This window comes from Benincasa hispida, chromosome 5, assembly GCF_009727055.1.
Source record: "Benincasa hispida cultivar B227 chromosome 5, ASM972705v1, whole genome shotgun sequence".
Lineage (NCBI taxonomy): Eukaryota > Viridiplantae > Streptophyta > Magnoliopsida > Cucurbitales > Cucurbitaceae > Benincasa > Benincasa hispida.
Genome location: NC_052353.1, coordinates 21,804,872 through 21,876,960, shown reverse-complemented (window position 1 = coordinate 21,876,960; position 72,089 = coordinate 21,804,872). Strand labels below are relative to the sequence as shown.

General features: G+C 37.9%; 2 protein-coding genes across 3 annotated transcripts; one reads left to right on the top strand and one right to left on the bottom strand.

Annotated features, from left to right (window-relative positions):
- Positions 1-15,329: 15,329 nt before the first annotated feature.
- On the bottom strand, positions 15,330-20,907 carry LOC120078419 (cinnamoyl-CoA reductase-like SNL6). Of its 2 annotated transcripts, XM_039032689.1 has the most exons (4): positions 20,598-20,907; positions 19,052-19,261; positions 16,922-17,244; positions 15,330-15,853 (listed from the first exon to the last, which is right to left on the bottom strand). In XM_039032689.1, exons 1-4 carry the CDS (start codon positions 20,886-20,888, stop codon positions 15,754-15,756), a joined length of 924 nt encoding a protein of 307 aa, XP_038888617.1. In that variant the 5' UTR covers positions 20,889-20,907; the 3' UTR covers positions 15,330-15,753. The 2 variants fall into 2 exon arrangements, with proteins under 2 accessions (XP_038888617.1, XP_038888618.1); XM_039032690.1 differs by lacking the exon at positions 19,052-19,261 and having other exon boundaries at positions 15,332-15,853.
- A 22,018-nt stretch (positions 20,908-42,925) lies between these two features.
- On the top strand, positions 42,926-43,768 carry LOC120077255. Its single transcript, XM_039031151.1, has 2 exons — positions 42,926-43,187; positions 43,296-43,768. Exons 1-2 carry the CDS (start codon positions 42,926-42,928, stop codon positions 43,766-43,768), a joined length of 735 nt encoding a protein of 244 aa, XP_038887079.1.
- Positions 43,769-72,089: the final 28,321 nt, after the last annotated feature.

Sequence of the window (72,089 nt, the reverse complement as noted above, 5' to 3'; positions counted from 1 at the left end):
TAGTGAAAAATTTGAAATAAAGTTAAGGAAGAATACAACCCCCAAATTTGCATTGTCGCTCGCATTGTGTGTTGATGCATCCTTCTTTGTGGTGATCTATCTTCTTTGGATTGCAGTGATGGAGTAAGATAAGTTGCTTCTTTGTGTAACGCCTCCGCAATCACTCGACTCGATCATTTGCAAGAAAACATCAAGAGGGTCGAATGTTTTTTTTTATTGAAAGAAGTAAAAAAAAAAAACAGATATGCGATAATAGATGATAACAAGATGATAAAAGTTCATGAAGTATTGATGCAGGAAAAAGGATATTCAAAAGGATTGCGTCCCTGATGAGGTTGAGTTATATAGTAACTCAGGGACTGCTTATTCCAGGCTGGTCTTTTCACGTCCATGGTGGCTTTTCCCTCTTTTCTTTGTCCTCTAGGATCTTGACTGCCTTAATTTAGAGCTTTTCCCCATGGATGTTCATTATGATCTCCCTTGCGCATAATCAATTTGAGCGCGACCGGTCGAAAGGAAAGGTCGTCCCAATATGACGGGTGCATCTTCGTCCGCTTTATAATCCAAAATGAGAAGTCTGCCGGCAAGATGAATTTATCAATTGAGATTGCGGCATTTTTTCTACTCTCTTCAGGATGTATTCGGGATCTGTCTGCAAGCTGAAGAGTCACTGTCGTGGGCATGAGTGTGCCAATACCCAATCGTTTGAAGATTGATAATGGCATTAAGTTTATGCTTGCCCCAAGATTACATAGTGCTTGGCCACTGTTAGACCCCTCCAATGGAGTATGGTATCGTGAAGATTCCTGGGTTGCCCCATTTTTTATGGGAACATAACATTTGTGTGTGCGGCCACTGTTGCGATCTTTCTTCATCATTTTGTTTTTTCTTCAATCTTTGCAGAGATGGTGGTAGCTGGACTTCTTCTATCTCATGTTCTGAAGGCTTGAGGGTGGACACAACTTCGGGGTTATTTTCTTGGGCTTTTCCGAACTATAGGGCACGGGTCTTCGGTTGTCACCACATTCAAGTTGGTTGCGATGGGTTCCTCCCTTACTTCCGCAATCATGTTGTCGCTTAACAAGGAAACTGCTAAGCATTGTTCCTTCCTAGTACCCCCACATTGCGAGGAAGCTCAGTTGAGCTCGGCAATGCTCCTTGTGTCTATTTTCAGCTTGCCCGCAATTTGCCTAGTTGAATTTCGAGATTTCTAATGGATGTTGCTTGATTCTGAAGCACTGATTCGTTTTTCTCGATGTACATCTTCAACAAGCTCTCTAAGACTAAGATTATGGTGTTTGTGACCTGCTAGCTTGACTATTCGTTGGACCGTTGTTTTGCGGGAAAAATCCGGGTGGCCCTCCTTTTTGCGCCACTGGTTGGAAGTTTTGTTGTTAATTTTTCCACGCAAAATTTGGGAGGTTTCTCCACCTGGTTAATGTATCGGAATAGGGATTATTCTTTATGAAGTATATTGACTGCAAGTTTGCTGGGAATTCCTCCATCGAATGAGCATCTCCGTAAATGACACAACTTGCGGTCATTTGGGCAACTGCATTGACCCGCCCTTTCTTTGCTCCCGTGTTATTAATTGCGATGCCTTGTATTAACTCATCATCGCAGACATTTGATTCCGTAGGGATGCGACGGCCCCGTTGTTTGCGTCATTATCTTTTATTCTTAATCTTTGATCGCTTTCCTGCCAATCCTCGTGATTTTTGGAAATGCGATCAAGTATACTCTTTGCCTCCTCATATGTTTTGTCTAGCAGACCACCAGCGACTACCACATTGGCAGTGGTCTACAAAAAGGAGTTCAATCCTTGGTAAAAAATATCCATTTGTAGGCAGTCTGGTAAGCCATTATGTGGATAGTCTCTTACCAGCCGCTTGAACCTTGCCCATGCATCGCTGAGCGATTTGTCATCTTCTTGTTCAAAATTTGTTATTAATTTCCTTCTCTTAGCATTCTCGGTTGGTGGGAAATACTTCTTCATAAACTTTTCGACGACTTGTTTCCACAAGGTTATCTCCCTTGGTTCGAGAGAATAAGCTCATTTTCTTACTTGATCAGATAAGGAAAATGGGAACAGAGTGAGTCGAACTTCCTCAATGGAGATATTCGGGAACATAAAAGTGTCGCAGATTTCTATGAAGCTCCGGAGGTGAGCGTGCGGGTCTTCGCCATGCTTCCCTCCAAACTGCCCAGCAGCCTGGATCATCTGCAACAATACCAGCTTCATTTCAAACCTCGATCCATCTAATGCTGGCCTCATGATTCCTGGAGAGAAATCATAGAGGTTTGGTGATGCATAATCCCTAATGGGCATATTACGATTGTTCGCCAGAAGGATGGGATTGGCCATTACACAGTTCACGTTTGCGGCCCTTGCTTTCGGTTGTTCCGCCATTCTTGGGGTTCTATCTTGTTATTGGTGGTTGTTCGTCATCTAAACGTCCTCTCAATCTTTGGGTCATAATTCGCCAGAGATTGAGAGTCTGCAAAGAAATTAGAAAAATTACTGTTAGCACACTGTTTTGCTGAAGTCCCCGGCAACGGCGCCAAAAACTTGATGCGTTATTTTATGATGTGGAATTGTGGAGGAAATGCAGTGATGAAATGCGATGATGAAAATGCGTTGAGCACTCAAGTTTTCTCAGTAGAATCCAAGTGTAAACCCCACTGAGTTTCCTGGTAAGTCCAGAGACGAACTCAGAGACTTGAGAAAACAATATGTGGTGGTAATTTTTCAGGAAAACTTTGCAGTAACCAATAACTCAAATAGTTGTTGGTTTTGTTTGTTGCGGTAATAAAAATAAACAAATACGGCGGAGTTCAAAAAGAGTAAATAAACAGAAGATGCGACGAGTATGCAGTGAACGGGTTGAAAAGGGTTTCAGCTAACACTTCCTAGGATGCGTTCATGCGATGCGATCATGCAACACACATACAATAGTAAACCATCTCTCGATGCGAATGCTACGGTTTCTAATGTTAGAATGCATGCGATATATGTGATAAGTTTATAGGACCTACACATAAGCCTTTATTCTTATTTCTGCGATGACAACTGACACACACAAATAAGGCGACCACATAATATCATACCTATTTCTAGGATGCATGTGATGCGGTTTGGCAAACAGAGTTTATCTCTAAGTCCTTATCTCTTGTTTATGCAGTTCTAATCTTGCTCTCTTTAGTCCAGATTCTAACCTAGCTCTTTCAAGTCTTAGGTTCTTTCTTTAGACTCTCACTCGAGTAGCTCTAAAGGGATGTTTGGCACAGCATACAACAATATAATCGCAAGCAATGAACATCCTAGGTCATGTTATCTCAGTTCTTCTTAACCTATTCGACATGTTTAGCTACTCATGCGTGCTAAGAGAGTGAACAGATGTATAATAAGAACTTCCATTGTATAAATATAAAGATGAAGTACAAAATAACAATGCAAGAATAGAATGCAATCTCTTGCTTCCCAGACTTTTACACTATATTTTCTTCTCTTGTTCAAAAGATAATCTCACTCACGCGAAAGTCGGCCTGCTCTCTACTTCCACCCCTCCGGGTTGTCTCTCGAGTGTCCTGAGCGATCTTCCAGTGTATCGGCTCTTCTCTTGCTCCGCCTTAAAATAAAAGGGAAAACTATGGACAAGGCTAAAATATGGAGAAATTTTTCTAAGTATCCGAACTTCTTTTCGGAAGGATGCCTTCTGTATTTATAGAGCCTCAGGTTGAAGGTGGCTTCTTTCTTATGATTGCACAAATGAGATGACTTTAATTCCCTGACTGATGCACCGAATATTTGTCACTAAAAAGCTGAGTGTACTTGTTATCGTTAGCAGCTGTCAACATAATTCGGATTCGACCGTCATCAACTTTCTGTCCCATCGTGATTAATTATGCCTTTCACCCAGATGCGCCCACCAAGTTGCACCTGCTCTATGCGACAATCCTTCTTGAGAAGATGTATGCAAACACAAATCTCCGCAAAGCCTTGCAGTAATGCTGCGCTCGACCATTGAATTCTTGATATCGCGCTTTTCACCCTGCGTTAACGCATGTTCTGCATAAAAATACCAAAGTTTACTTTCCAATGTGATGAACGCATGGGACCGCAATGTTATAAACTTAATGCTTTTGGACGCAATCTAACATATTTTATCAACGCAAACCCTCATTGTTTAATAACTTAGCAATGTAATAACGTGCATTTCTGCCCATTATCAAGCACCTATACTAAAAAGAATGAAGCTTCAAAGGAGGAAATCGAAAAATCTAGTTCCATTCAATGTTGGAAGTGCAAAGGATTTGTGCATACGAGCAAAGATTGTGTCAATAAAAAAAGTCATGGTCATAAGAAATGCAATTATTGATTCGGAAGATGAATGTGATGAACAAGATGGCCAACTTGAGGAAAAATCCGAAGCCTTTGATGATGAGTACATTGAAGAAGGTAACGTCATATCCTTAGTTGCAAGAAGAGTACTTAATGTGCAAATCAAGGAGGAGAAAGTTGAAAATCAAAGGGAGAACTTATTTCACATAAGGTGCTTGATTGATGGAACCCCATGTAGCTTGGTGATTGATAGTGGAAGTTGCATAAATGTAGTAAGTAGTTTTCTTGTAAAAAGATTCCAACTCACTACTCGTCCACATCCAAAACCATATAAACTTTAATGGTTAACAAACAAAGGAGAATTAAAGGTAAACTCCCAAGTTCTTATTTCTTTTACTTTGGGAAGTTATAAGGATGAGGTTCTTTGCGATGTAGTACCTATGCATGTTGGTTATATGTTATTGGGCCGACCTTGGCAATATGATAGAGAAGTCACATATGTTGGTTTGTTGAACAAGTACACATTTACTTTGAATGGGAAGAGGTTTACTTTGCTTCCATTATCTCCATATGAAGTACAATGCAATCAAGTGAAATTAGAAAAGAAAAGAAAATAATTTGAGGATCAAGAGAGGAGAGAAGAAAGTAAGTTAAAGGAGAAGAGCGAGAAAAAAGAGAAAAGTGAGTGGCAAAAGGTGAGTGAAAACCAAGAGAGAAAAAAGAGTGATTTTGAGGAAAAAAGAAAGAGTGTGAGTTTGGTTATGAGAAAAGGGGAAGAGAGGAATATGTTTTCATTCGAAGCACCAAACTTTGTACTTACGTGCAAATGAATGTATTTAATAACTGAACCTAACTATAATGATTGTTTGCTTAGTTCTTTTAAATCTCTTTTGCAGAAATTTAATGACATGTTTCCACATGAAGATGAACCTATGCGTCTACCTCCTTTAAGAGGAATTGAGCACAAAATTAACTTCATACCTGGGGCAACGCTTCCAAATATGGTGGCCTACAGGACCAATTCAATCAAGACCAAGGAAATTCAAAGGCAAGTGGAAGAACTCATGGACAAAGGTTATGTTCAAGAAAGCATGAATCCTTGTTCGGTTCGAGTCATTTTAGTGCCCAAGAAAGATGGAACACGTGTGTGTTGATTGTCGAACTATCAACAAAATAACGATAAAGTATCGACATCCTATTCCTAGATTAGATGGCATGCTAGATGAATTACATGGTGCAAACTTGTTCTCAAAAATTGATCTCAAAAGTGGTTACCATCAAATTCGAATGCATGTGGGAGATGAGTGGAAAATGACTTTCACAACAAAATTTGGTCTTTATGAGTAGTTTTTATGCCATTTGGTCTTACTAATGCACCAAGTACTTTTATGAGGCTAATGAATCATATTTTAAGAGAATACATTGGAAAATTTGTTGTGATATACTTTGATGATATTCTTGTTTACCCTAAAAATTTGAATGAACATATGTTGCAAGTCAAGACAATTTTGCTTAAACTTAGAGAAGAAAAGCTTTATGCCAATTTCAAAAGGTGTAGTTTTTTTCTAGACCAAGTCAATTTCATAGGATTCATGGTTGGAAAGGATGGGGTGAAAGTTGATGAAGACAAGGTCAAGGCTATTCCAGAGTGGCCAACACCCACCAATGCAACCGAGGTGAGATCTTTTCATGGTTTGGCTAGTTTTTATAGAAGGTTTATTAAGGATTTCAGTAGCTAGCCTCACCATTGAATGAACTTATGAAAAAAAATGTGAAATTTGATGGAAAGAAAAGCAAGAAAATGCATTCAATGAATTAAAAGATAAATTGACTAATGTACCTTGTCTTGCTTTACCTAACTTTGACCAATCTTTTGAAATTGAATGTGATGCAAGTGGGATAGGGATTGAAGCTATTTTGATGCAAGAAAAGAGGTCAATCGTGTTCTTTAGTGAGAAGCTAAATGGAGAACAACTTAGCTACCCCACATATGATAAGGAATTTCACTTGTAAGGGTTTTGCAAGTTTGGCAACATTACTTGTGGCCAAAAGAGTTTGTCATCCGCACGGATCACGAAAGCTTGAAGCACCTCAAAAGCCAAACAAAGTTGAACAAGAGGCATGCTAAATGGGTAAAGTTCATTGAGACATTTCCATATGTCATTCATTACAAGAAGGATAAGGATAATGTGGTGGCTCATGCATTATCAAGAAGCTGTTTCAAGAGCAGAATATCTAAAAAATTTGCATAAAGAAGTCAAAGAAAGGATTGAAAAGAAGAATCAAAAGCTTGTTAATAGCAAGAACCAAGAGAGAAAGAAAATGATTTTTAAACCTGATAATTGGGTTTGGGTTCATCTACGAAAGGAAAGGTTTCCAGATCAAAGGATGTCTAAACTTCAACCAAGAGGAGATGGTCCATTTCAAGTAATAGAGTGGGTCAATGATAATGCCTACAAATTGGATCTTCGAGGTGAGTACAACGTAAATTCTACTTTCAATGTGGCTGATTTGACTCCTTTTGATGTAGGGAATGAAGACCCTGATTTGAGGACAAATCCTTTTTAAAAAATGGAGGATGATGTGAATTCAACCATTGAACTATTACATGTACCTAAAGGACCAATTACAAGGAGTAAGGGAAAGAAGATTCAAGAGGCATTCACACTACATCTTCAAAAACTAGAAAATTCACAAGAACCGACAAATAATTTTGAGACCAAAGTTTTATATAATGTTAGCTCAATGTGTCAAGAAGAGAATGACATGAAGATGGCATGGAAAAAGTCCTATAATTTGGAAGACGATACGGTGGTAAGAAGAAAAAAAAAGTGTACAGATTTTGTGAAGAAAATGTTGTCAAGTGTGCACTGCATGGGAAAATGTGATGTCAAACCTTGTCAAACATGCATAACTACTTTGCCACCTTCTAGAGGAGATATTTAAGGCAATTTGAAGACTTTCTACATTCCTAGTTTTGCATTTTGACTTATAATTTAGTATGCAATTAAGTTTCAAGTTTCTAGGTGTTATTTTCTACAATTTGCAATTAATTGTATTTGAATGACTTGAGTTTCTTGGTCTATTCACGACCATTTGGCCTATAAAATGGCTTGTAATGTTCTTCAAAAGTCAAATTATCAATAATGTGCTTATTCAACCCTTTGGTGTTGTTTTTTTTCTTTCAAATCTTGTTTTAAATTTGATATTTAAATCAATTCATTGGATTAGTCTTGATCAAGCTAATTCTGGAGTGAGTTGTCTTAGGATCTAAGAGTGACCATCATAGATTCTAAGTTCGATCTAAGTGGCTTTCTTTGTGAGTATTTGCAAGGATCCTAGAAGGATCTCTAGCTTTGCATCCAACAAGCATCATAGGCACTTATCAAGCAATCACAAATGGATTTCAGAAGATCATTTGACCCCAAAGTAAGTTCACAATGAAGAATTGAATATTAAGTATATTCCAAATCCAAAAACTAGAAGAACCCATGAAGCACATTAGTAAAGTATCTCAAATTTTTAGCACGTAACAATGAACTGAACAAATTAATGGATTAGGGTTTTGACAACAACTATCTGTTCTTGAAATCTTCAAAATTTGGAAAATCGCTAAAACAAAGATTCGATATACTTACTCTTCTCCTTAAATATACATGCAAGATTTTCTATATTCAAAATACCAATTTTTAAGGGATCACAAACTGAAATTGAATTTATTTTAAAAACACTATTTTGTTTAGATTATTAAAAGGATGGTAAAAGAATAGGCAAAACAGAATACGAGTAGTGTCTGATTGCGTGTTGCAAGGATAATTGGAAGAAAGCCCAAGAAAATCAAATCAGTACACTTTTTAAGCAGTGACGAGGAGGTACATTTGTCTTTTCAATAAGAAGGTTGTTTTATGTATATTATATACAATAGATTATAGAAGCAATTTTATATAACCAAAGTGTAATTATTTAGTTGTAAGTTGTATAAATAGAACTATGAGTTGATTGTTTGCATTGGCAAGACTTTTAGTTGAAAGAAATAGCAAGAAAAGACAAGCTAAGAAAAGAGAAAAGAGTGAAACGATCCTTTATGTAAACGAAACACCTAAAAGGACAAAAACAAATTCAAAGGTAACTGAAGTTTCATATTTCTTCATATAACAATTGTTAAATAGATGCCTTGAATTCATGTCTACATTGTTTTGCAAAATGAAAAAGCGCCAACAAAGGGTAAAAGAAAGACAAGATTAAGTAGTATCGACAAATATGAAGAAGATATTGAAGAAAAAAATGTATGAATATAATAGAATTAAATCATAATTATGTTCAAATTGAATCATTCTAATATGAAAGTAACATGGGACGAGAAAATTGAGGAAACAAAAAATCAAGAACACGCAAAAGAATATGTTCAAATTGATCACAATGAGAAGATTAAAGGGCCATCAAATAGCCACGAAGAAATAACATCACAGCCAGAAGACTCCCCCATTGAAGAAAATAAATAAAAAAAAGTAATGTTTCTCAAGTGAATTTATAAAATAGTTTGATGTATACAAAATTCTAATAGAATGTTAATCCTTAAAGGCAATCATTAATAAGGAGAATAAAAAAGGAAATAAGACAAGATGGAAAGCTTGAAAAGTTATTACAGTTGAAGAAAGTAGTGAGGTTTGTACTACATACAATAATTTTTATATAACTAATAATTTTGTTAATTGTATATTAGAGACCAAGTATAAACTACAAATATGGTGTAATGTGACTGGCTGGATGTAAATAAATTTAAGTTATGGTTTGATATGACTAGTCATGATGAAATATAAATAAGGATAACATAGTATTGTTGTATGTTTTATGATGAGAATAATATAATTACACCTTAATTAATTTGTCAGATTAGCACATTCCTATAACAAAACCAATATACTATTGAATGATATATTTATCAAACCTTTTATAGAATATAATAACATTATAATTTTATAACACAAGTGTTTATTATGAGTTTTTTTTTAGGATGCATTATATTTAATGCCAAAATCAATGCGGGATGAACCCTTATGGATAAATCTACTAGGAAAACCAGAGGTAATTGAGGTACTCAAGGATAGACTTGTAGGACTCCTTCTAGAAAAATTTAAAGAAACTCTATTTGGTCACTTCCTTGACTTCTCCATAACAAATCAGTCTTCCTAACTCTTGATGCACTTGATTCAGAGACAATACAAGCCTAGATCTTACTCACAATTAAACTTCTTAATAAGAGGTAGGGTGTTAAAATTTGGTCTTAGACAATTTGTTCTAATTATAGGCCTAAATTGTAGACCCTTGGCTAACATAGATAGCAAGAACATTAAAGGGTATGGTCATATTAGAGACTTGTATTTTGAGGGAGAAAGCAGTTATTGGAAGGTTTGTCAATCTAAGCTTTATGGTTAGTAAGGGTGGTTCCAAAAGTGACCAACTAAAAATGGCCCAACTATATTTCCTGGATAGTTTCCTTCTGCCAAAAAAGGATACTATATATTTAGACATCAACCATATCTTGATGGTGGATGATGAGGAGCTTTATAGAAATTATCCTTGGGGTAGGTCGACCTTTGACCTTTTGGTTGACGTGATGCATAATATCGTCGTATCTGCTAAGTGTGCTACAAGATTGACATTAGAAGGATCTGTCTTCCCAATCCTAGCATCGGCACATGAAGTCATACCTACCCTTAGTACTAGACAAACTGCTTTGAAAGGAGAGTTAATATGAACCTATCAAGAATAATAAATTGGGCTGTTGGTAGCCAACCAAAATGGAAGGACTTGAAGAAGAAGGTTTTCGATTCACCCGAGGTAACATTAAATTACATACATATTGCATAACAATCTAAGTAATAAAATGTTTACTAACAGTTTTTGTCTCTTTATTATGTTTTGTAGATCGAAATTTGTCCACACTTAGCCACTCCAAAAGAAATAAAAATGTCATGGTTTGAGCCATTCCTAGAAGAAGAGAAAAAAGTAACTCAAGAAGTTGAATTGGAACTTCCAAAGGAAAAATAAAAAATGCATGTAATGGACCTCATAATTAATAGAAGCCTACACAAATCAATAGACACCAAATATATTACAGAGCGATTAGAGAGGATGGAGAAACATCCAGAGGTGATGAATCAAACAATCAATGAAAATCAACAGGTTGTCATGAAGAATCAAGATTCTCTGAGGCAACAAATGGTTGAATTGATGGAAAAATGAACCTGATATTGGAACAAATGAAAGCCAACACTTATATCCTTTGGTATGCTCTTATGACTATCAAACACAATCACAAAATCATTTTGTTCACCAAAAGCAGCTTTTAAATGTTGGAAAAACCAACACCATGAATCATTATTCACTGAGTCAACAATAAAAAATGCAAGGGGAACAATTAATGAATTACTATATAATGTACACGTAGGTAGTATAGTACCAAAAAAATGTTCTTTAAAGTTGCACAGTCAACTGATATGATTGAAAAGCAATACTCCCATGCATGAATTGAAGCAACAAAAGACATAAAATAGTACTTGAATATACCATCATCATTTACATCTCGTGCTGTATAAGTTCCTATTAAAAAAATTAAAGACAAGAGTAAGCATAGGTCATTAACTGTATTTTACATTATATAAGTATAATGTATCATTAAATTTAATTATACTGTAATAGTTATTCAAAACCCACCTGGATCTTTTTCAATCAAAGCATTAGAGAGTATAGGCAGCAAGACATATGATGACTCTTGAGTATCCCGAATTGAATTTAATGCAAGCTCATGACCTCTCCATGCTTTATCAAAACTAACATTTACCCCATGTTGCCTTTCATGAAACTTATGACATCACATGGACGATATGGGGTCATTGGATTCATATTTAAAAAAGACTTCATACATCAGATACTATTTATTAAATCGCATGATTATGAGCATCCTTAACAATGTCAATAGAACATTTATGAAAATCGTAACTTTACGAACAATCCATAAATCACTTTTTTTTAAAAAAAAAAAAAAAATAGACGACTTGAGATACCAACTGGAATAAGGGTCTTTACAACAAAATTCAGGAGACATTTGATTTGAGCGAGTAGTCTTAAGTTCAAGACTATGTTTAATAGCAAGCAAGTATATAACTTTCTATAATGCATCATTGTTGTTAAAAATAGAACCTTCCTCAATGATGATGTCTTCAGGACACTAATCCAAATCTACTAAGTCAATGATATCAGGTGTGTTATTTGAGGTTTTCGACAAGGAAGCTATTTCATTGTTGTTGGACCCAATATATAATGTAATTGTAGAATTTGATTGACGAGATAGAACATGGTCAACTACAATACAAACATCATTATAGGAGGAATCTAAAACAAAAGACAACAATCGGTCTTTCATGATTCTAATCACATTAGGATTTTTGCAACTATCCCGATACATTGTTAACCAAGAAATAATATATTCAGAAGTTGGAAAAGCCTTAGATTGGATTAGATCGACAAAATGTTTAAAATATGTTTTTGAAGCAATAGAAACTTCAATAAATTGGAAGTCATGATAGTAGTTATTTTCATCTCACTTACCATTGAACAAAACTCTTAATCGTTTAACAGCCATAAGAAGAAACGTTCAAAGGATGAAGAAAGCTAGGGCTACGTGTTGTATTCTAATATTTTATGTTTGAAACAAAAGGATAATAAATATAATGTTCAAAATAATTTTAAATCTGTAAATCTTGATTAAGTTTAATAGAAATAATGATGTTAGTTGGCGTTGAAAGTCTGCTATGATATATAGTTGAGCAATTAATTAGTCTCGTTAATACAAATATCAAATTAATTATACTGCAATTAAAAGAGACGATAAGGAAACTTTAGGATTTCCAAAAGTTTGACTCACGTGATATCCATGCATTTTGCTATAATTCAAAAGTACTCCACCTTTTTCCAAATGATAGTGTAATGATTGTTATATACCTGATTATTCCATGAATTTTTATGGAGAATCATTGCAATTGCAACTTGGATTTTAATCCCAATTTGGATTTGGAAAATTTCCCACCGGAAATTTTCAGTTGGATCTACTATACTAACAGAGTCAGGAGAAGAAAGCTTCACTTTATCACCTCAAACTCGAGTACGAGTTCCTTTTTTTAAGTCGGCGTGAATGATGAGGATAATTATATGATAATTAGTATATTTAAGTTTAATATTTGTTTAATTGTTAATTTAGTTTAATTAGTATTTAATTAGTATTTTACAATTAGCTAGTTATTGTTCATATTGCTTTGCAAGGTTGTAAACAACCACTTTAGGGTTTGTAATATAAAGCTTTTGATTATCATTTCTAATGTAGAACTTTGGTCTTTTTAAGAGCGGTTCTCACATTTAGAGATGGATTTCCCTAACTTGGCTATGGATATGGCCTGAATACATTTCCTGCTGCAACAAACTTCTAGCATTTTAAATTTTCATATTTTATAATTCAAGTGTTTAACTACCCTTTTTGTTAACATGCCTCATGTGCTAACTCAACAACAATCTTCAACTTAATCTAAATAACTCTCTTTAACAAAGTTAATTGGGGTTGATGCCTTAAATCTCGTGGGTTCTGTAGTTTATAATTGTAATATACAAAAATTTATTTATTTAATAAAATCTTAGGAATTTTATTTGGTAGCATCAACCCACAAAACCAATAAACTAACATCTGAGGTTATCTTTTGTAGCTTAAACATGTATATAGAGACATACAGGTGCATCATATTTAAGTGATAACCTAAATGGTTTGTAGTAGATGGATAAGGTTGAGTACCTTATCCTTGTAACACAACAAATACGACTCGTTTCGTAGATGTTATAATTGTTGTAAAGTGCTAGAAATGATCTGATTCTTACCATTCATGTAGAGACATGTAAGCGGGGGTGTTCCATACAAAAAGATTTGTATAAGACTTGGCCATAAAATGAATAGTCTCATTATATAAAGTTATTAATAATAGAGACTTACATTTCACCAAGATGACCATAGGTGACATGAACTGAAACCTGAGTAAGTTGTGAACTCCGCCTATGAAGCCAGTACTTTGATTTGCATGGGTAAGAGTGGCCAGATCGTCAACTCAATACACCTACCATTTTGGAGATTCGTCTGATTGGGGAGCCGGGAACACAACTACACAAGATAGAATTCACTCATTCCCTATTGTCGGGGTAAATAGATAAATTACTTCCTTAAAGGCTGATTCTGTTGTTTGAACAATGTCACGCGACACCCTCTCTTGGTCCAAGAGGGGTTTGGTCATAGTTGGACTATGATTTATTGTTCATTAGAGGGATCAATGGTACTTAAGGACTTAAATGTAACTATAGGAATATATCCTATATTTTGAGAGAAATTAAATTAGTGAAGGGTCATTGCTCTGTTGACTGGTTATATTTAATGAACACATGAATATATCTATAATGCAAATAGTGCAATTGTCGATCTTTAATGGAGTGACTAATAGTTAATAGATGTTGGATAATTTAATTAAGAGTTTAATTAATTATCCAAGTATCGTTGGAGCTTCAATCTATATGTGCATAAGGTCCTCTCTATAGCTCAACTGGGATTATTGAGTATTAATTTTTTTAATTGTTCAAATTAATTGAGGGAATTAATTATATATGATATCATTAATTTAAATTAATTATATGTGATACAGTTAATATAATGTATTTGATACATTATAATATAAAGTTTATTTGGAGAGAAATTAAATATTTTAATATGATTCAAATATTAATGGTATAGATTATTCATATAATTAAATTTAGTATAAATGAGATTTATATTAAATACCATAAATGATTAAGACAATTCAAACAATAGGTCATTTTGTATTTGATACAATTTAAAAACTATATGTTATACTATATATAACATGTAGTATAATATATATTATATAATAAAGTGGTGATTATATAATTATATATTTTTAATTAAATTAAAATCGTTTTAATTTAATCTGAATTTAATAAAAGGAAGGAGTTATAACTCCTTCCCCTGGTTTTTCCCTCTAATCACGTACGTGGGAATGGGAGGTTAAATGAGATCTTCTTCTTTCTTTTCCTTCTCACACAGAGAAAGTCTTAGGGTTACTCATTAGTCTTGATCTCCCAATACTCTCTCTCACAAACATGCCAAAATTCCTCTCCCAAAAATTAGCAAAACTCACACCTCTTGCTAATTCTGAACCCCTACGGAGAATACAGAGGATTATCTCTTGATGGTGGCTATTTTGGGTTGTATTTGTTCATAATCAATTGAAGAGTTTGTGACTGGATTGAGAAGGAATTCGTGAAGTTTTTGGCTTCAAGGCTAAATTATTTCTAACCTTAATTCCTTCTTTAAAAGCATGTTGTAATTTTTCTCTATAATTTGCATAATTTTGGAATTTCTGTCTTTTCAGTTCTGTGAGATTTGAGAATTGGGATCGAATCCCACTTCAGTTATGGACCTCGCAGTCCTTCAGTTAAATCTTGATTCCAATCTTAAGCATTTACCTACTTAACTGGCCCGTCTTCTTTATTATCAACTTAAATTTTTCTTAAATTTGAAATTAGAAACTCCAAAGAAAAAGTTGTAGAAGTCCTTACAATTACATCTGAACTTAAGTGGCATAAAATATTACTTTGAAGTCTTGAGGTGGACCATTCTTTTGCCATAAATTTATTTTGTGATAGCCAATCAATATTATATCTCACTCAAAATCCAGTTTTTGCATGAATGCACAAAACACATCAAAGGTAATTGTCATTATGTTTGCGACGCTGTTCAAAATGACACTATGTGTACATATCATATTTCTACTAACGAACAACTTGCAGATATCTTTACAAAAATTTTAGGAAAATAACGATTTCTTTCTCTTCTTCATAAAACGGATATTTGTGATCCTCATGCATCACTGATGGAAGGTATTAGGAGATATATTCATGTTTATCTTGTACATATTTTCCTTATTTAATGTTCGTTGTATTTTAAGTTTACCAAATTATACGTTGTTAATATTTGCATATATGCTTCATGAGAAATCAAGAAAACAGCTTTCCTGACATTGTTTCTCAACATCTCCGAAAAACTAAATTATTGAAATTATATTTAAAAAAAAATAAATGAAATATAAATTTGAAAAATCATATACCCAACAACTACCCAAATAACTAATGGACGGGTATCATACATTTTCTTTTATGTTTTCATAAAAATAAACTAAACATTCAATCTATTTGATCCCCTCCCATTGAATTCATTAATAATTTGTTCAGTTTCTTGTTGCTTATCCTTTGTGGAATCATCGTCGTATACTGCTATTGTTCACTGTAAATAAATTAAACATTCAATCTATTTGATCCCCTCCCGTTGAATTCATTAACAATTTGTTCAGTTTCTTGTTGCTTATCCTTTGTGGAATCATCGTCGTATACTGCTGTTGTTCACTGTAAACCCATAAAAATTATATTTTTTAGGCAATGGTAATACTAAATTGAAATTATATTTAAAATAATAATAAATGAATACTAAATTGAAAAAAGAATAATAAAAAAAAGAATAATCAATTATATAAATTATTATACTGATAGAAATTTCGTTTGTGATTGTACCCTATAAATTTCCTTCAACTACGTTATGAACCTTTATATGCATATTGACCGATAGTTTATGTGAGATTCTAATGTGAAACTGAAGAATTGCTCGGTTTAATTAAAACTGATGGACTGAATCGAGTGAACTGATTCGGTCGGGTTATTTTTAAAAAAATCGGTTCACTCGGTTTAACTAAGGACAAAACTGTTAAGTTTGGATCGATTGCAAAAGAACTTGTGTCTGACTAAAAGGTTATAAAATTATTCAAATAATAATTTGTTTAGTTCAAATAAAATTATATGTATGAGTTGTTTTCACATTAATGCTTTCTTTAGTTCAAGATATATTTTTTTTAAATCGAATTGTTTAGGTCCCGTTTGATGATCATTTTGTTTTTCTATTTTTAGTTTTTTAAAATTAAGTCTATATCATCCATATTTCTTACAATCATTTACATATTTCTTAAGTACAAGGATTGAATTCTTAACCAAATCAAAAAATAAAACAACATTTTGAAAAGCTATTTTTTTTAGTTCTCAAAATTTGGTTTCGTTTTTGGTGAAAAGTAAATAAAAATGAAAGATATTTAAAGGTAGAAATAGTGTTTATATGCTTAATTTTTAAAAAATAAAAAAATAATGACTAAATAGAGTCTTGATGTGTTTAAATTTTGGTATATTTGTATTCGAGCATACGCATGAATGCCCAAAGTATTAATAGTTTATGTTCAAAACCCAACATTAATTTTTATTTTTATTTTTTTTTTTACCGTTGAAGGTTCTTAATGAAATTTTAAAAGTTTTAAGAGTGTTATAAAGTTGATGAGTATTTTCCACTATTTGATTTTCTTATATAATTTTACTGATCTTTTCTAACAGAAGTAAAAGTGAGAAAAAAAAATCCATGACGAGGACAATAACCTTAGGGGCAAAGGCGTCAATTTGCGGGCGAGATCAACTGCATCATCATGCGTATTAATGATGTGATTGAAGCATATATAACGACCGTAGGATGAGAGATCTTTGAAAACGCGAATGTGAGCGTCCACCAAGTAATTCAAATCAACGGTCACAAATAATCCACCCTCGTACATCTCAGCCGCTCCATTCAAATACGGATGATCAATGGTCAAACCAGGGCCCACCAATAGCCCTGCGTTGACCGATACCATATTGACTCCTCTGTCCATAGCTAATGCCCACGCGGTCTTCTCTGCTAGCGTCTTCGACAGCCCATGCCACAGCTGTGCAATGCATTGAGTAAGGGCATAATTGTAAGTCATCTAATATTCATAGCTTTTCCTCTACTTTCCAACAATAAGTTAACTAATAATCAAAGATTTCCCTCAATTTTCCAACCTTTTGTTCTAGTGTTTATTAAAGCATTAAAATTTCAATGAGAAAAAAATATTTGTATTTTATAAATGGTTTAGTTATAATAATAAGATGGAAGGGGATTAGACGTCGGACTACCAAAAAAAAAGGTAAACGTCAATTACTGGCAAACTAGGCTCGTTTTGACTATTTTATAAATAGTTTTGACATCAATGACAATGATGAACTAACATTTTCATCAATCTTAATATAGTTTAACTAGTTAAGATGGTATATTATTAATCAAAAGATGTGAAATTTGAATTTAACAATCATACAAGTCAGTCAACTAAAAAAATAAAAAAATATATTTCCATAATATATTATAAGGAAGTTGAAGAATATATAAAAAAGAAAATGATTATTTCAAAATGTGTGGAATCCGTATTTTTTACTAATTTATTTCATTGTTTTATTTTTATTATTTCTTCAAAAATATCTTCTTTTTTTTTTTTAATTTTCAAAGTTTTGTTTTGTTTGTTTTTCTACCGTCGACTATTAGTGATAGACTTGTATCAGTTTCTATCACTGATAGATATTGATAGACTTCTATCAACGTAACAATGTCTATTATGACTATTTAAAAATAACAAAATTTCTATATTAAAAAATAACGTCTAGTGTATAGTTGATGACAATAAAATTATGAACAAAATCATTATCTATTGATACACCATTAATAGTAGTCTATCACTGTTTATCACGGATAGACACTAATAGAAAACTATCATTGTCTATTAAAGATAAACAGTGATAAACAACTATCAGTATCTATTTGTGATAGACAATAATAGTGTTCTATCACTTGGTCTATCACTTGATCTTCCATTATCTATGATTATCATTCTAATTACTATTTTGGAACTAGCAACAAATTAAAAATGCCAAACACTATAATCATTTGTCTATAATTTTGCCTTCCATTTTCTATTATTGTTATTCTAATAAACATTCTTGAACTAGCATCAAAATTAAAAGTAAAGAAAAAGATGATGATTTATAGTTGAAGAAGGAGAAGAAGAAGGAGAAGAAGAAGAAGGAGAAGCCGAAAGATGGAGAAAGAGAAAATTATTAAATTTTGCTATTTGGATAAATATTTTCTCTTATATTTTTTATTTTTGAAAATCTAACAAAATTTCAAACACCTTATTAGTCATTCAAAAAATTAAAACAGCATCTCAAACGGGTAAAGTCAATTTGTTTTAGATCTCAATGCTCCTTGTCCATTTAACTAACCTGTTAATTTTTTAGTAAATAATTTTATGAAATTAGGAATAGAAAAAATAGTTGAAGTAACAAATATGAATCTTCAAACAAATTATAAGAAGTACGATATATTTAATGAGAGCTAAAATAGAAAGGTTTTAAAATGAATAGGAAAAATGATGGGTGATTACAAATATAGTAACCAATCTAAAGCATTAGTACACACAATATAATGCAAAAAATTTACAAATATAAGAAAACTTAGATTCAATTCTAGGAATCTATTAATAATAGACTAAATCACTTCATAGAAGTCAATCAATAATAAAATTTATCACTCATAGGAGTCGATCAGCGATAAAGTCTATTACAGACAGATTTGGTTATATTTGTAATTCTTTAAAATTGTTTATATCCTTAATTATTATCTCTAAACGTGTTATAATAATAATAACTGAGGTAGAGATGTACTTTGAATTTGCGGCAAAAGTGGACATCACTCCAAAATCTTTCGTCCAAATGAGAAATGGAAGTAGAATTAGGATGGTGGTGGCCCCAAATAACAGCCGTGACAGAAGATGTAAAAACAACCTTATCAATAGTTTCAATTTGAGCACATGCTTCTAACACATTATGTGCTGCCCTTACCTCCTCTTCTTCCATCATCATCATCATCATTTCCTACCAAATCCGCAATCAATACCGGCCTTTTCTTAAGGATTCAATTATATTTTTCCTAATAAAGTTCTTAAAATGGATGATTATTATTGTGGTAGTAGTGTTTATACCATTCTAGTACGGAAAAATCTTTCTTTACAAACAACATTCGAGCACAGATACGGATAGAAAATATGTCATACTATTTATAAAAACGAGATAATAAATGAAAATTTTTATAGATAGAAAATATGTCAAACTATTTATAAAAATGATAAAAACAACACTCGAACACAAATACATATACGAGATACGAATACGATAGAATACTACGATTCGTTAATTTCTAGAAAATTAAGATACTGGTACGTTAAATATACGTTTTCTTTTTTTAAAAAAATATAGGATATAGATAAATTTAGCATACAAATTAATGACAATATTTATACAAATACTAAAATACAATACAAAAAACATCTAAAATGTTGAAGTACAAAAGTCAATAACATGCAATAGAAAAACAATTCATATTGATCAAAGAAGAAGAAGAAGATTAGAGGGAAAAGTATGAAGACAAACGAAGAACTTTTTTGGCAAATTGTTGAAGATATTCAAGTGGGTTATATTTTGGTGGACATGGTAAGACTTAAATGTGAAGATGAAAATTAGATGATTCTAGGGTTTGGTCTATTTTTCCTTTTAGTTTTGGACTCGAGTAGTGAACTTTTTAAATACTCACCTAGGAAAGAATAGATACGTCAAATCGCATGTCAGATATGTATCTAGGAAGTATCTGGAAGTATTGATATCTGATACGGATTATTTGTCTCACATGAAGTATCTGTACTTCATAGACAACACTGATAAATACCACTAGACTTCTATCAATGATATAGACTGATAGAAGTCAATCATTTATAAAGATTGATAGAAGTTCATCAGTGTCTATGGGTGATAGAAACTGATAGAAGTCTAAAATGATTAAAATTTCTTATTTTGTTTGAATAATTTTTTTTATTTTTCTATTTTTAAAAATCTCCCGATAATAAATATATAATAACGAATAGTTCTTTCCATCTGTTGTTTACATTAGTCAATACAAGCTCTTTTCTACCTATTTTGTAGTACATATCGATTACTAGATTAGGAGATGGAATCATTATTCTTAAAGAAAAAATGAGTGCAGGCCAATTGCCACCACTTTGGCCTCTCTTTTGATTTTTTTGATGCAGGTGTTTTTATATTAGTTTAAAAAATTTTAAAAGTACACCCCCTATATTTATCTATTAAATGCAGCAAGTGTAAAATATAGTATTGTTTGTGTGTAGATTTAGTATCGTTTGAAAAGAGATGAACTTACATCATGGAAGGCAGGGAGGTGTTGGGGAGGATCAAAAGTGTAAAACAAACCACAACACCCTCTCAATGCATCAAGTATGCTATGGTAATCAAATGGGTCAGAGTGGAAGATCTTAAGCTTCTTGTTGTCATCAAATCCATCAAACATAAACTCAGGCATATTAGTATGAATGGCGGCGTGGACGGTGAAGTCGAGGTGAAGAAGGCGGTGGACGAGGGCAGTGCCGAGAGGGGTGGAAGCATCCATGACACATACGGCGTTGCAAGTATTATGGGGTGAAGATGGAGCCATTCTCAATATTATGTGTTATACAAATATGTAAAAAGTGAATGAATGATACATATAAATAGAGAGAAAAGGGCTACCTTTTTAAAAGGGGGCATGGGGATGAGTGGTTAGTTGGAAGGGAGATGGTGGTTGTTGGAGAGGAAAGACAGAGTTAATAAAAAAATGGATGAAGAAATGGCAAAAGGAGAAAGGGTTAGGTAGGAATGGCGTTGATTTCAAAACCAACGAGATCTTCAACTAAATTTGGTTCACGTAGGCTACCTTCTTTCCCTTACGCCAAGTTTGCTTCCACATCCTATGTGAAATTCAAATTACCAAAAACAAATTGTACGTTATTTTGTTTCTTGCTTTCGAGTTTTTTTTTTTTTTTCAAGTCTTTAAAATTTAAAATATTAAACCATCGCCTCTTAAATTTTGAGTTTTGTTTCAATTTAGATTTAAATTAATTTCAAAATATAGTATTGTCATTAATATCTATTAATTAATTTCAAAATAGTTATAAAGTGAAATTTTAAATTTTATTTAAATCATGATAAAAAAGTAGTATAATGGTAAATTTTTCACATTTTGAAAGCTAAGAGATTAAATTGAAATTAAACTCGAAACTTACACTAGGGACAAAACTTTGAAAACGATGATAACATTTTAAACTTAGAGATTAAGTTGGAAACAAAACTCAAAACTTGAGTACAAAAAGGTATTTTGTTTCCAACTTTTTATGTTTTTGTATAAGTCTTTAAACTTATTGTACAACTTTCTTCTTATATACCCTTTATTAATATTATATTAGAGTACTACTTGGTAGGAGCATGAAGGAACCGACGAAAATCAATGAACGGGACCGAACGGTATTTAAAAAAAAAAATTAACTTACGATTCACCAAGTAGCAGAACTGGCCGGTTTGGCTCGGTCCACAGTTTGCTGTCCTAAAAAATCGAAAAAACTTAACCAAACCAACTAATATTTATTATTATAAATAATATTTATTAATGTTATATTAAGTAAAACTATAAAGTTTTATTACGTAATCATATAACTATAAGCCCATAACATAAGTCCAGCCCGATGGGTTGATCTGTAACCCACATATCACGTTCAAATCTTTTTGTCTAATTAAAAATTCTAAGAAAATCCTAAAAAACTAAAAAAAGAAAAAAAAATCATTGGTTATAAACCGATCCGAACCCACCTGAACCGACTCAGGTTGGTTCAGTTCAGGAACCGAAACCGATGAAAATCAATTTCCAGGGTTTGGTTTTCTTGAGAATCGTGGAGTTTGGTTCGGTTCATGGTTTGACCCAAAACTGGACTGAACCGAACCGTGCACACCCCTACTACTTGGGTTTAACAAAGTTACACCTCTACCCATCACATTCAATTAAAAAAAAAATAATATATAAAAAGTTGCCTTTTACTAAAAAAAGATTATCACGTAGCAACTTGTGATATATTCCACACTTAGGTAGGTTGCACATTTATACAACCTCGAGAAGCACTCCAATTCTTTTGGTTATATTATATTTTGATTAGAAAGTAGTGTGAAAAGCTTCATAATTTTGGCACACTAAAAGCCCTAAAGAAAGCAATAAAAGTTTCACCACAGGAAGATCAATTTGTGAAGTAAAGACAAGACGATAGAATCCCCATCGTACACGTACAAATATAGGTGACGAAACCCATGATCTATAACTCCTAGAGGAATTCATTATATAATAACTTGGAGAGAGTTACATAAACACAATGGGTCAAAATTGCCGGCATTGAATAAGAGGCCATTCGTGACTGACCAAAAGAAAAATGAAAAAAGAAAAAAGCTATTTTTGAGGTGGTCGTAGCTTGAATGCCAAGGTGCAACCACATCGACCAACTTCCCTCCCCTTCCAATTTATTAACGTAGATTCGGTAAAAGTTTAAAAGTCTAAATTTCTTATTTTGTTGTTTTTTTTTTTTTTTACTTTTTTTTTAAACATAGTTTTCAAAACTAAAAAAGGTTTTTAAAATTTTGTGTTTTAGAATTTGATTAAAATTTAATTCTCAAGGTAGACACGTTGTAAAAAATTGAGAGGAAAGAAAATTTTAAAAGTCAAATAGTTGTGAAAGGGGTTTAATTTTTGCAATCTTCATGTTCTTCATACACACCACACGCGCAATCACGTACAAGTAATGACACCTTAATTATTATATTTTGTCAATAAGATAAATTAACCGAACTTATTTTTTAATATGTGCATAACTCAATTAATTAGAGCATGTATTTTTAATTAGGAGAGAAAATTTTAGGACACTCAAACTTATACCATTATTAAAATTGGACTCCAAAATTTGCAAATTTTATAAAATTTTGGCCTTTAAACTTTTAAACAATTACACGATTGTCAAAATGGATTTTTTATTAATTAATTCTTTTTATTTGTTGAAAAAATCATTTTCTTCTAGATAAAAATATGAAAAATAATCATTTTTTGTACATTTTTGTTATATGTTATTATAACGATATTGAGAGTTGAGAGAGATTTTATTAGAGGGATAAATGGTATTGCTGCATGTGGGTTTTCTTTTTTCCACTTATAAATTTACTAAGGGTTTGCTCCTAAAGTAGGGAGGAATGGGAAAATAAATGAGGTTGAGTGAAGTTAGTTAGTTGTTTGTTGTTGGTTGTCCTTTTGTTCGAAGAAAAATGAAAAGTCAAAGGAATGGAGATGAAGAGGAAAAGTACGGGAAAGACAATGCGGAAGGAAGGAAGAAGATGAAGGGGTTGAGATTAAAGGGAATAATAAAAGGTTGAGAGTACAAAAGAAAAAGTGAAATAGATGAGAGGGAGTGTGACTAGAGGCTCAACATGAGACGGGGAGCTTAGGATAAAAAAAACATTATTCTTATGGTGTTAAATGGATTTGGTAAGGAATTGGTGTGGTAGAGAAGAGAGTGAAATGCTGTTTAATAAATAATTCATGTAACACCCGTTCAACTACTCTCATAAATGTAAATACATGAAATTAAATTAGTACGTAATTCATAAAGAATGAGGATGAATCTAGAATTTCAAATTCATGGTATCATTTGGGTGGTATTGAAGCTTGAATATTTGAAACTCTTCACCATAGTTTGGAGACTTGGCTTGGAAGTAATTATTTAGGCCTTGTTTGGTCACCATTTTATTTTTTATTTTTTATTTTGAAAATTAAGCCTATAGACATTTTTTCCACCTCTAAATTTCCTCATTTGTTATCTACTTTTCACCAATAGTTTAAAAATTATGTTCCAAACGCATGCATGTATGAAAAGTTTATTGAAAAATTATTTATGTGTGCTTAAATACACCTAGGATGCGTTAGTATCTTTGAAGACATGTTTTTTATGCATTATGCTTCACATGATTTCAAAGAGAAAGTCATTTATGACTAGTTTTACTTGAAACACGATACCGAAGTACATTTGAGAAGGTATCCAAGAAGCTCGATACTGAAGGAAAAGTTTAGAGAAGGTATCTGAGTAGAAGTACCTAAGGTATGACGGTACTTAGTATGGCCACGTGCACGTAGGTAGTTAAAGTCAGAGATTGAGCAAAAGAGTTCTCTCTTGACTAGCAGTTGACGTTGGGATTTAACCACAGCAGGGTTATTCTCAACTAAGGAACAATTTTAATGTTTTCTGATAAAAACAGCTTTGAATGTTTTATGCTTGGAAAATGTTTATACAGTAGTACAAGGTTACTGTAGAAGTTTATATTTCAATTTAATCTCTTTATTGAGACTTTTGCATGAGAATCAGTTTTCTTTCTTAAGTCACTCACTGGGCTAGCAAGCTCACCCCGTTTTCAAAGGTTTTCCTTTTCCCCTAGGTAACAGTCAAATCCCCAAGAGATAGATTTGCATCTGTTCTGCCACTACAGAACAAAGATATTGTAACCTGTCTGTTAGGTGGTTACTGTAAATATTGTACACATGTTCAAGTTGTTCATATAAGGACTAGGGTTTTTGGCATCGGGACTTGTGAAACTAGTAATGTAATCACTTTAAATATGTTGTGTTTATGAATTAATAAATTTTGGCCTAAGAGGCATTCGTTGTATTTGAGTTTATACATTGGTATCAGAGTTATTTCCGCAAGAGTTATTAGGTAGTAAGATTCAACAAAAGGGTTGATAACTGCTGCATTCATGTCCTTTCCTAGGCTCAGAAGGTAGTCTGGGACGGGGTGTGACAGCTTGGTATCAACCCATGCATTGGAAGCTAGAAAATTGACCAAGTGTTGTCCATGCATTGGCCTTGCTCATTTAGAGGTTATTTGGGGAATTGAAGGAAGCCAAAGTGTGGCCAAGAGAACTGCATGCGGCAGCCAATGTCTTGAGAGGTTAGAACAATGCATACGTTAGCCTTAAGTTGCGTGGACAAGAGCATTGGGTGTTGGAGTTACGCGCGCTGGTTGATCATGAAGGCATGCGTCGATGGAGGCATGCAGCGATAGAGGCATGTGGTGATGGATGCGGCAGTGCTACGCGATGGCATGCAGTGATGCTATGCGATGAATGCAGCAGTGCTATGCGATGACATGCGGCGATGGATGCAATGGATGTAATGGTATGCGGCGATGGATGTGATGGATGCGACAGTGCTATGCGATGGTATGCAGAAACACTATGTGTTGGTGATGTGTTATGCATTGGTGATATGTTATGCATGCACTTAGGACAAGCTAGTAATATGCGTTGAAAGAGTGTTGGTCATTATCCTAGTTGAGCGCATAAGGTGAGCCATGCGAGAGAGAAGGATATGCAGCCAAAGATGAGCCTTGCGAGCATCTAGCATATGTGACTAAGTTGCATCGATTAGATGCACAAGGTAAGATTGAATGGACACATGCGCCAATTGATGGTGTTCGGACATAGGAAGGTTGCAACAATTGGATGGGCGCATGTGTGGTTAGATGACTGCATATGAGATTGGATAGACGCATGCAAGGTCGTCATCCGGACATGTGGCTTGTTGGGAAGAAATCTTAAGCCTTAAGCAAATAAGGTGGTTGCATAAGAGGACATACAAATTTAAGCATCTTGTGTTGGAAAAGGAAGAAGACACCTTAGATTGCAGTGATTTGAAGGTTGTGTTGATAGTATGGGGAAAAGACACTTGGACATGTAGCCAAGTAGGAGGTGTCGACCTTGGAGAGTTTTTGGACGCCTATATAGGGCCAAGGACTTCTTTTCAGATCATAATTCAAAGAACAATAAGAAGAGTGTGAAAGCTGATTAAACTATGCGTTGATAGAAAATCCATGCGTCAGACATAAAGCTTCAAGAGGAGACGTAGTTAGACAACAAAGTCTGAAAATAACATCAACTTGGGACAAAAAGATCTCCCAGTATACTCGTGCGTTTAGAGTGATTTCAAAGCCACCTGAAAGCTCCACAAGTCTAGTTTTCAGGCTAGGGCTGCCGTAGAAGAAGGTTCAAGGAATCGGGCTGGAAACTGAGAAAAAGGCAGAAGGTTCAAGCTGTTGTGTAAGCTTGGGCCAGTCTTGAAGATTTGAAGATTTCAGAAAAATCACGAGAATTTATGAGCTAAGATTTTAGGGTAAGCTTCCTGAGATATTTTAAAGCATGTTTGTAGAAGGAAGTATCTCAAAATAAGGCTTAGAACAATGAGTAATCCGAGTTTTAAATTGAATCAGGATCTTAGGGTTCAAAAGGGAGCCCGAGGTAAACAAAGAACTTCTAGAGAGAAAATTTCCTAGACGATCAAGGTGAGTGATTAAAATATTTGACTAAATATTTACAATGTTTTAAAGAAACCATGTTTAAAAGAAAGATTATTCTCATGCTAGCTAGTTTTATAAAGTAATTTCCAAGCAAACCATGAGATATGTTTCGAACGCATGGATGTATGAAAGTTTATTGAAAAACTATTTATATAAATTTAAATACACCCAACATGCACTAATATCTCTAAAGATGTTGCGAAATCGACAATTAAAGAACACAAAAAGAAATGTAGAGTAGGGAAAAATTGACACACAGATATACGTGGTTCACTAACAGTGTGTTAACTACATCCACGGGCAAAGGGAGAACAATATTATTTCGAGAAAATGTTTTCAGAATCACATCAAGAATGGCGCCATCAAGAACGGCGCTTCTAGGTTAGAGAGTTTACATATCGCGCGCCGCCCCTAGACCCCGGCTCGCTGACCGGGCAGCGAGATCCCCGTACTAGGTTGTTCGAAGCGTCAACAAACAGATTCAAGGCATTTCAACAAATCTCCACCTTGCTTGAATTCTCTCCCAGATAATGATGTACCAAATGCAACATAAATCAATATCGCCAGATGTACCCAGACTTCTGCCTCATGCCTCAAACTGTCCCACAAAGGGGACCACTAACAATTCAAAACATTTATCAAGTCCAAACAATGTTGGAACTTGCCTTGTGGAACCGGTTCGGTGAACATATCAGTAGGGTTATCAACAGTACCAATTTTCATCACTTTAACTCTCTGCTCACCTCTTAAGAAGTGATATCTTACATCTATGTGCTTAGTTCTCTCATGATGAACTTGATCCTTGGCTAGGCATATTGCACTCAAACTGTCACAATATACAATAGCTTGGACATGATGCAAACCAAGATCACAAACTAACCCCCTCAGCCATATTCCCTCTTTAGCAGCTTCTGTCAAGGCCATGTACTCTGCTTCAGTAGTAGACAAAGTAACTGTAGACTGTAAGGTTGCCTTCCAACTAACAACCACTTAGAGTGAACACATAGCCAATCATAGACCTCCTACTGTCAACATCTCCAGCATAGTCAGAATTAGAATAACCAGTCACCAAACACTCTATCAATTCCCATAAATAAGACCAACATCAGATGTACCTCTAAGGTAACGAAAAATCCTCTTAATGGTTTGCCAATGCTCCTTCCCAGGTTGACCCATGTACCTGTTGACAACACTAACAGCATGAGCAAGATCAGGCCTAGTACAGACCATAGCATACATCAAACTTCCCACTGCACTAGCATAAGGAACTCGAGACATGTACTCCTTCTCAGCTTCAGATTGTGGTGAAAACTCAGATGACAAACGAGCATTTACAGCACTAGGAGTATCTATAGGCTTAGCTGGTGACATACCAAACCTGGACATTTACAGCACTAGGAGCTATACTCGTTTGATCTACTCGTGATCTAGAATTCTCAGGAAAATCAACTTCTGACGTTCTAGGCACATTAATTTCTGGTTGCACATCAGTTTCTGTAGTAACGTGTTGATCTTCTCTACCTTGATGTTGTAATTCATTCACAGCTGAAGTTAATTGCATCTCCACCTGTTTATCAACACTACTACTTTCTCCCACATCTGTAGAAGTCACAAAAGGCTTTACAGTTGAGTTAAGCATGGAATTTTCATCAAATATCACAGTACTACTAAGTATGACTCTATTCTTAGAAGGTGACTAGACTCTATATCCCTTAACTCCATCCCCAAAACCCACAAATATGCCCTTTTTAGCTCTTGGTTCTAATTTACCCTCATTTACATGATAGTAGACAGTACAACCAAAAACTTTTAATAAAGAATAATCTGTAGGCTTACCAGACCATACCTCGTAAGGTGTTTTACAATCAATAGCTGTGTGAGGTCCACAATTGATTAGATAATATGATGTATTCACTGCTTCTACCCAAAACTTTCTAGCCAACCCTGCATTAGAGAGCATGCATCTTGCTCTCTCCAACAACGTCTGATTCATACGTTCTGTAACCCCATTTTGCTGTGGAGTATTCCTAACAGTATGATGGCGAACAATCCCTTCAGCTTTACAGAACTCAATAAATTCAGATCCACAGAATTCTAGACCATTATCAGTTCGCAGCCTTTTGATCTTCTTCCCAGTTTGATTTTCAATCAATATCTTCCATTGCTTGAAATTCTTGAAGGCTTCACTTTTATGTTTCATCATAAAAACCTAAGTCATTCTTGAGTGATCATCAATTATAGACAAAAAATACCTACTACCTCCAATAGATTCAACTTTGGAAGGTCCCCAACAGTCGGATTGAATATAATCAAGTGTCCCTTTTGTACGATGAACACCTCTTGGAAACTTACTGCGATGAAGCTTCCCAAATACACAATATTCACAAAATTCAAAATCATGCACCTTATGCCCACAAAGAAGATCTCTTTTTGACAGAATTTGCATCCCTTTTTCACTCATATGACCAAGTCTCATATGCCATAACTTAGTCATATCATCCTTGTGAACGACCGGCGATGCAAAAGCAACATAACCTGTTATTGTGGAACCTAATAGAAAATACAGGGTTCCACACTTTATGCCTTTCAGAACTACCTCAGAACCCTTATAGACATACATTGCTCCACCTTTACCTTCAAAACTGTAACCCTTGCTATCGAGTACACTAAAGGATATCAAACTCTTCTTCATTAGTGGAACATGCCTAACCTCTTGTAAAGTGTAGAAGGCACCATTATGTGTTTGTATCTTGACTGAGCTGATTCCAACTATCTTGCACACAGCACCGTTAGCCATGCTAATATTCCCTCTATCTTTTTGCTGATAGGTTGAGCACCACTCCCTATTTGGGCCCATATGATAAGATGCCCCAAAATCAAGAACCCACACATTATTAGAATGTGATTGTTCATTCACAACTAAAGCTAGATCTCCTTTAGAATCGATCTCACTTCTTCAGAATCAATCTCAACTTGTGCAACAGAGGCGGATACTTCCCTTTTGTCACCCTTTTCCTTCTTTTCCTGATTCCTTTTTATCTTAAGACATTCAGTTTTCCAATGCCTCTTTTCTTTACAGTAGTTACAAATATCATCTGATCTAGAACCCTTTGACTTTGAAGACCTTTTATTCTGATTCGACTTCTGCTTACCAGAATTCCTATGTCCCTTGCTTCCTGTAGCAGCTAACCCAGATGCCTGACTTTCTGAAACTGAACTTCCTGCATTCTGACGGTCCTCTCTCATAAGCAACGTAGACTTTGTATCTTCTAAGGTCAAAGTTTCTTTCCCTCCAATATACGAGTCAACGAAAGTCTCATAAGACGGCGGCAAAGATGTCAACAGAATTAGGGCAGCATCCTCATCATCAACCTTAACTTCTACATTACGCAGATCTAATAAAATTTTATTTAATTGATCAAGATGGTCTCGTAGAGATGTACCTTCTTGCAAACTTAGATGATACAAACGATTCTTCAGGAACAACTTCTTGGTTAAAGATTTCGTCATGTAAAGACTCTCCAACTACAACTAAAGACTAGCGGTAGTTTCTTCATCTGCGACCTCGATGATGACATCATCAGCCAAACATAGCATGATCGTCGAATGAGCCTTCTCCTCAAGAGTCTGCCACTCTTCGTCATCCATGACAGCCTTCTTTGACTTACCTGTCAGCAGCACCCACAGCCCCGCTGCTTTAGCAAGGATCGCATCTTGATCTGCCATAAACTAAAACTGTTCCTTCCGGTAAATTTTTCGATCTTTACGTTCATGCCAGACATCTTCAATTGTCGAACAAATGCAGAATTTCGAAAAAACCCTAACAAGGCTCTGATACCAGTTTGTTGCAAAATTGAAAATTAAAGAACTCAAAAAAGAATGTAGAGTAGGGAAAAATCGACACACAGATATACGTTGGTAGTATGCGGCAATAGGTTAGGTGATGAATTATGCAGTGGTAAGACGAGCCAGGATGGACGCATGCGCCAATTGGTGGTGTCTGGACATGGGAATGTTGCAGCAGTTGGATGGGTGCATTTGTGGCTAGATGACCGCGTATGAAGTTGGACGAATGCATATGAGGGTGGATGGACGCATCCAAGGACGTCATCCAGACATGTGGCCAGTTAGGAAGGAGTCTTAGGCCTTAAGTAAATGAGGTGGGTGCATGAGCAGACATGCAAAGTTAAGCCTTAAGTGCTAGCTATGGAGGAGGAGGACACTTAAGATTCCATTGATGTAAGGGATGCGTTGATAGTGTAGGGTGATGACAAATCAAGCAGGAGGTGGAACAGTCTGGGAGTTGGCAGAAGATAAGGAAAACACTTGGATGTGATCAAGGGAAGAGGTGTCAGACAAAGAAGAAGGGTTGTATACCTATAAAAGGGGCAGAACACCTCACTTCAACCCACACATCAATTAAGTACATAAAAACCACAAAGAAAGGGAAGAAAGAGATATTCGAAGGAGGGAAGGTAGTGTTCAGATGGAGGTACAAGCAAAGGTGCCGAAGGGAACAAGGTTGTATGGGCGTCGCATAGGCTAACTTCAAACAAGAAGCTTTTCCAAACTACTCGTGCAAATCAGATGATTTTTGGACCAAAGTTTCTAAATTAAGTGTAGTTTCAGTTTGAGGGCTTCCTTAATGCAATTATAAATCTAAGGCTATCAAATTCAAGGAAAACCGAGAGGTGCTTACAAGTGAGGAGACAGTCGGGCCAGAAGGAATAAACTTGAGACTTGGAACATTCGCCAAGGAATTTCAAGGCGAAACTTTGAGGTATTATAGTTAAGAAATTTTCACACATTTTTGAAGAAGGGAATGTCTTGAGAAAGGCCCGAAAGAGTGAGTAATATAAGCTTAAAATTAAACCTAAAATAGGGTCCAGTGGAGGAACAAAGGAAACCGGGTGAACTAGGAAGAAAGATCTCAACAGATTACTGTGATTGGTTACTTCTTTTACTCTTTTAAGCATATTTTGAGTTGATATGTTGTAGTTTATATTATGAGATGAGTGCGATGTTGGGATGGTCAGGGGTCTGTGGACCTAGAGCCTGAGCCCAAAATCAATCCTTACAAGATGGTTAGGGGACTAAGGAATCTAGTTCCTGAGCCTATAGGACAGAAAACCTTGAATGGGATGGTAAGAAGGCCGACGAGCCTACCTTCTAAGCCCATGAAAGGGAGAACTATGTGCACATAGGTTGATATTTTAGTTATAAAATGTTAACCATCTACCGTGTGTGTAGGTGGGTTTGTGAAAGCTTCATGGTATGGTGGGGGTTCACGTGGGAACCTCGTGATAATGCTTGTAAAAGACTTGTATTTGTTTTACCACTCACTGAGCTTTGTAAAGCTCATGGTTTGTCTCTATGTTTCTCTTGCAGGTAGCTGACGAGTCCAGGTTGCGGTATTGGTCAAGGTCTGCCACAAGTTTAGAAATAGTATTAAATGAGATTGGTTGTTGGGATAATGTCTTTCATGTAAATGTAGCTTGAATTTGTAAACTAGTTTCTAATTAAAGCATGTAATATTTTTCCGCTGCTGTTATAAGTAAGGTTATTAAAAAGAAACTAGTAGGTCAACCAAAGTAGCATCAGTTAATATCATGGCTCTCCTCTGGCTCAGAAGTGTGAGCTCGGGGCGGGGTGTGACAAATAAACAGATTTGCTCTGCAAAATTAGAAAATAACTTATATGTATTAAAACCAACTGAGGTCAAAGCTGTTTTGAACATAGAGATGTTTAAAACTTCTGAGTGATGGTTTGGAAAATGGAGGTAAATAAATATGCGTTTATCGTTCGTTCTCCATGCGTCGCTGGCCATGCATTGGACTAAGGGATATGCAATATGCGTTGATGACCATGTGTTCCTACCGCAAGTTTTCTTGCTCTCTCGCCAAGTATAACGAGATCACAAGTTTCTTGGGTGATCCGAGGTCGAACTCAGGGACTTGCAGCTAAATGTTATAAAGTAAATTGTTTGCGGCGAAGAATAAAAGAATATTGAAGGTTATGGGCTATGTGCTACTCCTACTAATAACTAACAGATTAAGCAGTGGAAGTATGACTATGAGAGAGAGAGACACGACAACTATTAACGCATAATAAAATACATGGGAAAATAGATAAAATGGCGAGGATGACTTCATCACAATACTAAGCTTGATTGAAAGGGCAACCCCAGCCAATGCAAGCTATGCGATTATGCTACACACACTTAACAAAGACGCATGCGATGTATATGCGATAGTGTCAAGAGGCCTTATTTCTAAGTCTCTATTACTGCTCACGTGCTCTCACACATAAACAAGATGACCGCATGCCACCATATCCTACTTCTGAACGTATGCGTCATGACCGCATCCTATAGAGTGCATACGTTGTGTAATCAAACAGAGCTTATCTTTAAGCCTCTATTCTTGCTTATGTGATCAAATCTATCTCTCTCAAGCCTAGATTTAGTTTCTAGACCACTCTCTCAAGTATGCCTAAATGATGAATGATGCGCTCATAAGACAAGGTAATCACATAAATATGGTTGACATAAGATTATTCCTATCTCTAGGAACACTGCTTACTTTGCTTGATGCGTTCAACTACTTACCCTCTCGGGCAGTTGGTCGCTGCTGATTCTACTCATAGACAAGCATTGCGTCCACTTATAGACAAGCGTCGCTACAGCTTCACACTAGGCAAATAGGATTTTCTCACAACACTCACGCAACACACACCTCTCGGTGGTTTGTTACATGCTTCATATGTTTATGCCACATGATTAAGTATGCGATACTCTAGCTGTCTTATTTGGAGGTGCAATGAAAGTAAAGGATGCAAAGTAAATGAAGGTGGAAATGGAATCGAAGGAAAATATAGAAATGTATTGATCACATAATGTATTAATCTCTTAAGCCATAATGTAATACAATACAAGAATAGAAGAGATATGGAGGGCCAGATGGAAGCAATATCTTACTTCCATCAAATGTGTGTCAAGGCTGTTGGTGGTGCCATGGACGGGAAGTGGAGTAGTCTAGTCTCTCTCGAGATCTAACTTCGACGGAGCTCCGGTCGTCACTCAGAATGGTTGAAGGGATGAAGAACTCTCAAGACTATCTTTTCACACTTTGGTTTGGATCACAAGGATCTGCCCGAAGGCAAAAGCTTAGATGCCTTCAGGCAGAAAACCCCGGATGCCTTCAGGCAAAGAACCTTGGATTATCTGAAGTTTGGCTCTAAGGCTTCTATTTATAGAGTTTGATCGCCGACAACATTAATGGTCCTTCTCTGAATTTATGTTGCTAACGACATGATGGACCTGCTCCGAATCTCTGCGGCTAATGGTGTGGTAGGTGAAATGTCAACATCATCTTTTGATACTCTTGAGGTATGCATTCATGCTTGGTTTCTGAAGTATCATCGCATTCCACCACCCTTGCGGTCATCCCTCTATTATGGTTATACTCTGTAGCCACAACCTCTATGTGATGGACGCATGCGGTTAATAGCCGCAACATCCAGGCGTCGAGCGTATGTGATCGCGTATGCGACGCCTCTGCGATGGAGAGATTCCCCGCATGCGATCGATTCATGCGTTAGCTACAAAAATAGACAATTGGATGCAAAGTAACGCATAATAGTGGGTTAGCCGAGATTCTTAATGCCGATCGACGCAAGCTTGTTTTCTCATGAATTCTTAGTATAATCGCCGCATATTCTACTTAACAGCCCTCGTAATTCTAAATAAAAAGCCTATAATGACGTGCATTTCTGCTCGTCATCACACCCCAAACTTAGAATCATGCTTGTCATCAAGCATGCTTTATACTTAGGAAATTCATAATTCACCCTCTAGCTTTCCCTTACGATGACCAGCCTTACAGAGTATAATTCACTCATACCTCTAACTTTGACAGCAGCGCTCTCCTCAAATTCGGCTACTTCTTCAAAGAAATCTTTTCTAAGCTTAAATAAGGCAAGCATCTGCTCAAAAATGTTTTACTCATGCCCCGCAACTTTGTGTTTAGCTTTTAACAATGCGTCCGTTTAAAACAATTTAAAGCTTTGCAATTTATTATTAGAGTACAACGTTGAACTTGGTTATGATCTTCGTTTTAGCTTACCCCCACGGGTGTCATGTGGACAGCCAACTTTGGTTGCATGCCATGTTCAACTCAACTCTTGCCTTGGCTTAATTTGGTTTGCGCCAAACAGAGGAGTTGAACTTATGCGTTGATCTTGGCCACTCACTTTCGTTTTGGCTTACTTGCACGGGTGTCATGTAAAGTATCCAACTACGGATAAGTGCCTTTCACAACTAAACTCTTATCAGCGGAGTTTTTATTCCGAAACATTTTTTTTAGAAAAGCACCGCAATGTAGTCAACGCATTTCTCCAAGACCGCTGCCACCCTCAAACATAAAGAGTGGCAGTGCTCTTGCCTAAAAGCTAAAGACAAACTCATCGGGAATACGATAACAAATGTTTGAGCAGAGGTTTACACATAATAAAACTTAGATTGTAAAATTTTGAAGAAGCTATTAAAAGTGAGGTGAGCCTCACGATGTTTAGTTAGCAGATGTAGTGAATTATACGTACCATCATAGATGCATCATAAAGGTAGGCAAGCGGAAAAAGAGAATTTCAAAAGGATAACGCATACAAGATAAAAAGAAAAGAACCTTTGAGTAGAATACTTGCGATCATGCTTTAGAATTCATGCGGTCAAAGCCATGCGTTGAATGATGGAGAGGATTCTTCCGTTGTAACTGCGCACCGAGGAGAATTATTGTCGCACCTACAAGGAGCAAATGCACCACATTCAAGAAAGCAGCCGCATATCCAAAATAACAATAAAAGTAAACTAACTAGGAAAGCAAGGTAAAGATAGAGTTGAAGACATCCCTGGAGAAATTGGAGTGAGGTCACCGCAAAGAGTCTTCCATGCAAGAGATTGATCTCAACTGCTTACAAGAGGCTCGCCTTGACCATTAGAACTTTCGGCAATTATTGGGCACTTGTTGGTCGCTACGCGCTTATAACTACCTTCAGCTCATGCAACTGATTGCCCTTCTATCTTGGGGTCAATACTGGCTTTTGGCGCATCGCCTACACTTCAAATATTGTTTACAGGTTGGTCGCATAAGCTACAATACTTCTAAGGTAAAAAGGTTGCCTGTGGAAACACAAAAATCAACAAACTATTAGCTACCAAGCCCCCGGCAACGATGCAAAAACCTAATACATTGTGAATAAGATGAAATAATGGTGTATTTTGCGATGGTGGTGTATGCGTTGCACATGCATGTTTTCCTAGTAAAATCCAAGTATAAATCCTACTAGGTTGCCTGGTAAGTCCATGGTCGAACACAGGGACTACTGAGACAATATGCGACGATAATTTTAGATTCCTTTGCGGTGACAAACAAAACAATAAGTTGGTTGGTATATTTGTTTACAGTATAAATCCTATGCGGCAGAATTGAGAAAAGAGTTAATAACAGCGAAAGTTACAATGAGAATATAGGGAACGAGTTGAGAAAGAATTTAGCTGACACTTTCTAAGATTGCGTTCAAGTTATGCAATCATGCTACACACGTACAACAACATGTCATTTCTCAATGCAAATGCTATAGTTCCTAATTTTAGGACGCATGCAATGTATACGATAATGTCTATTGGACTTATGTCTAAGCCTCTTCTTGTCTATGCGATGATGAATGATTCACACATACACAAGGTGACCACATACTATCATATCCTATTCCTAGGGTACATGCGATGCATGATAGATGCATACATATATATCTAAGCCTCTATTCTTTCTTTAGACTACTCTCTCAAGTATCTCTAAAGGGTGATGGACACATACATAAGACAAGATGATCGCATAAAATGAAGATCTTAGGTCATGCTAGGTAAGTGCTTCTCAACCCATTCGGAAGTTTAGTTACTCATGCATAATGTAAAGAGAGTGAACAGATGTAGAGATGCAAATTCCATTCTATAAATGAAATCAGAATATAGAATGACAAAGGTAAGTTAGGATAGGGAGCTTGGTAGCAATGTCTTGCTTCCCGAGGCTTTTACATTGTGTTTTACTCTACTCTGCCCAAAAGAATGTTCTTGCTTTCGCAAGAGTCGACCCTCTCTCCGTTCTCAGTGCTTCTCGGCAGTCTCTCGAGCTGACCAGAAACGATCTTTTGGCGTCTTCTCTCTTCGCTCGCCTCAGCCTTCTAAGTATATGAATTACAGACTACGACGAACTATGTATATATTGTGCTAGCAAAACTGGAATTCTGAACTCTTTTTAATGAAGGTGGCCTTCGGTATTTATAGAGCTTCAGGGTGAAGAGCTTTTCTTTCAAATGATTGCAGTGATGGGATGTCATTAAATCTCTATCTGATGTGCCGATTAATGGTCACTGAAAAGTTGAGTGTATTTGCTATAGTGTGTTGTTAACGGCTTGTCAACTAAATTCGGATTCGACCGTCATCAGCTTTCTGTCCCATCATGATTTATTAAGCTTTCACCTTGATGCGCCATCTCTCTGCGGCCACCTTCTTGAGCAGAACTTCGCGAACGCATACGATCGCATAGCTTTGCGGTCGGACGCTAAATTCCTTGGATCACAATTCTGCCTTGCGCTAATGAATTTTCTTGCACAAAATACGTAAATTAGCTGCTTTAATGAGATGGGCATATGCGATCACAATGTTCTCAACTTAATGCTTTTGGACACGATTTTACATATTTTTATCATCGTAATCCTACATTGTTTTATATCTTTGCGTTGTAATAACGTGCATTTCTGCCTGTTAGCACCCAGCGCTTGCGTCTATCGCCCAACGCCCATCGCTTAGTATTTCGTCTATCGTGTAGCACGTCTGCTCATCATCTAGCGCAGCACATCTATCGTCTAGCACTAACGCCCATCACGTAACGTCATCGTGTAATCTATCGCTTAGCGCTCGCGCATCACTTAATGCTTAACGCTATCGTATAGTGCTATTGCCCAGGTTCCACGCTTATCGTCTAGCACTTACACTGATCGTGCAGTACTTTGCCTATTGTATAGCCTGATCGTCTAGCGCTTATTCCTCATCGCTTAACGTTGCACGCATCTACACGATCGTCTAGCGCATCGCTTAGATCCGTGCATTGCTACACGATCGTTCAGTGCCCGCCTACACGATCGCCTATCTCATCATGTAGCTCCCCGCATTGCTACACGATCGTTCAGTGCCTACCAACATCCGCCTTGCGCTCAACATCTCGCTCTTTCCGCTCTTGTTCATGCATTCTCAACGCATGGGCAACTCTTGGCAATGCTTCGGCCAACATGCTACCAACCTTACAAATGCATGGTTGCCTTTCTTCTCATCTTATGCATTAATGTCTCCCAACACTCATCGCACGGTTCCTTTTTGACTTTACACTTAGCCAAATTTCACCAATTAAGACTTAACTGAAAACTACTCAAGGAAAATCTATTCAACATTTAGAAATTTCCTTCTCTTCAACATAGGATTTAACTTTCACTTAGTTAATTCCTTTTATCACCTGCTTAAGTAGGAAAAATGAAAATCCGAGTTTCACAACTCATCAGCCTTGTGTAACGCAAGCCTTAGCACCACTTTATCATTTAGTCCATCATGCAGCTCTTGCACTTCATCACATAACACCATTGTCCAATGAATCTCTCGCTGTCTCTTAACATTCAGCCCTCTCCTTATCTCTCGCTGTAATCATCTAGTGCCTGCGTCCATTGCATAGCACTAACGCCCGATCATGTAGCTCAATCGTCTAGTGATCTCTCACTCTTAATGATCTCGCATATAGCCTATCGCATAGCTGCTATGCCTATCATTTAGATCCATCGTGTAGCGCTGACGCCTATCGTTTAACGCATCACGCCCATCGTCTAACGCATCTGCTTATGGTATAGTGCTCGCGCTCATTGTGTAGCACAATCGTGTAGTCTATCGCCCAGCGCCCGCGCCTAACACATTGTCCAGTGTCTGCACTCATAGTGTAGCTCCCGCTCAACACTTAACACTATTGTCTAGTGCTATCGTCTAGCGCTATCGTTTATTTTCTGCGCTTATCATCTAGTGCTTACACTGATCGTGTAGTGCCTTTGCCTATCGTGTAGCTCTATCGTGTAGCACATCTCTTCACATGGTTTAGCCCCGTCTGAAGGTACATGATCGTCTAATGCATTATTCAGCGCCTGCACATAGCAATGTCTCGTTCTCTCACTCACGCATCCTCAACGCATGAGCAGCCCTTGGCAATGCCTCTTGCCAATACCTCGGCCAACATACATCCAACCTCACAGCTCAACGCATGGTTGCCCCTTGGCTTCAATGCTTAATCTCTTTTAAACCTTTATTAACTCAGCCTCATCTCATGCGTTAATGTTTCCTAACACCTAATGCATGGTTCCTTTTTGACTTCACACTTAGCCAAATTTTCACTAGTTAAGGCTTATCTCGAAGCTACTCAAGGAAAATCTATTCACCACTTAGAAATTTTCCTTTTCTTCAACATAGGATTTAACTTCCACTTAGTTAATTCCTTTAATCACCTGTTTAAGCATGGAAATTGAAATCCGGGTTTCACAAAAAAAGGCTACTATCCCCATTTGATTCAAACTATAACGCCCCAAGTTTAGGAGAGGGATGTGAACGTACCCATATCACATTCGAATGAGAGGGATCTTGAGGTTATGATTTTAAGAAAGACTTAAAAGAAGTGAACGTCACGACCTATATCAACAAGGTCTGTCTTCCTTTTCGGCGACTCAATCATAGGAACTCCAAAATTATGCTGCTTAGTTTGGAGCAATCCTATGATGGGTGACCTCTTTGAAATTTTCCTAGGAAGCATGTTTGTGATGACAAAACATGCTAAAAGAACTCATCTTGATTTATGACGATAGTATTTTTTCTTGTACATGACAAATAAGGATGACGTTGCTAGGTCATAAAGGATGCAGGGGAATGTCAGGGCCATTAGATTTTGAATATGATTTTGAATCCTGGGCCTTGAACATTGCAGATGGTATCAGAACAAAACCTCTCCTAGTAAGATGTGGTTCGGGGACAAACCAAGCGGAAGCTAGTGGGCATGTAACGCCCAAAGTTTTGTAGGGGTACATGAATGAATCGAGATCACAACTAAATAGCGTGATCCAGATGATATGAAAGCATCACTACAAGAAAAAGGTTTTTCTATAGCCGTTGCATATAGCCCTTTTTGCATCAAATTTAAACAATGAGCAATGATGAAGATCCATGGCGATGGATCTAATCCCAGCGATGGAGGGAGGGTAGGGACTGACGATAGATTGGAACTGGTGGCGGCGGATTCTCAGCGACAGGTCTAGTACCAATTGAGTGGTTCTGGGCGGTGGAGATCCTTTATTGAGCAGAGTGGTTTTGGGTGGCAAACGATCTTCTTCGAGGTAGGTTTTAGAAGACTTGATTTTTGTTAATTGTTACCTTCAATTTCTCTTGTTTTCCCCCTTTTCGCTCTCAAAGCTATTGTCATTTTTTCTTGTATTTTTCAAGCACTGGGTACTCTTAAACCATTTTTAAAATTTCGGTGGAATTTTCAAAAAGAAAATTTGAAGCCCTAAACCCTTAGTTGAAGATGATGATCCAATAAACCCATCTATTTTCTGCTTGCTAAAAGAATCAGTTAATATTCTTTTTTTTTATTGACGTGGTTTGATTATAAAAACATCCTTTGCTGAAGATAGCGAGTAGAGATTTGATGTTTATGAAAACTTGTTTAACATTAATATGATTTATAACATTTAGTATATCAATCCAATCAAAAAATGGCATTGGTGCTTCATTGCTATTGATTCTTCACTACAAGAAATATACCCTTTAGCAATTAATTCTTCTTTGTGCCTGGATGACCACGATTGAGAATAAGCCAATTAGGTTATTTTTTCTTGTTGCATAATTGATTTGCATCTAATTCGTCGGGAGAGAATTTCATTTCTGTCAGAGTGTGGAGCTCGCTTAAGATTTTAATTTGCTTCTGCTCATTTCATTTACTTTAAGTGAGTTGGTTTCTTATTATTGTCTACTTGTTCAATGAATTATAGCAGCTATGACTTATTGTTTTATCTTTTCCAAAGTCATCTTTGATTGGGATGTGCATTAGAAGAGAGAATGATTTTTGATATTGTATATAACTTAATTTACTCCATTTTCTTCAAATGACGGAGGAATGGTTTTGTGTTAACGAGGCATATTCGATTTAGCTAATCCAAACATTCTTTAGATTGCAAGAAATGCTGATACTATCGGCGAAGTTCTACTTTGTATAAGATCTTTTTTTTTTTTTTTTTTTTTTTTTTTTTTTTTTTTTTTTTTTTTTTTTTTTTTTTTAACTCTTTTAACGTTTTATTTCTACTGACAGCTATAAGAACCAGTGGTGTGGTCACAAAGGTGATATACCATTTGCTCAGTCTAGTCATTTTTTACTTAAATACTTTTAAGACAAAATCCGCATTCTGATTTTATTTGTTCCATTCTACAGATGCACGAAATCCTTTACTAGGAAAAGTGATTCCTCTACGACTTGGTTACGTAGGAGTTGTCAATCACAGTCGGGAGGTGAGCATAAAGTTAATGAGGGGAGAAGTGGGTACTTAATTAACTTGTACATAATAGTTAATTCTTCTTCCATCTTCATGCTTGCATTAAAGATTTCTCAACTTCAACTTGGTAATTAGGAAGATGCAATGCTTTATTCTTCTAGATCATTTTGTCCTATGCGAGACCTTTTGCTTATGCCCGTCCCGTAGGTTTTTGGGTTTCAGCCAGCTTACATATTTTAGACTATATTGAACACAGAAAGCCTCATGGTAGTTTTGCATCCAAGTTATAGGTTGAAAATCTAGCCTTTAGGCTTCAAGATGGTTACCATTTGGATGAAATTAAATATAGTTTTATGTTTTCTATAGGATAGTATTTACAATTTTTTACTGTGAAAAAAATTTCAGCCATGTGAGCAAGTATTGTTGATCAGAGCTTTAGTTAGGATGTAGAAATCACACGTTCAAGAACATTTTTTGGGTTTCTTTTCTTGATTAAGAATGGGACTCCAAAGAAATATTTACTTGTACCTCGACACAATTGGTGTTTTTTTTCTTGCATTCCTCCTACTTCCATTGAAGGTCTTTAATTCATTTTATGTATTTTAATGATGTTGGTAAGTAGTTAGTGTCAAAAAACAGCTCATAACCCTAGGGGTATTTTAGTAATTGTATGTACTCTAGGGCTTCCCATTAGTCTATTTATTTGGTCTATTCTCTTGTATTTTGTGTATCAGAATTAATAATAAAAATCAGTCTCTATCGTGGTTTTTTCTACCTGATCTAGGGTTTTTCATGTAAATCTTATGTTCCTTTCTTCCTCTTTTTTCAACATGGTATTAGAGCATGGCGACAAAATCCTAGTCATCATTGATGAAAATAGACTAGATTCTCCATTAGCAACCTCCATTGGAACTAGTTGGGAAGCCAATATCACCAAAGCCATTCGGGAAGCCGTGGAACAATACCTCCAAGCCGCGCTGCCGAAAATCATCCAATCCGTTTCAGACCCTAACCCTAATCGGCCCAGTTCCAGCCGTCCATCCCCAACCGACCAGATCCCAACCGTAGCCGAACCAGAAATTGTCCAACCGTGCGACCCTGGCGTTTTCTAGCCGCTCGATCACTCCCAACCAACATGGATGTACCAACCGTGCGACCCTGATGTTTTCCAGCCGCTCGACCACTCCCAACTGCCGCGATTCCAACCGCAGGACTCTAGCCACACCTCTCATCGGTCGACCCAGCTGGTGCGACAAGCCATCCGAAGCAGATCCCGCCAGTCGCAACCTTCATCTCTTCCAGTCCTGCTTGCTGTCGTCGAGCAAAATCAACAGTCCGTGCGACTTCTCATCAGCAGCCTGCTCCGATGGCGCCGGCAGTCGGATTTGCACATCAGCTTTTTTGAGGGTCTACAAGTGATCTCCAATGGCGTTTTGCCCATCTACAACAGTAGCTTGCAGATTTCAGTACGATTCTTGGGACAAACTCTCAACCAGATTTCTCGGCCAACATACCAATATACTCTGTAAACTGGATAAATTCTTTCCCTATTTTACCCACTATAAAAATCCTTTATGGATCCATGGGAAATTCTGCAGGGTTTATTACTGGAGAGAAATTGAATGGCCAGAACTACTTTTCCTAGTCTCAATCCATCAGAATGGCCTTGAAAAGACGTCATAAGTTTGAATACTTGACTGAAGAGATACCTAAGCCCATTCCAAAAGACCCTCAGGAGCGGATCTGGAAGGGAGAAGACTCGTTGTTGAGATCTGTTCTGATTAACAGTATGGAACCTCAGATTGGCAGACCGTTACTCTATGCTGCAACTACCAAGGATATTTGGGACGTTGTTCAACAATTTTATTCAAAGAGGCAGAATGCATCCCGACTCTATACGTTACGAAAACAGGCACATGAATGTAAGCAAGGCACTATGGACGTAAAGTCCTATATTAATCAAATGACTCTTTTGTGGCAGGAGATGGATCTTTGTAAGGAGACAATCTAGAAATGTGCTCATGACGGAGCACAGTATGCAAAAATTGAAGAAGCAGATCGTGTCTATGACTTCCTGGCCATACTAAATTTGAAGTTTGATGCCATTCGGAGTCGGATTCTGGGGCAACGCCCTACTCCCTCTCTCATGGAAGTTTGCTCAGGAATACGCCTAGAGGAAGATAGATCAATTGAAAGGAATAACCCAGTCATTACCTCTACTGATGCTTTTGCCACTAAGTCCTCCAGCATTAACAGCGATAAAAGGCCCACTCCGGTCCGTGAGCATTGTAAAAAGTTATGGCATACAAAGGACCAGTGTTGGAAGCTACATGGACGGCCCCCAAACAGTAAACATCGCCAGCCACATGACAAATCAATATCTGGACAGGCCCTTGTGAGTGACTTGATAAATAAGAATCCTCAGCAGCAACCCTCAACAGATAGTACGACCAGCCTGAGTACGATTGGAGTCAGTGCCATCGCCCAGTCAGGAAATATCTAGTCTTTTGGTCTTATTAGTATTAACGGAAAAAAATCTTGGATTGTTGACTCAGGGGCGACAGACCATCTTACTGGTACCTCTGATCAGTTTCTCTCATATTGTCCAAGTGCCGGTAATGAACGAATTAGGATTGCAGATGGGTTGTTCGCACTTGTTGCACGAAAAGGGAATTTATCTTCGTTTGAGGGTTTTGGTTTTGCGGGATGTTTTGCATGTTACTAAAATTTCATATAATTTTTTATCCATTGGTAACAAAAATTTATTTTTGTAAAGCATGTGCACAATAATGACTTAATGATTCAAGCTCTTGTCACTGGCAACGGCGCCAAAAACTTGTAATAATAAATTTTTATAATCTTTATCTTTATCTTTTTTTTATGCGCTAAGGACTGAAGATGATGATGCTCTTTGCGCTCAAGTGCTTTGTGATAAAGATATTGTTGCGATACTACGTTCTAAGTGTATGCGATGATGATAATATGCTTCGTAGTATGCGATGATGTAGAGCGTGTCACAAGTTTTCTTGCGCTGGAACCAAGTATAATTCCAACGCAAGTTTCTCAAGTTGACCTGAGGTCGAACACGGGGATTGTTGTTGTTTAGATGCAATACTAGGGTGGTAAATGCGACTGGTTTATCATAAAGAATAAAGAATTGGTCTAGTAGAAATGTAAATTGCGATGAAAAGTAAATTGCGTTGTAAATAAAATGCGTTAATAAAATAAATGTCTAAACTACTAATGATACAGGGTGAGGACTGGCTTTGAAGTTGTGCAAGATAATCTAATGAATGTGGTGACAAGTCTTGTGAATGAATCAGAAAGAGAATGGGTTGAGGGAAAGGACATCGTAAGTTTGTCAATTCTTGTTGAGGACGTAACTAAGGTTCCGCTTTCCCTTGGCTTACACCTTTTAGTGATTGACCGCGTTCCCATACGTCTATGGTGAAATGGGGATGAACGTGATGAATGCAAGGTTGTTTCCATCTCTGGAAATATTTCTCGCTTTAGATAATGCATTCTTCCAACCTTCTCTCCATAGGCGGGATAACATCTTCACTTCTGCTCTCACAGGTGAAGATGTCGTCGAGCATGCTTTAGCTAAACTCAGCCGATTTCCTTAACAATGCTTAACTCACTCACTTAATCCTTCCCCTTTACCCAAGGGATTAGTGACACATGATGGAGAAAATAGATGATGAATGTATGGAAAAGAAAAGAGAGATGCTAACGATGACGATAATGATATTAAATCTAAAGATTAAGCATTTGGTACATGATTGAGAATGAAAAATTAAAGAAAGATGAACACAGTAGATGAATGAAAGAATAGAAACAAATTTGGAAAGAGTGTCAATGTCTTGAAACAGATCCCGATTGGAGATGTTGTGCTTGCCGGCGTGTGGATGAGATAGAGTGGAAAGCTTCCCTCTCAGGCTTGCTTTCCTTGTAGAAGTGACCTTTTGCACAGAGCTTCAGCTTCGTAATGTGAAGAATTTCTTGCTCAGAGACTTACCTTTTAGCCTTGTCTCGTCATTCTCCCGGATTTTCTTTGTAATGTCTCTTCAAACTAGCCTCCTTTACAATGAATTCAAGGAAGCTATTTATAGACCTTGGCTCTCTGTATTGGTGGTCTTACTTTGTAAATATGATAATTCCTGCCATGGCGTAGTGGAAATGTCCGCTCTGCTCCATGATCAATCTGTCAGAATCATACAACAGAAAGCTTTACACGTCAGAAGTCCTGCGAATGTGTTGCTCTTCACATCTTCGATCGATCGCCGCATGCAGTGTAGTTGTTTTGATTACAGCATGCGGTGGAAATGCGTTGATCGCTTAAATCCATGATCGATCGCTGCATGCTGCAATTGCGTTGAACTTTCTACGTTCTTGATCGATTGTCGCATGCTGTATGGATGCATTGTTCATTTTTGTCCTTGAGCAATTAACATATACAGTGACCTATTTCCTGCAAAACAAAGACTTGGACATTCTATTTCGCCATCGCAATGGGGTTAGTGGGTGTGTTCAGGACACTTTACAATTTTCGTATTTCTAAGCCAATTCTTATACTATCGATGCAACTTTTCCTTCTTTTTGCCTCATAATCTAAATAAAAAAGTATAAATAACTTGTATTTCTACAAGTTATCACACCCCCAAATTTAGATATATGCTTGTCCTCAAACATATCTTCGACTAAGGCAATTCCACTCAACTCCCATCCTAACTTTGCGTCGATCGGCTACTCCGAATGCTCCACCTCTACAAAATTAATCAACACCGCAAGTTCCTTCTATCCTTAAACAATTCTTCACATGCTCTACTTTATTCTTATCTAGAACAAACCTCTACCCAAAGTTCCCTTCTAGTTTTGAGAAGAATGTTTTATCTCTTCTTGCAAAAACAACAAAGTGCGTCTTTATGCAGTGGCCTGGTTTGCATCATCTTATTAGAGAATGTTGATCATGATTACACCCTTCGTTTTGGATTGCTCCCACGGGTGTCATGCGAGCATCCAACCACGGTTATGTATCAATCTTAACTTCAACATTTGATCCTCAGCCAAGTTTTACTTTTGTTGGTCAGAGGAGTTGTCTCTTTTATTCCTATTTTCTCCCTTTTTTTTTCTATTGCGTCGATCCTGAAAACCTACCTTCATTTTGGCTTGTTTTCATGGGTGTCATGCGAACATCCAACTACGAGCAGGTTCCTTTCACGAATAACTTGTATTTCTACAAGTTTTTGGCGTCGTTGTCGAGGACAAAAACTTGGTAACGATAAAAATAAAATGTCATGCTATATCGCTTATGCACTACTGATGAATGAATAAATCAATCTCTTGTCCTCGGCAACGGTGACAAAAACTTGTAATATTAAATTAATACAATCTTTATCTAATGCGTTGCTTATGAATGAAAATGATGATGCTCTATGCACTCAAGTGCTTTGCGATAAAGATATATTGTTGCGATACTACGTACTAAATATATGCATTGATGATGACTGCTTCGTAGTATGCGATGATGTAATTCGTGTCACAAGTTTTCATGCACTGGAACATAGTATAATTCCAACGCAAGTTTCTCAGAGTGACCTGAGGTCGAACACGAGAATTTTTGTTGTTTAGATGCGATACTAATGTGGTATAAGCGACCAGTTTATCATAAAGAATAAAGAATTTGGTTTTTGTGCAGAAAAGTAAATTGCGATGAAACATAAATTCCGTTGTAAATAAAATGCGTTAAAGTAAATTGCGATGATAAAATAAATGTTTAACTATTAATGATACAGGTTGAGGACTGGCTGTGAAGTTGTGCAAGATAATCTAGTGAATACAATGGCAAGTCTTGTGAATGAATCAGAAAGAGAATGGGTTGAGGGAAAGACATTGCAAGTTTGTCAATTCTTGTTGAGGACGCAACTAAGATTCCGCTTTCCCTTGGCTTACACCTTTCAGTGATCGGTCGCGTTCCCATACGTCTATGGTGAAACAAGGATGAACGTGATGAACGCAAGGTTGTTTCCATATCTGGAAATACTTCTCACTTTAGATAACCCATTCTTCCAACCTTCTCTCGATAGGTGGAATAACATCTTCACTTTTGCTTTCATAGGTAAAGATGTCGTTGAGCATGCTTTAGCTAAACTCAGCCGATTTCCTTAACAAAGATTAACTCATTCACTTAATCCTTCCCCTTTACCCAGGGGATTAGTGGCACATGATGGAGAAAATGGATGATGAATGTATGGAAAAGAACAGAGAGATGGTAATAATGATGATAATGATATTAAATCTAAAGATTAAGCGTTTGGTATAGATTGTGAATGAAAGATTAAAGAAAGATGAACACAGTAGATGAATGAAAGAATAGAAACAAATACGAAAAGAGTGTTAATGTCTTGACACAGATCCCGATCGGAGACATTGTGCTTGTCGGCCTGTGGATGAGATGGAGTGGAAAGCTTCCCTCTCAGGCTTGCTTTCTCGGTAGAAGTGACCTCTTGCACAGAGCTTCAGCTTCGGGAATGGGAAGAATTTCTTGCTTGGAGACTTACCTTTCAGCCTTCTCGTCGTTCTCCCGGATTTTCTTTGTAATGACTCTTCAGATCAGCCTCCTTAACAATGAATTCGAGGAGGCTATTTATAGACCTTGACTCTCGGTATTAGTGGTCCCACACTGAAATTCTGATAAATCCCTCCATGGCGTAATGGAAATGTTCGCTCTGCTCCACGATTAAATGTCAGAATCGTACAACAGAAAAGCTGTACACTTGTTAGAATCTCCCACGAATGTGTTCCTCTTCACATCTTCGATCGATCGCGCATGCGGTGTAGTTGTTCATTTTTGTCCTTGAGCAATTAATGCATGTGGTGACCTATTTCCTGCAAAACAAAGACTTGAACATTCCATTTCGCCATCGCAATGGAGTTAGTTGGTGTGTTCACGATACTTCACAATTTTTCGTTTTTCTAAGCCAATTTTTATACTGTCAAAGCAACTTTTCCTTCTTTTTGCTGTATAATCTAAATAAAACAACATAAATAACTTGTATTTCTACAAGTTATCACACTCCTAAATTTAGATATATGCTTGTCCTTAAGCATATCCTCAACTAAGGCAATTCCGCTCAATTCCCATCCTAACTTTGCGTCGATCGGCTACTCTGAATTCTCCACCTCTACAAAATTACTTAACACCGCAAGTTCCTTCTATCCTTTAACATTTCATCATATGCTCTACTTTATTCTTATCTAAAACAAACCTCTACCAAAAGTTTCCTTCTAGTTTTGAGAAGAACGTTTTACCTCTTCTTGCAAAAACAACGAAGTGCGTCTTTATGCGGTGGCCTGGTTTGCGTCATCTTATTAGAGAATGTTGATAATGGTTACACCCTTCGTTTTGATTTGCTCCCACGGGTGTCATTTGAGCATCTAACTTCGGTTGTGTACCAATCTCAACTTCAACTCTTGATCCTCAACCAAGTTTTACTTTTTCTTGTCAGATGAGTCTCTTTTATCCTTATTTTCTCTATTTTCTTTCTTTATTTTTTTTTTCCTATTGCATCGATCCTGGAAACTTATCTCCGTTTTGACTTGCTCCCATGGGTGTCATGCGAACATCCAACTATGAGCAAGTTCCTTTCACGACTTAACTCTTATCAGGTTGGGATATTTGGGATTTTCCCTTGCGTTGATAGTGGAGTTTTTATGATTTTTTTTTATAATGATGATGAACGCATTTGCCTGATATGACCGCATCCGCTTGATCGCATCTACTCAGACCTTCCCCACCCTCAAATGTAAATATACATAAGGTCCTCATTGCATTGTTTTGGACAGAAAAGACAAAACACTTGGTCAAAATTTTGAAAAGAAGGTTTGAGCAGAGTCTTGAAATAGATAAGGTAAAGTAGAGCTATTGCGATGAATTGTCTAAGTGTTAGTCAGAAAATGCAATGTATAAAGAAATATTGCTAACGGTATGCATACTACTCATCATGGCAGCGCAATTAACAACACAAAATAAAAAGACAAGAATTACCGTAATAATTGATAAAGGATGATAAAAGTAAAGAGGCTAACGCATGTGGAAAGAATAATTATTCAGTTGTAAAAAATTTGTCTAAGTATACAAAGAATTATAAATATCGCAACACAAAATTGTAGCATGTACAAAAGAATACAAGGTATAGCATCTATAAAAAAAATAATGAATGAATGGCCGCAAAGAAAAATTGTAGAATTGCAGAGAAGGTGGCACACCCCCAAATTTAGAGTTACGGCGGGGGATCTTGAGAAGGATGTTGCAGAGGAGCGCATTGAGGCGTTTCTTGAAACTGCAGAGGTTGCTGTAGATGGGGATGCACCATGGGACCATGTAAATAAGCCGTTAGAAAATTAAAGTACTCATGGTTGCCCTCTTCCATCTGTATTTGGTTCAGGCGAATGGTAAAGATATTGCGTTGAATATTAATCATCACCTACCGCACCATTGTATTATTGTGTTACAATTCTACGTTGCTCTCCTGCAACTCCGTTATTGCTTGGTGGAAGAAGTTAAGTTGATGAGAGAAGAGAGACCACATTTCTGCTAAGTCAGCAGCAAGGGTTACGATGGTGGGTTACGCCGTCGATGTTCCACCAGCAATGGTTTGAGGTTGAGCGGAAGGCCCTGCTGACCCAAACCGTGTGGGTCGTCAACAATGCGACGATGAAAGGTGAAGAAGTGAGGTGGAGATGGAATGGTGGGGAGACGTGCTAAGAATGGGTGGTTTGAATCTGAAGCAAGGAGGAGGTTGGTGAAGTGTTCTGGAAGAGGGGAAAGGGGTTCTATTGGAGGGCTAGGCGGGTGAAATGATTAAAGGCAAGGGTCCAAGGGTAGTTTGGGTTTGCCTCTTGCGGTGATTGTTCTTGGAGTTTTTTCCTTTCCTTTATCATTTTCGGTGTTGTTTCTTTGGCTTGGGTTGTTGTAGTGCATTTAGATCTATGAGGGGCCTTGGGGGTGAAAGCTCGGGGCAATTTGGGGAATCTTTGAGAAGCATTCTTAGGATCTTCATAATGGAGGGCCGTGGACTTCAACATGGGCTCTTTGTCAATGCCTACGCCCATAGAGAGGCACAGGCTCAAAATCGTCCACGAAAAGAAGTATTGGCCTCATCACATGGCCAACAAAGCCTCGAATCTGCTTTGCAATCAGTTGGCCTACATTCAAAAATCGGAATGCCTCGCGTGATACAATATGTGGCCATCACTCGATCCCTTGAAATTGTTCTATCATGCGTTGTTGGGATGAGTCGTCGTTTCACCAAGTATACCCAAAGTCGAGCCTCGAGGAACAGCTTGTTAGAGGCAAGGGTCTTAATGCCTGTTAATGATACCAATCACTAGGTGCCCAATTGCATTAATACTTTCAGCGGATCCTCCATGTGTACTTCATCAGGATCATCAATTATCTTGTTACCTGGTGCTTCCGGGATGTTCTTCAACATGTAGAGCTCATTGATGTCCTTTGCGCTCAATGGCACTGTCCACCCTTTAATGATCATCGCATCTCCAGTGTCATGGAGCTAGCCGTGATAAAAGGCCCTCACTACCATAAGACTAATAATGGAGGGACATTGGCAGAAAGTCTCCCACCCATGTTCCAACACTACACTTGTGATCAGATTTGATAGTGGCGTCGACGCAAGGAAGAAACCCATTTCCATCATCATATCATCATTTTCTTTCTTTGTTGATGGGTGTCTCCTGGTCAACGCAAGCTCACTGCTCTCAACTTTAGCTTTGCCCTTGTCTTGAGCAGACACAACACAAGATTTTTGTCTTTGTTTGTGTTCCCTTTCATTGCATTTCTTTTCTTCTTCCCTTTTCCATTCCTCCACTTCTTTTCTCTTATTTTCTCTGATGCACTGCACATTTTCTTTGCGTCGTTTTTCCTTTTCCTCCTCCTTCTTCTCTTCTTCTTCTTCTTCTTCTCTCATTTCTTTCTCAAACTACTCCGAGGCAAGCAAAATGCATTGCTCATCCTCGAGCTTTCATCTTTCTTCTTCTGCCACCCTTGCATTGTCACAGTGCACGTCTTCGTCGTGCAGTTTTCTAGCCAAATCGCCTGATGCAATGATTTGGCACGCTCGTGACATCTTTTCTTGTTTCTTCTATGCTTCTCTTTTTCTTCTTTCCTCTTCTTCTGCTATGCGCTGTAAGAATAGTGTGTCACTTGTAGACCCTTGTGGCACATTCTCCTTGTGACACCGCATCAGAGGGGTAATGTCAGGGTCTTCTCTATCTTTAGACGCAACCATTCTGATATGCGATGATGAAACTTGAGGTTTCACTGATGCTCTGATTTGCGTTGACATCCCCTCTTCCACCCTTGTGGTGGTGGATTCTCCGTCAAAATTTGGGCTTTCTACCCTCTTTCTCTTCTCTTCCTTCTTCAGGAGTTTTCTTCTCGCCTGTGTTGTTTCTTTTCACTCGTCTTCTTTTCTTTCTTCTCCTTCTTCGGTCGGGCAGCTTTATCTCCTTCTACCCATTTTTATTTTCTTTTTCTCTTCTTCTTCCCTTCGGCCGCCCCCCACTGCTTCTTCACTCCTACCACCTCCAAAACGGCCCTGATGGGTCCCTCATTGGAGTCTATTGGAACAGTCTCCTTAGGATTCGCAATAGCCAGGGCTCTTCTCTGCGAAGCTTCTGCCATTTCCTCCTCTGAAAGCAGGGGCTAGTTTACAACTCCAGTTGCCGGTAGCCCCCCTTCCCACCCTTTCCACTAGTACTTTAAAATACTCCCAAATACCTCTTTATCGTCCCTTCGCTTCAACTCACTTTCTATCGAAGGTACTCAAAGCACCACCTCAGGTCCGGTGGCAGGGGCATTCTCCGTGCTTGGCCCCTCTCGGATAGTGAGTGGTTTGGCTATAGAGGTCTTTTGTCGGGGTTTTTCGATTATTCTTAATGAAAGCTTGGGCTGGGTGGCGAGGCGGTGGCTAGTAGCAAGGAATGCCGCCTCTCATGCTGTGATGGGGGCTTGGGAAGGGGATGATGGTAGGGAAGATGAGTGTGAAGATTGGTCGGCCATGGTTTTAGTTGTGTGAAAGAGTTGGAAATTTCTTAGGACTTAGGAAGGAAATCGGAAGGGGAACAGGTATGCAGAATTTTAGGGCGAGAGATTCAAATAAGCTCCTCGGTTGAAAGAGGGTGAGATTTATAGGTTGGGCCTTGATTGGCTCAACGCAATCTCTGCGTGGCAGGCTTCGATATTCTCAAAAAGCCTGCTGCCGCTCCCTCCCATTATGATTTACCAGAAAGGACGTCATTTCGTCTGCTAAGTCATAATTCCTTGGAAGCTTAAACGATTCGACTACTCTCTCTGTGAAGATTTTATCTTTTTTTTTATTATTCGGACGGGCGTAATGTTAAAGTTTAATGCAATGCATCCGTTACCGCAAATGCATATTGGTGGAGGACGGGCACAACGTATGCATTAGCGCAACACACCCCTCAACTCAGTGCATTTCTGGAGGACGGGCACACGGTATTTCTACCAGCACAACACTACCTCGACATAGTGTACATACGCGTGCAACTCATCCGTCAACGCAATACATTTGTGCAAGATGGGCGCAAAGTGTATCTATCAGCGCAAGATACACCTGCCGTCGTAATGCATACCGATGTTATTTTTTTATTATTTTTTGTTATATTTTTGTTTAATCAACAACGCAATGCTTATCCCGGAATCCAAGTTGATAAGCCTTTGCCGTGTTCATTTTCTTTTTATTAATCATTCACAACAATTAGGTTCAATGCAAATTAAGGCAGGAATGTAAATAAATTCAACAAAGCATGAAATTAATGCAACAGGAATTAAAGTGGAAGTAAATTCAAGTAAGCGGTAAAGACTAATTTAGGAAAACATTAATAACGCAATAAAGTAAGCAGTAGGAAAAGCGATAAAGAAAGCGATAAAGATAGATGTTAGGGATGTTGTTGAAAGACAAGTTCCTCAAGATTACCGCAATCCACATCCCTGCAAGCGGTCAAACATGCCTGCACAATATCACTACTGACATTGTTCCTTCCCATTAGATCTAGGGGCTTCTGAATTACTTGGCAGCGTTCCTGGTGTTCTATTGCGAAGCTCGGTTGCCAGTTGCCTTACTTGGACCTCCAAATTCCTTATGGAAGACGCCTGCGACTGCATGACTGCATCATTTTTCTCGATGTACTGCTTCAGCAGGGCTTCCAAGGATGATGAATTTATAAAGGTGTTTGATGTGGAAGGTTGGTTGTGCGATTGCCGTTGGTGATTCTGATTCAGACCTTGGTGAAAAACTGGAGGGTTTCCTCGATTCCTAGAGTTGTTCTGTGAATTTTTCTGGCTCCTTGGTCGTTGTTACCTCCCCAACTGAAGTTAGGGTGATTCAGCCAACCCGGATTATATGTGTTGTTGTACGGGTTATTCTGAATGGCATACACTGGTTGCAGGTTCGATGGGCACATTTCTGCTGAATGAACCCCCACCCACACCCCCCCTCCACATTGTGCATAGCTGATTGCTGCCACTTGTGCCAGCGCATTGGGTTGTGCTGCACCCTGAGAGAGGGTTCCTTGATTTCTTGCCATCGTCTGGAGGAGAGAGGACACAGCGGCCATTTGCGTGGCCAAGGTTGTCATTGTATCAGCTGATACAATGGCATTTTCTGTTCTTCTTCTCTCGAGGCCTCTTCCCCCGTACCCGTTGTCCACCCAGTCATCTGTGTTTCGTGAAATGTGATCCAGGATGACCTTGGTTTCAGTGTAGGTCTTGTCCATAAATCCTCCTACTGCGAAGGCATCAACAACAGCTTGCGTTGATGGATCCAAGCCATTATAGAAGGCCTACATCAAAACGCAATCGGGAATCCTGATGTGCGGACAATTTATCACTAATCTTCTTAATTGCACCTAGGTAGTGCTCAGAGTCTCGTTTTCCATTTGCTCAAAATTCAACACATTCCTCCGTCTTCTTGGGATGACGGCTGATGGGAAGAATTTCTTCATAAACCACTCTACCAACTGGTCCTATGAAGTAATTTCGTTTGGCTCTAAAGAATGAGCCCACCTTTCGCCTCATCCCTCAGTGTGTACGGGAAGAGGTATAATCTAACTCCCTCAGGAGTAACGCCAGGAATGGAGAAAGTATTGCACATCTCCACGAAGCTAGTCAAATATGCCTACGGGTCTTCACCTAGCATACCTCCAAACTGTCCCGCATTCTGGATCATTTGAAGCATGACTGGCATAATCTCAAAGCGTGCATTCTTCTTAACCATTGGTCTTGAAATTTTGAGCAAGAAGTCATATAGATTTGGCACCGCATAGTTTCTCATCGGGATGTTGCGGTCGGCAACAAGAAAAACAGGATCTTGTGCTGACCGATTAACCCCTTGATTTCCATCGGGCCTTTCGTTATTATTCGCCATGTTCCTTCTTCACCTAATTCGGTTCTGGCATGCTTATGCACAAAAAGTAAGCTCGATCTCTGGGTTAGCTTCGAATTCTAGATCAGTCCCAATACTCATAAACCGTTAGCCTGCTCTCCACGATAAAATGACAGTAGAGCAGAGATCTGTCTTGCAAAATACCACAAAAGATATTCAACACTAAACTTTACCAATCCCCGACAACGGCGCCAAAAACTTGGTAACGATAAAAATAAAATGTTATGCTATATCGCTTATGCACTACTAATGAATGAATGAATCAAGCTCTTGTCCCCAGCAACGGCGTCAAAAACTTGTAATATTAAATTTATATAATCTTTATCTAATGCGTTGCTTATGAATGAAAATGATGATGCTCTATACGCTCAAGTGCTTTGCGATAAAGATATATTGTTACGATACTACATTCTAAATGTATGCGTTGATGATAATATGCTTCGTAGTATGCGATGATGTAATGCGTGTCATAAGTTTTCTTGCGATGGAACCAAGTATAATTCCAACGCAAGTTTCTTAGAGGTCGAACACGGGGATTGTTATTGTTTAGATGTGATACTAATATGGTATAAGCGACCGGTTTATCATAAAGAATAAAGAATTTGGTTTTTGTTCAGAAAAGTAAATTGCGATGAAACGTAAATTGTGTTGTAAATAAAATGCGTTAAAGTAAATTCGATGATAAAATAAATGTCTAAACTTAATGATACCGGTTGAGGACTGGCTGTGAAGTTGTGGAAGATAATCTAGTGAATGCGGTGACAAGTCTTGTGAATGAATCAGAAAGAGAATGGGATGAGGGAAAGGACATCGCAAGTTTGTCAATTCTTGTTAAGAACGCAACTAAGGTTTCACTTTCCCTTGGCTTACACCTTTTAGTGATCGGCCGCGTTCCCATACATCTATAGTGAAACAGGGATGAATGTGATGAACGCAAGGTTGTTTCCATTTCTAGAAATACTTCTCGCTTTAGTTAACGCATTCTTCCAACCTTCTCTCGATAGGCGGATTAACATCTTCACATCTGCTCTCACAGGTGAAGATGTCGTCTGTGAAACTCGGATTTCCATTTTCCTTACTTAATAGGTGATTAAGGAAATTAACTAAGTGAAAGTTAAATCCTATGTTGAAGAGAAGGAAATTTCTAAGTGTTGTATAGATTTTCCTTGAGTAGTTTTGAGTTAAGCATTAATTGATGAAATATTGGCTAAGTGTAAGGTCAAAAAAGGACCCATGCGTGAAGTGTTAAGAGACATTAACGCATAAGTTGAGAAGGAAACCATGCGTTTGTAAGGTTGGACGCATGATTGGACAAAATATTGGCAAGGGGCATTACGAAGAGTTGTCATGCGTTGGAAGCCAAGGAGAAAAATGGCCAAATGTTGGACAATGCGTTAATGTGGTGCCATGCGTTGGCCATAAAGTTTTGAGAGGTTACTTGGGCATGGAGAGAGATTGAAGTAGGGCCAAGAATAACGCATGCGGCAGCCACTGCTTTTGAAGGTTAGATCAACACATGGGGTGCGACGGCTGCGATGGATGTGTTGGACACCATGGTATGCGTCTATGCGGCCGAAGGCATGCAGCCGAAGGAGATGCATTGGTAGGTTGCGGTGGTGCGACGGCATGCGGTGCAAGGGCATGTGATGATACGAGGGCATGTGATGACGCGGTGCAAGGCATGCATCGATGGATGGCATGCAGCAATAGAGGCATGCGGCGATGGAGGCGAACACGATGAATGCATTGGACGCGAGAGTATGCGGTCGATGGGTTGTGGCCGAAGGGATGTGTTGATGACATGCGCGCGGTGCTATGCGTTGATGTCATGCGATAGTGTTATGTGTTGGTGGTCTGGGATGACCTTGTTACGCGATAGTGTGCGGCCGAGGACGTGCGATGATGTGGCCGAAGGTATGCGGCCAATGGTGTGTGCATATGCGGCCAAAGGAATGCGTTGGTAGTATGCGATGGAGTCATGCGGCTGAAGGAATGCGTTGGTAGTATGCGATGGAGGCATGCGGCCGAAGGAATGCCATGGAGGCATGCGGTCGAAGGAATGTGTTGGTAGTATGCGATAGAGGCATGTGGCAATGGATGCGATGGATACGATGGATGCAGCGGCCTTACTAAGGTATAAGCTATGCGATGTAACGAGCTAAGTTGGACGCATAGTGATTTGCCCTTGCGTTGTTAAGGCTTGTGGTAACAAGGTTAATGAGGTGGGTTGTGTTGGACATAAGAGATTTGATGGTGAGCTATGCCTTGTGGTTAAGAACCAAGACGACCCAAAAGGTTGCTATGCATTGGTGTTATGTGTTGACTATGTGCCATGCATTGTACATCCAAGGGTAGGTGGACTGTAACAGATTTGGATTGATGATATAAATTGCTCACAATGATGCGATACTACTTCTAGTTATTCATTAATTATGGATGTTCATGTAGTATGTCATGCGTTGTTACAAGTTTCCTTACGATAGAACCAAGTGTAATTTCACCACAAGTTTCTCGGTGTGATCCAAGGTCGAACATAGGGAATGGTTTAGGTTATTGCTGTACGTTCATGATATATGCGATCAGGTTTTCAATCTTTAAAAATGAGTTTGTATAAGTATATAAATTGCAATAAAATAAAGGGAAGCAACAAAGATGCGATAAAAACATATAAATACAGTAAACCTAAGCTAGATGATACAAGATATAGATTTCATGTACAAGATGTTGGGATTAAGGCTGCCTTTGAATGTTATGCAAAGACATGGGATGCGACGACAAGTCTTATGAACAGAATAGAAAGAGAAAGATAAATAATACAAACAACGCAAGTTCTTAATAGGATTGAAGGTACAAATACTATTCCGCTCTTCTCTTGGCGTACACCTCTCAGTAATCGGCCGCGCTCCTACATGTCTGTGGTGAAACAGAGACTAACGTAATAAACGCAAGGTTGATTCCATGTCTGGAAGTACTACTCGCTTTAGTTAACGCATTTTTTTGACCTTCTCTCGATAGATCAGAATGACACCTTCACTTCTGCTCTCACAGGTGAAGATGCCGTCTAGCATGCTTTAAATAAACGTATTTTATATCTTTAATATAGATTAAGTTCTTATTGATTCATATTACTCATCAGGGGGTTAAGAGACATCATGAAGAAAGTAATGGATGGGTGAATGGAAATTAACAGAAAATTGTAAATAGAATCTATCGAAACATTTAATATTTCTACTAAGCGTTTGATACATGGTGTGTGAATGAAGAGATAAAGAAAATATGAAATACCCAATGAAAGAGAGATAGAACTGATACAAATAAATGCCAATGTCTTGGCACAGATTTAATGGAGATCTGCTTGCCGGATAGGATGGATTTGATGGTAGGAAGAGCTTCCCTCTCAGGCTTGCTCTACCGGTAGCAGGGATCTTTGCACAGAGCTTCTGATCGGACGTATGGCAGGTTGGATCTGAGATTCATCTCTCGGCCTTATATCATCTTCTTCCCAAATTTCTTCTCTTAAGCACTCAGCTCAGCCTTTTCTCTACAATCTAGCAGCACTTAGCCCCGTATCAAGTAGCATACCGTTTATCTGAAATCAATAGGGTATTTATAGGTATAGATCTTTGACTTTGGCCTTGTGATCCCCACTCATGGTTATGGTAATTCCGAAGATTGAGGGATGTCATGCAATCAGACCGTCAATTCTACACAACCGTTAGTTGTACACGTGTCTCAATCCTCCGCTCTTGCATTGCTCAGTTGCATCTTTCGATCGTAGGTTTGCATGCGGTGTTTGTTTTTATTACCGCATGCTGTTGAAGCACAGCTTTTGGATCGACTGCCGCATTGCACCGTCATTGCTGTAATCGTCTCTTCATTGTTGATTGATGGGCGAAATGTGACAGAGATACGTTGATTAGTCTCTCGTGAGCCTTGAGTGCAAGCGGTGACTTGGTCTCCTGCAAAACAGAGTAAAGTTCGGCTTGTATTCCATCTTTTTGGTGTTAATGGGTGTAATCGCAAACATTTATAATTATTGCAATACTAGGCTAATTTTCATACAATTGGTGCATAATTACTAACTTTTGGCTGCAATATCTAGATAAGGTGACATAAATAACTTGTATTTCTACAAGTTATCATGGACGCATAGGCCAAGACTTGAGCAAATAGTATGCGTTGAAAGGGTGTTGGTCATTGGTGACATAAAAAATGGTTTATTGTTTATGCACATTACTGATGAAGGAATGAATCATACAAGCTCATATCCCTGGCAACGGCGCCATAAACTTGTAATGCTAAAAATGGTTGATAGTTTATGCACATTACTGATGAAAGAATTAATCGTACAAGCTTATATCCCTGGCAACGGTGCCATAAACTTGATGACATAAAAATAGATTGTTATGCTATGTTATCGCTTATGCACACTACTTCTGAATATGCGTTGTTAATGATATGCTTGTAGTATGCGATAAAGTAATGCGTGTCACAAGTTTCCTTGTGCTGAAACCAAGTATAATTCCAACGCAAGTTTCTCAGAATAATCCAAGGTCAAACATAGGGACTATTTTCGTTAATGCTTTACTTTTGTGATACATGCGACCGGTTTTACAATTAATAAAGAATGGTTGTTTATACAGGAATTTAAATTGCGATGAAATAAATTTGCAATAATAAAATAAAGTTGCGTTGATAAAATAAAATTGCGTTAAGAAGTAAAATCCTAAACTAAAATGGTACAAGATACAAGATACATGATACATGATACTGAGGTCGAGACTGACTGTGAAGTTATACAGAGGATCGTGGTATGCGATGGCAAGTCTTTATGGATGAATCAGAAATAGAAAGAATAAATAGTAAAAACATCGCAAGTTTGTTAATTGCGTTAAATATGTGACTAAGGTTCCGCTTTCCCTTGGCGTACACCTCTAGGTGATCGGCCGTGTTCCCATATCTCTATGGTGAAACAGGGATTAACGTGATGAATACAAGGTTGCTTCGATCTTTGGAAGTACTTCTCGCTTTAGTTAATGCATTCTTCCAACCCTCTATCGATAGGCGGAATAACATTTTCACTTCTTTTCTCACATGTGAAGATGCCATCGAGTATGCTTTAGCTAAACATAATCATTTCCTTAATAAAAATTAATTTACTTGCTTAATTCTTGCTAATTACCCAAGGAATTAGGAAAACATCATGGAGAAAATGGATTATGGATGAACGAAAATAGACAGAGAGATGATAATGGCAATGATCATAAACAATTAATACTAAGATTAAGTGTCTAATACATGGTGTGAATGATAAAGTAAAGAAGATGAATACAAGTGATGAAATAAAGATTTAGAGACAAATATAGAAGAAGTGTCAACGTCTTGACACAGATCTGAACAGAGGTTATGCTTGCCGGCGTGTGGAAGTAATGGAAAGAAGAGCATCCCTCTCAAGCTTGCTCTTCTGGTAAAAGTGACCTTTGTATAGAGCTTCAACGGCAGGGATTGGAAGGATTCTTTGCCCAGAGACTCACCTCTCGGCCTTTTCTCGTGATTCTTCCCGGATCTACTCTGGAAGTCACTCAGACCAGTCTCTCTCTTAGATCAGTATATACATGTTTCTATGTATTCAAGTATGTTTTTCAGTGAATTTTCAAAAGCTATTTATAGGCTAGGCTTGACTCTTTGCAATTGTGGTCCCCACTATATGGTTAAGGTAGCTCCTGAAATGGCGGAATGAGAAATTCCTTCTCTTACGCAATCAACCCATCAGAAATGCATAACTGAAAGTTGTACACGTGTCAAAATCCTTCGCAATTGCATTGCTCTTTACATCTTTGATCGATCGCCGCATGCGGAATTGATTTTGATTACCGCATGCGGTTGAGATTGTCTTGATTACAAAGCTCTTGATTGAGCTGTCATTGCATTGATCATCACTTCATTCCTGAATGATGGGCGCAATGCAACGTAAATGCATTGTTGACTTTATCTTTGAGCCATGAATGCATGCGGTGACTGATTTCCTGCAAAACAGAAATTGAAACACTCTATTCTACCATCGCAATGGTGTCGAAGACATTTTATAATTTTCGCATATCTCAGCCAATTTCTATACTATCGATGAAACTTTTTTTCTTTTAGCTGCAATATCTTAATAAAAAAGGAAAAATAACTTGTATTTATACAAGTTATCAGTCATTATCTTAGTTGAGCGCATAGAGAAAAGGTAAGCCATACGGAAGTGAAGGATATGCAGCCAAGGAAGAGCCTTACGAGCATGTAGTAAATGCGACCAAGTTGCGTCAATGGGATGAACAAGGAAAGATTGAATGGACGCATGTGCCGAATGATGGTGTCTGGACATAGGAAGGTTGTGGAAATTAGATGGCCGCATGTGTGGTTAGATGAATGCATGTGAAGCATGAACGCATATGAAGGATGGACGCATTCAAGGACATCATCCGGACATGTGGCTTGTTGGGAAGAAATCTTAAGTCTTAAGAAAATGGAGTGGATGCATAAGAAGAAATGCAAAGTTGAGGGCTATGCATTAGTAAAAGGGGAGCAACACACCTTGGGTTGCGCTGATGCAAGATTGCGTTAATAGTGTAAGGAAGAGACACTTGGACATACGGCCAAGTAGGAGGTGTCGACCTTAGAACAATCTTGGACGCCTATAAATAGGGCCAAGGACTTCAGATTCACTCAAAATCTCCTCAAAGGACATAAAGAAGAGTGTATTGGGAGGAGACCATGCGTTGGTAGCAAGACCATGTGTTGGTCAAGAGGTTCCAAGAGGGGAGATACTGTCGGACAAAAAGGACAGGAAGTAGCATCAAATTGATACGAGGAGTTCTCCCTCATGCGTTTGGAGTGATTCCAAAGCCACATGAAATCTAGGAGAGTCTAGTTTTTAGGGTAGGGTTCCAGAGAAGAAGCTCAAGGAATCGGGCTGGAGAATGAGGACAAGACAGAGGGATCAAGCTGTTGGGTAAGCTGAGCCAGTCTTGATGTTTTGATATTTTTGGCCAAACCACACAGAGTTCTAAGCTAATATTTTGAGGTAACTTTCCTAGGACGTTTTAGAGCATATTTGTAGAAGAAAGTATCCCGAGATAAAGCCTAGAACTATGAGTAATTTGAGCTTTAAGTTGAATCTGAAATTTAAGGTCCAAGAGGAGCCCGAGGTGACTAATGATCTTCTAGAGAGGAAAGTTCGTAAAAGATCAAGGTGAGTGACTAAAATATTTGACTAAAATATTTACAATGTTTTAAGAAACCATGTGCTAAAGAAAGATCTTTCAGATAAAGACGTGTTTCTAAGTTTTATTAAAGAAAGTCATTGTATGACTAGTTTACTTGAAACTCGATACCGAAGGACGGTTGAGAAGGTATCCGAATAGCTCGATACTAAAGGACATAGTTGACAAGGTATCTGAGCAAAAGTACCCAAGTATGGGGTACTTCTATTTCATAAGAATTAGTTTTCTGGTCATTCACAGGGCTAGCATGCTCATCCCATTTTTCAAATGTTTTCTTCCCAAGTAGTGGAAGGTGAGGAGTTCCAGGGTGCTACTAAGGTCAAGGTCTGCTACATGCCATAGTTACTCTTCCAAAGGGTTTTATAGTTGTTGTTGTGAACTTTGTTGTTAAGTCTTGAAGTTGTATAAACGTTACATTGTTGTAATAAAATGGGCCTACTTAATCAATTGATTGTTGAATTTATTCATTGGTATCAGAGTTATTTCCGCAAGAGTTTTTAGGGAGTAAGTGTCAACAAAAGGGTTGATAACTGCTGCAGTCACATCCTTTCCTAGGCTCAGAGGGTAGTTTGGGGCGAGGTGTGACAACATGGTATCAGAGCATAAGTTTCTGGGAAAATTGAGGAATTAGTTTATACCAACTTAGTATCAAAGCATAAGTTTTTGGGAAAGTTGAAAGGTTAGTTGATACTAGTTTGGTATCAAAGTATATGTTATAGAAAACCTGAGGTTTGAGTACAATAAAACCAGAGGGAAGTGTGGTAGAGTAAAGGTTTAAAGAGAAACCTAAGAATTATTCAAAGTGAGACTAAGAGGAATCGTAGAAGTGGCATGACCTTACAGGCAACCGGAGCTGGAACTCGCAACGCTACCTGAAGATCTACCAAGGAAGGTAAGTGTGAATTTAATTTATTCTCATTTAAAGTTTGAGATAGAAAAGTTCTTTTGTAGATAGTTGGTTCAACATCTAGCTTAGAGATGGCTAGGTGAGGTATCGTTCGACAAACTAAGAAAGTTGATATCAGAGTAGCGCGTGAAAGCGTAGTAGTAGACAAGGTTATAAGAGGTTACAACAGTGGTTGTTATGATACCTTAAACCGGAGTTAGTTTGAGTAAATTTCAAGGACGAAATTTTCTTAAGGGGGAAGTAAATGTGAAACTTGGATTTCCATGTTCCTTAATTAAGCAGGTGATTAAGGAAATTAACTAAGTGAAAGTTAAATCCTATGTTGAAGAGAAGGAAATTTCTAAGTGTTGAATAGAATTTCCTTGAGTAGTTTTGAGTTAAGCATTAATTGATGAAATATTGGCTAAGTGTAAGGTCAAAAAAGGACCTATGCGTGAAGGGTTAGGAGACATTAATGCATAAGTTGAGAAGGCAACCATGCGTTTGTAAGGTCGGTCGCATGATTGGCCAAAATATTGGCAAAAGGCATTGCGAAGAGTTGTCATGCATTAGAAGCCAAGGAGAAAAATGGCCAAGTGTTGGACAATGCGTTAATGTGGTGCCATGCGTTGGACATAAAGTTTTGAGAGGTTACTTGGGCATGGAGAGAGATTGAAGAATAACGCATGCGGCAGCCATTGCTTTTGGAGGTTAGATCAACGCATAGGGGTGCGACGGCTACGATGGATGCATTGGACACGATGGTATGTGTCTATGCGGGCGAAGGAGATGCATTGGTAGGTTGCGGTGATGTGAGGGCATGTGGTGCAAGGGCATGCGATGATGAGAGGGCATGCGATGACACAGTGCGAGGCATGCATCGATGGATGGTATGCGGCGATAGAGGCATGCGGTGATAGAGGCAGACGCGATGGATGCGTTGGACGCGAGAGTATGCGGCCGATGGGTTGCAGCCGAAGGGATGCGTTGATGACATGCGCGCGGTGCTATGCGTTGATGTCATGCGACAATGCTATGCGTTGGTGGTCTTCGACGGCCTTGCTACACGAGAGTGTGTGATCGAGGGCGTGCGGTGATGCGGCCTACGGTATGCGGCTGATAGTGTGCACATATGCGGCTGAAGGAATGCATTGGTAGTATGCAATGGAGGCATGCGGCCGAAGGAATGTGTTGGTAGTATGCGATGGAGGCATGCGGCCGAAGGAATGTGTTGGTAGTATGCGATGGAGGCATGCGGCCGAAGGAATGCTTTGGTAGTTTACGATGGAGGCATGCGACCGAAGGAATGCGTTGGAGGCATGCGGCCGAAGGAATGCGATGGAGGCATGTGGCCGAAGGAATGCGTTGGTAGTATGCGATGGAGGCATGCGGCGATGGATGAAATGGATAAGATGGATGCGGCGGCCTTGCTAATATGCGATGTAACGAGCTAAGGTGGATGCATAATGATTTGCCCTTCCATTGTTAAGGATTGCGATAACAAGGTTAATGAGGTGGGTTGCGTTGGTCATAAGAGATACGATGGTGAGCTATGCCTTGAGGTGTTGACTTAAGAACCAAGTCGACCCAAAAGGTTGCTATGCGTTGTACATCCAAGAGTAGGTGGACGCACAGGATAAGACTTGAGCAAATAGTATGCATTGAAAGGGTGTTGGTCATTATCCTAGTTGAGCGCATAGGGCAAAGGTAAGCCATGCGGAAGTGAAGAATATGCGGCCAAAGAAGAGCCTTGTGAGCAATTAGTAAATGCGACAAAGTTGCATCAATGGGATGCACAAGGAAAGATTGAATGGACGCATGCGCCGATTGATGGTGTTCGGACATAGGAAGGTTGCGGCAATTGAATGGCCGTATGTGTGGTTAGATGAACGCATATGAAGGATGGACGCATTCAAGGACGTCATTCGGACATGTGGCTTGCTGGGAAAAAATGTTAAGCCTTAAGAAAATGAAATGGATGCATAAGAAGACATACAAAGTTGAGGGCTATGCATTGGTAAAAGAGGAGCAAGACACCTTGGGTTACACTGATGCAAGATTGCGTTAATAGTGTAAGGAAGAGACACTTGGACATGCGGCCAAGTAGGAGGCGTCGGCCTTAGAACAATCTTGGACGCCTATAAATAAGGCCAAGGACTACAGATGAGAACTTAAACTCTCTTCAAAGGACATAAAGAAGAGTGTATTGGGAGGAGACTATGCGTTAGTAGCAAGACCATGCGTTGGTCAAGAAGTTCCAAGAGGGGAGATGTTGTCAGACAGAAAGAATAAGAAGTAGCATCAAATTAGGATGAGGCGTTCTCCTAGAATACTCATGCGTTTGGAGTGATTTTAAAGCCACTTGAAAGCTATGAGAGTCTAGTTTTCAGGGTAGGGCTGCAAGAGAAGAAGCTCCAAGCAATCAGGCTGGAGAATGAGGAAAAGACAGAAAGGTCAAGCTGTTAGGTAAGCTGGGTCAGTCTTGATGTTTTGATGTTTCCGGCCAAACCATGAGAAATTCAGAGCTAACATTTTGAGGTACGTTTCCTGAGACATTTTAGAGCATATTTTAAGAAGAAAGTATCCCGAGATAAAGCCTAGAACTATGAGTAATTTGAGCTTTAATTTGAATATGGAATTTAGGGTTCAGAAGGAGCCCGAGGTTACTAACGATCTTCTAGAGAGGAAAGTTCCTAAACGATCAAGGTGAGTGACTAAAATATTTACAATGTTTTAAGAAACCATGTGCTAAAGAAAGATCTTTCAGATAAAGACATGTTTTATAAGTTTTATTAAAGAAAGTCATTGTATGACTAGTTTACTTGAAACTCGATATAGAAGGATGGTTGAGAAGGTATCCGAGTAGCTCGATACTAAAGGACACAGTTGACAAGGTATCTGAGAAAAAGTACCCAAGCATGGGGTACTTCTATTTCATAAGAATCAGTTTTCTGGTCACTCACTCGGCTAGCAAGCTCATCCCGTTTTTTAAATGTTTTCTTCCCAGGTAGCGGAAGGTGTGAAGTTCCAGGGTGCTGCTAAGGTTAAGGTCTGCTACATGCCACAGTTACTCTTCCAGAAGATTTTACAGTTGTTGTAAACTTTGTTGTTAAGTCTTGAAGTTTTATAAACGTTACATTGTTGTAATAAAATGGGCCTACTTAATCAGTTGATTGTTGAATTTGTTTATTGGTATCAGAGTTATTTCCGCAAGAGTTTTTAGGGAGTAAGTGTCAACAAAAGGGTTGATAACTGCTACAGTCACTTCCTTTCCTAGGCTCAGAGGGTAGTCTGGGGCAGGGTGTGACACCATCGAGCATGCTTTAGCTAAACTCAGCCCATTTCCTTAACAAAGATTAACTCATTCGCTTAATCCTTCCCCTTTACCCAGGGGATTAGTGATGCATGATGGAGAAAATGGATGATGAATGTATGGAAAAGAACAGAGAGATGGTAACAATGACGATAATGATATTAAATCTAAAGATTTAGCATTTGGATTAGATTGTGAATGAAAGATTAAAGAAAGATGAACACAGTAGATGAATGAAAGAATAGAAACAAATATGGAAAGAGTGTCAATGTCTTGACACCGATCCCGATCGGAGAGGTTGTTCTTGCCGACGTGTGGATGAGATGGAGTGGAAAGCTTCCCTCTCAGGCTTGCTTTCCCAGTGGAAGTGACCTCTTGTACAGAGCTTCAGCTTCGAGAATGGGAAGAATTTCTTGCTCGGAGACTTACCTTTCAGCCTTGTCTCGTCGTTCTCCCGGATTTTCTCTATAATGTCTCTTCAGACCAGCCTCCTTAATAATAAATTTGAGGAGGCTATTTATAGACCTTGACTCTCTGTATTAGTGGTCCCACTCTGAAATTTTGATAATTCCTGCTATGGTGTAATGGAAATGTCCGCTCTGCTCCACGATCAAATGTCAGAATCGTACAACAGAAAAGTTGTACACTTATCAGAATCTCCTGCGAATGCGTTGCTCTTCACATCTTCAATCGATCGCCACATGCGGTGTAGTTGTTCATTTTTGTCCTCGAGCAATTAACGCATGCGGTGACCTATTTCCTACAAAACAAAGACTTGAACATTCCATTTCGCCATCGCAATGGAGTTAATGGGTGTGTTCACGATATTTCACAATTTTCGTATTTCTAAGCTAATTTCTATACTGTGAACGCAACTTTTCTTTCTTTTTGCCGCATAATCTAAATAAAACAGTATAAATAACTTGTATTTCTACAAGTTATCATCCATCAGTAAGATTACAAGAGATCTGAATTGTCAGGCAGTATTTTCACCTTACTTTGTTTTATTTCAGGATCTGAGCTCGGGGATGATGATTGGCACTGATCTGCACGATAAGGGACCCTACTTTCTGACTGATGATGCTTCCTCTAGGAATGATTATAGGACTAGCCTTGTCTCTTTAAATTTTTCTAATTCTAAGAATGATTTTCTATTATGGCATTACCATCTTTCAATACATGAAATTCTTATTTCCGCATTTATTTCGCAATATTAATATATCTTCTTTAAATTGTGATGTGTGTATATGTGCCAAACAGAGTCGTGTCACCTTTCACTCCTAACCCTATAAACAATCCAAACCATTCACCTTAGTCCACAGTGATGTTTGGTGTCCCTCACCAACCACAACCTCCATAGGGAAACACTCGTTTTTCACTTCTATAAATGACCACACTCGGCTTACTTGCGTATTTCTTCTCACTGATAAGTCCGAAGTGTTATCTATATTCCAACAATTCTGTGCCACTGTGGAAACCTAGTTTAGTGCCAGAATTGGTATTTTGAGAAGTGACAATTGGCGGGAATTCTTTAACACTTCCTTCCAGAAGTTCCTTACATCCAAAGGGATTGTCCACTAGAGTTCGTGTGCCTACACTCCCCAGCAAAATGGGGTAGCCGAAAGGAAAAATCGTCATTTGGTGGAAGTGGCCAGGTCCTTGATGCTATCCACATCACTCCCGTCTTACCTATGGGGTGATGCCATCCTTACTGCTGCTCACTTAATCAACCGAATGCCTTCCTGGGTTCTTAACTTTCAAAACCCATTAGACTGTTTGAAAGAGTCCTACCCTACTACTCGTTTAGTCTCTGATGTACCACTTCGAGTTTTTGGCTGTGTTGCCTTTGTTCACTCCCATGGTCCAAACCTGTCTCTTATACACATCTAGATGTGTATAAGAGACAGCATCACTCCCGTCTTACCTATGGGTTGATGCCATCCTTACTGCTGCTCACTTAATCAACCTAATGCCTTCCTGGGTTCTTAACTTTCAAAACCCATTAGACTGTTTGAAAGAGTCCTACCCTACTACTCGTTTAGTCTCCGATGTACCACTTCAAGTTTTTGGTTGTCTTGCTTTTGTTCACTCCCATGGTCCAAATCGCATGAAATTTGGCCCCTGTTCTAAAAAATGTGTCTTTGTTGATTATCCACTTCATCAGCGTGGGTATAAATATTACCACTATCCTCTCGCAAATATTTTGTTTCCATGGATATCACCTTTCTTGAGGATCAACCCTTCTTCCCTGTTAGCCCTCTTCAGAGGGAGACATCTAGTGAAGAGACTAACTAGTTCACTTATACAGTTCCCTTGGAGTCATCTTCCATTCATGAGCATGTTGGTCCTATCTCCCTACCAATCAAGTTCCATGGATAACATACTATAGGATGATTCTCAGAAAGGAAGCAGTGTCACTTGTTGCATCTTCGACTCCGATCCATGAGTCAAACCCGACATCAGGTACGTGTATTCCTAAAATCAATGAGATTGATACTTGTACTGAGACTAACAAATGCAGAGAGAAAAAAGAAGGAAAAGGTGCTGATAGCACCACTATAGCAGATGGGAAGACAATGGTAATTAATGATTTGGACACAACTCTTGAAAATGTGAGTGATTCTAGAGATAATGGTGAAAAGATGGTTTATGAAGATGAAACCCAGACAATGGAGACTAGTGATCACAGTGAAAATTCTAACAGACTGAAGGAGCATGATGCTTCTCTTGATCTTCCAATAGCCCCAAGGAAAGGTATTCGGTCATGTACAAGGTACCCTATGTATAGTTACATGACCTACAGTAACCTGTCATCTGAATTTAGGGCTTTTACCACCAATTTAGATACAGGGGTGATACCGAGTAACATACAGGAAGCAATGGGAACTGACGTTTGGAAAGTCGCTGTTATGGAGAAGATGAAGGCTCTTGAGAAAAATGGTACATGGGACCAGGTGATCCTACCTGTAGGGCACAAGACAGTTGGGTGCAAATGGGTTTTCACTATAAAGTACAAGTCAGATGGGACTGTTGATTGGTACAAGGCCAGGTTAGTTGCCAAAGGGTTTATCCAAACGTTTGGGGTAGATTACTCCGAGACATTCTCTCTCGTGGCTAAACTCAATAGTATCCACGTATTGCTATCAGTTGTAGTTAACAGAGATTGGCCTCTGCATCAACTAGATGTAAAGAATGTCTTTCTCAATAGAGAACTTGAGGAGGAAGTCTACATGAATCCTCCCCCCGGATTTGAAGACCAGTTCAAACAGTAAGTCTACTGGCTGAGGAAGTCGATATATGGGTTGAAAAAGTCTCTTAGAGCCGCCTGGTTTGACAGATTTGCCACCTTTGTCAAAGGAAAAGGGTATACCCAAGGGCACTCAGATCACACACTATTTACAAAGAAGTCAACTTCAGGGAAGGTTGCTATTCTCATTGTGTACGTTGACAATATTGCGCTCTCCGGTGATGATGATGATGAAATTGTGAAACTCAAAGCAAAGATGGCCAAAGAATTTGAAATTAAAGACCTTGGGAAGTTAAGATACTTTCTCGAAATGGAAGTAGCCCGGTCAAGGGATGAAATCTCAGTGTCCCAACGGAAATATACGATTGATCTTCTGACGAAAACAGGAATGACTGGGTGCAAACCTGCTGACACCCCAATTGAATATAATTCAAAGCTCAACAATACCAGTAACAGTGTCCCAGTCAACAAAGAAAGGTATCAGCAGTTAGTTGGAAAATTGATATACTTATTTCATACGAGACCCGATATTTCATATGCAGTGAGTGTTGTCAGTCAGTTTATGTAGGCTCCTTGTGAGGAACACATGGCAGCAGTTGAACGCATCCTACGATATCTGAAAGGTACACCAGGTAAGGGGTTAATATTCAAGAAGTCTGATAAACGTTGCATGGCAGCAGTAATTGTATGTACGCTAGGGCTTCTCACTAGTCTATTTATTTGGCCTATTCTCTTGTACTTTGTGTATCAGAATTAATAATAAAAATAAGTCACTATCATGGTTTTTTCTCCCTGATCTATGGTTTTCCACGTAAATCTTGTGTTCCTTTCTTCCTCTTTTTTCAACAATTAGCCTAGCTTATACTTTTTTGCATACTTACCCACATGCTTGAATAACAAGTTTGTGAGATCTCTCTATGTTATATGTGCTTGCTATAGAGATCTCATATTATGGTCGTGGAGAGAATAGTGTCGGAAACAATGCAAGGCAATTTGAAAGAACTAGCAGCCAGAAGTTCCAACTCACTACTTTTAGGTTGTACGTTTCATCTAAGTTCCACTCAATTTGATGCTTTTAGTTGCAATGTTCTCTTATCATTCTAACATTCAAGATGAAAAAAAAGAACGAGATAAGAAAGCCTTTTTCTAGTCAGTTACAGGATTTATGTCACAAAACATAGATTGTTGGAAACATTCATAGTTTTTTAAATCTTTATTATTTATTGTTCTTAGCTCAATGCCCTAATTTTTCTGTTAAATTTGTTTTTCTCCCCATGTTTACTCCTGGAATGGAGTAAAGAGTAATGTAGAGTAATGTTCTTAGCTCAATATTGAAGAGATTATGAACTTAATGTAACAAGTTTCTTTCATTTCCTCCCATCTCACAAAAACATGTAGAAATCTTTTAAATTTTTATTTTGGTAAAACATTTCTTCTAGTTGTCTATATTACTAGATTTAGAAATGGATGTTAAGACATATTTATGATTTACAAATTCATTACAAATGGTGCTTCATTTAATTTAAATATATCATATTAGTTCTTACTGTTATCTCTTTAGTGTTTTCTGTCATCACAAGAATTAAATTTTCGTCATCTTCCATTGTTGAAAGTGAGATTCTAACTTCTTTGTAGCTTGCATTCTTCTATTAATTAGGAGTAGGTTGCTATTCTATTATATACTAATTTTAAAATTTTATCAAATCTTGATTTTAGGTGGTCGTGAGGCTTAAACCTACACCCAACCCCACAACATTGTTGAAGTTAAAAGTTTATGGAACTACATTAATTTGGTGGAGAAAGAGAGATATTGAGCTAATCTTCTATAGGTTTTTCAAAGGTTAATGGTCCCATATGGTGGTCATAGTTTTTTGTTTTTGAGTTAAATGGGTTGTGGGTGTTCTTGTAGAATGTGTTTCTCTTCTTTTTTTTTTTCCCCTTCTAATTGTCATTTTGCTACTAGTAGATTTGATTATTTCAATTCTGACTTGACTATGGGGTTGATGTTTGTCTAGGATCAGTTTAGATTAAAATTACAAATTTGTTCATTTTAACTTCTAAAGTGTCACTTAACATGTGCACCTTAGAATATTAGTGTTATGTACAATAAATTACTTAGCTAATTAGTTGTAGAGACCGAACATACAAGCTAAATTGACTATTATAAATACTTCTTCACTTGATTGTAAAGTTATTGTTTGTATGAAAAAGGGGCAGATCTGGAATGATTCCATGTTGTGGTCATAGTTTGTTTGTTTTTTGTATTGTATCCAGTTTTATGCATGATTGCCAAAGCATAGATGGAGACCTAATTGACTATGCTATCGCATTTCTCAGCGGCCTGCATTTGAAAATCCTTTCCTAAAAAACTACAAAATTCAGATGTGTTTGCTAGTTATAACAATTCATTGCCATATTTACTTCTCCTTCTCTTGAATGCCACAAAGGTTTATTAGATGATGAAAACTTATAGTTTATAACTACAAAGTTTTTGGGAAAGCTAGCAAAAACAAAATCCAATCAACCAAGTTTGCCAAGTTAATGGAAGGTCTATATCTTGATAGCCATGACTTCATTGGAATAACAAAACATGAGAACGTTTTGTGAGCATCTTCAGTCACAAGATATG

Bases quoted from the DNA above. Each gene is read 5' to 3' on its own strand.
- LOC120077255 (XM_039031151.1), top strand. From the start codon at position 42,926: ATGGCCTTGAAAAGACGTCATAAGTTTGAATACTTGACTGAAGAGATA. The intron at 43,188-43,295 runs GTAAGCAAGGCA...CTCATGACGGAG, and splicing joins ACGAAAACAGGCACATGAAT to CACAGTATGCAAAAATTGAA.
- LOC120078419 (XM_039032689.1), bottom strand. From the start codon at position 20,888: ATGGCTCCATCTTCACCCCATAATACTTGCAACGCCGTATGTGTCATG. The intron at 19,262-20,597 runs GTAAGTTCATCT...CGGATTTGGTAG, and splicing joins ACCTCCCTGCCTTCCATGAT to GAAATGATGATGATGATGAT. The intron at 17,245-19,051 runs GTACATCTCTAC...TGCATTGCACAG, and splicing joins ACTTTTGCCGCAAATTCAAA to CTGTGGCATGGGCTGTCGAA.